Genomic DNA, 72,089 nt, shown 5'->3' on the forward strand with positions numbered 1-72,089 from the left:
AATGAAAAAAAGTTAAGAAACGTTAAGGGACTTATGGGAGACCATCACAACATCCAATATACACATTAAGGGAGTCCCAAAAGGAGAAGAGAGAGAGAAAGGACCAGAAAGGTTATTCAAAGAAATAGTGACTGAAAACTCCCCATATCTATAGAAGGAAACAGATATCCAGATGCAAAAGTCCCAAAATCATCAAATAAGATGAATCCCCCCCAAATCCACAATGAGACATTTTATAATCAAATTGTCAAAAGTCAAAACAAAGAGAGAAATTCGAAAGCATCAAGAGCAAAGTGACTGGCCACATACAACGGAATCTCCATAAGACTATCAGTGGATTTTTCAGCAGAAACCATGCAGACCAGAAGCGAGTAGGATGACTTATTCAAAGTGCTGAAAGACAAAAACTGCCAAGAATACTATATGTAGTAAAACTGTCCTTCAAAAATAAAGGAGAAAGAGCTGGTGCTTTAAAAAGATCAATAAACATGAAGAAAAAATTCACAAAGGACAAATAAATAGCCAATAAAAATACACCTGTTTGAAGTTCAGTGTTTATGAAATGCAAAAATAAAGCAAATGCTTTTCTTTGATATCAAAATCAAAAAAAAAAAAAAAAATAAAGGAGAGATAAACACTTTCCCAAACAAAAGCTGAGGAAGTTCATCCCCACTATACCTGCCTTATAAGAAATGCTATAGCCAAGATATAAAAGCAACCTAAGTGTCCATCAACAGATGAATGTAGCAATATAAAGATGTGGGGTATACACACACACACACACACACACACACACACACACACACACACACACTGGAATATTACTCAGCCATAAAAAAGAATGAAATTTTGCCATTTGCAACAACATGGATGGACCTGGAGGCTATTATGCTTAGTGAAATAAGTCAGGTAGAGAAAAACAAATACTGTATGTTTTCAAATTATATGTGGAAGATAAAAAATAAAACAGATGAATGAATATAACAAAACAGACTCACAGATACAGAGAACAAAGTAGTGCTTACCTGTGGGGACAGTAGTGGGGGTGGGGCAAGGTAGGTGAAGGGGATTAAGAGGTACAGACTACTAGTTATGAAATAAATAAGACACAAGGATGTAATGTACAGCACAAGGAAAATAGCCAATATTTTATAGTAACATTATATGGAGTATAACCTATAAAAATATCAAATCACTATACTGTACACCTGAAACTAATATAATATTATAAGTCAACTATACGTCAGGAAAAAAAGTGCTAAATGATGTCCTTCAAGTTGAAACAAAAGGGTGCTAGATAGTAACATGATAGCATAAGAAAATATTAAACTCATTGGTAAAGGTAAATATTCAGGCAAATAAAGAACACTATTACTGTAATGGTGTAGGTAAATCTATTTTAATTCAAATATAAAAGTTAAAAGAGAAAATTATTTTAAATAGCTATAACTAAAATATGTTTAAAGATACATATTAGGAACGAATGTAAATTGTGACAACAGTAACTTAAAGTGGGAGAGAAGTTAAAATGTAGAGTTTTTGTATGTGATTGAACTTAAGTTGTTAACAACCTAAGTTAGACTGTTATAAGATATCTTATGTAAGTCCCAAGGTAACCAGAAAACAAAAATACCTCTAGAATTTACACAAAAGAATAGAAAGGAATCAAAGCATGTCAATACAAAAAATCAACAAAACACAAAGGGAGACACCTCAGTTCTTAATATATCATTTTTACAGGTTCTCTTTTATACTTTTTATACAAGGTAAACTCTTTTATAGAAGATGGTATAATCTTTTATACAAAATCTGCCTGTCCTGCCCCACACATCTGCCAGGAATTGTTTAAGATCTACAGGAGAGGTTTTGTATTCACAAGTAAACTAACTTCATAAGGCTGTAAATATGTATTTGAAAAGTGATTCAAAAATTTTTGAATCTATGGGGAGTAAATGGTAAAGAAGAAATGATATATATATCTGAAAAGATATCCAAATAGACATTTTGAGGTCATTGGGAACCACAGAACAAAGGTAAGGTATACATCTGAAAGGTGATACAGCTATTCATTTTGAAAGCAAAGTGAATCACACTATTTTCTCAGAACATTGGCTATTCTTTTAATTAATAGATTTTTGTTCACAAGAAATTACAATGCAATGGTGTAAGCATCACCAAGTCAACTTCAGTTAGAGAACTGCTGGAGTTTATGGCACGAAGGGATTGTCAAGGAGTTCATCAGAGTGCTAAGCATTAATAGAAAACTATATCGGAATTCCCCAGCTCAGTCATAAAGTACAATTTTGGGTTCATAGGTTAAATCTGGTATTGTAGGTGAGATACTATATAGTACAAGCAAAAAGTATGGTGTACAGTAGAGGAATATAACCTGGGCTACTCTAAGGACCTGGGTTATAGAAACGAATTAACCTGATCACACTTAGGTTCAAATCCCTGCTCCTGCACTTATCACCTGTGTGACATTATCAAGATACCCAATCTCACTACATCTATTTTCCTATCTATAAAATGGGGATAACAAAATAGAGGCTACCTCCTAAGGTTGTTGAAAGGCTTAAATGAGATAACTAAAGCATACTGCATGGAAAATAGAGTTTAGTATTAATAATTTAATAATAAATTAACTCTTCTGCCTTCTCCTAACTCTACTACTTATGATGTGACTATAAATTCGGCTCCTAAGTTTCAATTTTCTCACCTGTAAAACAGGAATTGTAATACTGAGGCCAACTGCTCCACAGTGTCGAATGAGCTAACCTATATAAAAGTGTTTTGTAAAGGCACTGTGTAGACGCATGTGAAGGATATCTACTGATACATGCAATTGGTTTACTGCTTCCCATAATTTTTAGGGATCATCTCAAATTTATAACTCAAAACCTAAAATGAAGTTTATAGTCATCTCAATTATTACAGGAGAATTTTCCAGCTTTTTGCTTTATCTGGCTTTGTACCTCCCTCAAAAAGTGGGAAGCAAGAGAGCTATATTCACATTTGTCAGTTCTGCTGTTAGTTATCTTTAGCGTAGGCTTCCATGCTGCCTAACATTATCCTTTGGTTTTCAAAGATCCATATTATCCATGACCTCCATGCCCTCTACAACCATGGAGAATTCTAAGATCTTCATTCATTTTTCTTTGTATCTGTTCTAGCACCTAGAAACATGATTGGCAAATAGTAAGGACTCAACCAATATTTGTTAACTAAATGATTTCATGAATCTGTAGGTATGTGTAAAAAAGACTGGATTTAAAGTGAAAAGACTGGGGTTTCTGTCTCTGCTTTTCTCCATTTTGGATGTGTGACCTTGGAGAAGTCACTTTAGGAAAAAGAATTACATAGTTATCATCTATAAACAGGGCTTGGTAATCCTCAAACTTTTTTTTGAGAATGTATAGAAGGTCTTTGTAGGTTATAAACCACCAAATTTAAGGTGTTATCATTAATCATCAGTGACTTTTACTTCAATAGCATCTTAAATAATTAAATTGACTAGATAAATAGATTTGCTAATGATTATTGGTTAATATAGGTAAGTATATGCATGGGTGTTTCTTATAAGAGTGAAAACACAAGACACACTGGTGGTTGTACTGTTCTAATTCATATTCTGTGGCACTGAGAACAAGGTCATTTGCCTGATGAAACACTAGACAAAAATGACTTCAGTACAGTTTTGGTCCTGGGATGTCTCACAATACCATTTTAAATTCATTACTGCATTTAAAGTACTGATAATGAAAAATATTGTATTTCATTGTTTTCCTTAGAGTATTCATTGGCAAAGTAGCCATTTAACTGCTCCTGCCCACTTCATGTTATCAGATTCAGCTTTTAAACCCAGAGATCCTTTGAGTCACATTGTGTGCTAGGAGAAAAGATGCACAGGCTTTCAAAAATGAGTGGGATTACAGTTTAAGGCTGCAATTTTTATCATCCAATCAAATTTAAACTCTCTATAATTACAGCTAACAGTGTACTGACCTAGAGGGTAAGACACAAAGCAGAGAATATGGGAGAGAAAAAAGGGAGAAAAATACCATTAATACTGATACCAAAACAAAAACCAAACAAACAAAGAAAAAATGGAAAAGAGAGCCAGATCAAGGCTCAAGTCTCACCAAAGGCCTCGATATTCCTGTTATCCGTTACTCATATTTGTTTGAATCTCTGCATATGCTGGTTATGTTCCGGTGTGGAACAAGGAATTTTAAGAATTGGCTTTTGGAAGGCAAAATAGAATTACAGAATGTCAAAATTGGAAGAACATTTAGGGGTCAAATAGTTAATGCATCTCATTTATAGATGGACAAAGTCAAGTCCAGAGACGGGAGGGAAATTGTTAAATACTGCTCAATAATTTTTTAGTAGAATTAGCAGGTTTCTGACTTTGTAGCTCTTCAAAAAGGGAGCCTGTAAGCCACTGTTCTCAAAAAGTACCATTTAAAAAAAATCAGAATTGTTGGGTTACGTGTTAAAAATAAAGATTCTTGGGTCCCATCTCAGATCTACTGAATCAGAATCTCAAAGGTAGGCCACGACAACCTGCATTTTAACAAACTTTATAATTATTCTAACACACAAAGGTGTTGAAAAGCACTGCCCTAGACATTCTTAGCTCAAGCCTTTATACTATATCCTCACGTTAAAAACAAACAAACAAACAAAAAAAGTGTCTTTCCAAGTATTTAAAAGAAGCAAAGCGGTAGTGGATCTGAAATGCTGTCAGAATCCTCATGGTAACTGTACAGTGTAGGGTCCAACCAATAAAGATAAGGAAAGCTCTAGTAGTCAAGCACACTTGGGAAGCTGCAGCTGGTACAACAGTCTAGTAGAGGGCAGGCTCTTCAGCATGCTGCTAGGCATTTTTAAACTTCCTTTTTGGGCTACACAGACAAGCATACAGTAGATGCAGTTACCGAAGTTTAACTTTTCTGCCAAGACACAAAGTCTGAAAACATGGGTCTTTGTGTGTCATCATTTTAGCACTCTCCAGCCCTAGTTTTCTCCCGGCTCTCTCACTCACTCAAAGTTCTGCAGGCAGAATCCCTAGAGGCTCCCGGGAGACCCGGAAACCAAATATCCCTGGCCTCACCTTGTCTGCCAAGTTCGGTGTGAGATCCCCACGCAGCTGGGGCAACGCAAAGGGTTAACAAGCCGTTCGCTGCAGAGTGGCAGGGAGCAAAGCCAATCGAGTGTCTAGGCGGGCTGTAAGTCTGGTGTGGGCGGGGCCGGGACGTAATGTGCGAAAGGGAAGCGGTGGAGGCCAAAGGGGTGAGAGGGCAGCGGCGGTTAGAGGTTGCGAGGAGGCGGGGCGACCGGGAGAGCATAGGAGCTTTGGTCCGTTCTCCCTGCTCTCCTTTATCCTTAGGGGTCGGGGACGGCCTGGTGCCTGGTGTATGGCCACGGAGTTACGGTGTCTGGACTCCATGCCCTGTCACAACCAGCAAGTAAACTGTGCCTCGACCCAAAACCCCGAGCCGCAGCAAGCTGGCGAACTGATCCCGGACCATGCCGGGGGAAACAGCGACTTCGCGGGCAAGCTGACTCTCCTCAGGGGGAGAGTAAGCTCTTCTAGCGTACCGGCTGAGCGGGACTCACAGGCCTGCGGCGGCGCCACCCTCAACTCAGAGAGCAACGGTGGCACTGGCAACTCTGACGCGCCAGCCAGCGACTCCCTCCTAGGGGACTGCGAACTCTCCCGACAGATCGGGGCGCAGCTTAAGCTCCTGCCAATGAATGATCAGATCCGGGAGCTGCAGACCATCATCCGGGACAAGTGAGCCAGAGCGGAAGGGGAAGGGGAGGTGGAGGGTCTCTCAGGGGTTGGGCGGGGATTGGAAGTAAAAGGGCGAAGGTTCTTGGCCTAGGGAAGCTGGTCTGGAGATTTCGGCAGGGCATTTTCTTTGCGGGGCGGTGTCACTTGACTCAGGCCTCCTACCCTGTTTCCCAGTACCTGTGTTTAACATCGCTTTGTGTAGTTTGGAAGCATTTTAGGTAACCTCCTGTTTCCTCTTTGTCTCTTATGAGCGGAATACTCAGTCATTCCAGTCAGGTAAACGTGCTGATCAGCCCTGTGCCTGTTCTCGTGGGCAGTAACCATTTCTGGGTTGTAGGTTTACCACGTGAACAGACACAGGGCAGAGAGCGTAGCCCTTTCACTTCATACTGTTTAATAGACTCCCAGTTTGTTTCCTTGTCTCCATTTCTCTCTTCTACGTGTACCCACACATTACTGAACAATTAATCTTCTTAATATACTGCTTTGATTCGCTAACTACCGTACTCAGCAGCCTTCTTTGGCTTCTCTGAGCCTACCAAATAAAGTCAGGATCCTTAGCTTGACATTAAGGCCCATCTTCGTGGTCCCTAGGAACTATTCTGAAACATCCCCACTTCTCCTCGCATCTCAAATTCTCTTTACTCCTCTGCATGTTCAAATCCTACCTACTCTTCAACATTCAGCATTAAATGTCCACCTCTGCCAAGAAGCTTTCCTTCAATCATTCTTCCTCACTGATCTTCCCTGGCCTTTTTAGTGCAAGATTCACCTTCTGTTTTGTGTATTGTTGTTTGTTTCGCTCTTATCGCACTTGTTAGATTTTAAGCTCCTTGAGGGCAGAAGTATCTTTTACATTTTTGAATTCCAACTATGCCTTGCAAGCAGTAGTCATTCAATTACTAAAAGTTCTTTGTAGCTGTTAAAGTTATATTTATGAAAGTATTTAATGGTTTTTAATGAATTAATATTGAAAACTGTGGTCACATGAACCAATAAATGAAGTAGTGATCTTAAAAAGTAGGAGACAGGCTTGGTAGTTGTGGTGGGGGGAACTGAAATAAGACTTAATCTGTAAAACAAAGAAAATAGGATGATTCTTGTTTCTATAGAGCAAGAGTTACTGACTTTGTGTCTTGGACCTGTGCTGTCTTGGACCTTGTGCTGTACCTGTAGATGGGCTTCTGGGCTTTAGCAAACCCTCAGAAATTATCTGGGAAATGTTATTTGTATGTGCATTTAAAATGATTTTTTTAAATAGCATTATTTTTTAGTATTTTTAAAATAAATTTATTTATTTTTGTAAATAAATACAAAAATATTGCATTGGGTCTTGGTTGCTGCATGCAGGCTTTTTCTAGTTGCGGCGAGTTGAGGCTACTCTTCGTTGTGGTGCACGGGCTTCTCATTGCAGTGGCTGCTTCTGTTGTGGAGCATGGGCTCTAGGTGCACGGGCTTCAGTAGTTGTGGCACACGGGCTTAGTTGCTCCATGGGCATGTGGGATCTTCCCAGGCCAGGGCTCAAACCCATGTCCCCTGCATTGGCAGGCAGATTCTTAATCACTGCACCACAAGGGAAGTCCCATAACATCTTTATTGAGCTATAATTTACATACCATACAATACACCTTTTAAAGTGTACAATTCAGTGGTTTTCAAGTATGTTTATTGCTTTGCAGCCACCCACACAATTTTAGAACATTTTCATCAGCTCAACAAGAAAGCCCACACCCATGAGCAGTCACTCCCCACTTCCCTCCAACCCACCAAGAGCCCTAGACAACCACTAATCTACCTTCTGTGTCTATTGATGTGCCTATTCTGGTTGTTTCATGTAAATAGAATCATATGACATGTGGTCTTTTGTGGCTAGTTTCTTTTATTTAGCATAATGTTTTCAAGCTTTATCCATCTTGTATCAGTACACCATTTCTTTTTTGGCTGAATGATATTCCTCTGTATGGATATACCACATTTTGTTTATCCATTCATCAGGTGATGGACATTTGGGTGGTTTGGTTTCCATTTTTTGGCTATTATGAATAATGCTACTATGAACATTTGCATATGTGCTTTTTTATGGGGTGGGGATTCCTTCGCTTTCATTAGATTTCACAAAGGGGTCTTCCTGACCATGTAAAAGTGAACAGTTGCTATAGAACTTGGAGAGGGCATGACATTCAGCATTCATATATGACAGTATTAATACCTGATTTTACTGCATTACTCAGAAAAGCCTGGGTGGTGTAGTAAACCTGGGTGTAAGCAAAATATTTTTTTTCTTTTTTTTTCTCTGAGTTTGGGAGGAGACAGCAGGATCCAGAATCATCTTAGGCAAGATGTTTAGCATCTCTGTGCTTCAGCTTTATCATTTGTAAAATGAGGATGTTCCTAATATCTCATGAAGCTCCTGGGAGGCTAAAACAAGATACTGTCTATGAACATTTGTTGTAAACTGTGAACAGTATGCATATTTACGGCATTTCAAGCCTTTATGTTTAGATTTGTGCATGGTTCAGATTGTATCCGTAAGTGCTGGTTTCTTCAGCTTTTGGGAGACAGTAAAAGGAATTTAACTACATAGAATGCACATTCTTATTTTAAAAAACAACACTGAGAGATCCTAGATTATTTTTATCCTGCTATGATACAGAATAGAAAAACTCATTACAATTTTTAATAACTAATTGATGCTTATTTAGGGTGGAGACAGAGTTTTAGTTTTGTTTCTGTTAATCAAATCTGTTAATGGAGGCCTCTGTTCCTTTATCTTAAAAATTTGGCATCCCCTCACACAAACAGGACCTGTTTTATCCGGGGCTGGTGTGGAGTGCTCGTGGTTAGAGGAGCTATATTTACAGGGGTCTAGTTATGGAAGGTGCCATCAGTTATCAGTCTGTCTTCCTTGTACCCTTATGCTCTTCTCTATTTTGATGTGACATCATATATGTGCACTATGGAACTGTCTGATGATAGAGGCCATTGAAGTACTTGTTATTCCTTTTATTGTTCCTGGTCCTTAGTGTCTATCTAGTGAAGGGATTGCTTTCTGAATTGACTTGGCATGGGGAAATGGGGTTGAGCCAGAGAACTGCATGTTGTTGTAAATACATAAAGCAGGCAAGATTGAGAACATTGAACTTATTTAAAATATCTTTTTACTTATTTTTTTGAAATGTGCTGTATTTGCAGCATAAAATGTTGGTGGTATTATTGAATTTCAAGGAAATGTTTTTTTCTCTATTTGAGTATGCAGTAGTCTAAACATCAAATGATCAGATAATTTACTCTGTCACACAGGGGTCACTCATGAACTCAGGAAGAAATGACTGCTTCATTTGCAGTTTTTGTTGTTGCAGTGGATTTAAACCACACATCCTTCCCTTTCTGCCTCCTTTATATACTAAACCCAGCAAAATCTGAGTGTAATGCACTGTTCCCTTGAACACAGTTCATGACCTCATATATAAGGCAGTGCAGTGTATTTAAAAGATCATCTCCTAGCCCCAGTTTTTGTTTTCTTTCGTTTTCTGAAACATTAAAGTAAAGCTGTTTCATGAGCTATTGAATGTTTCCTGTATATTTGCCCTCAAAGGGGTTTCACCATGGCCTCAGCAGGCAGCTTGGATGAAAGTTGAGCCATCTTAGAGTATTTTAGTCCATGAAATAGCGCTAAAGAAAGAACACATTCATTCTTGTGACTTTTTTTTTTTAGTCACCTGGTGGGGAGACAATTAACCTCAGGATGGATGAACATCCTGTGCAGCCCTAATATGAGCACAGCCTGATGTGATTTGCGTCATTTGGCTAGGTAGTGTTCTTAACCAAAGCTGTACATTTGAATTGCTTGGGGAGTCTTTTTTTTTTTTTGGAACCCATCCTTAGAGTGGAGTAGTAGAGTAGTCTTGGGTGGAACCTGAGCACTTGTAGCTTTTCAAACACCACAGGTTATTGTGCTGTGCTCAGGCTGGGCCACTGCCTGCGGGAGAATGGCCATTCTCCCTTGCGTGGTGATTTGGCTAGTTTTGGATTTAGGGTGTAGGCTGAGCCAAGGATTCTAAACTAAACAGAACCAGCCTAGAGAACCTGGCCTGGTATCACCCTGAGACTGGAGGAATCTCAGAACTGTTCCCTTCAACTTATACAAAACCAAAATGTCCACCACAGAAAACACTATGACCTACAAGTTATTTATCAATAAATCACGGACATGGTTTTGGTTTTCCATGTGAATTTTCTAACTGGCTTTTAGGCCAGGAGTGAGGAAGTCGACTTTTTATACATACCTCTGTTATAATATTTATTGGGCATATCCTAGTAATCTCTTATCAGCTAGTCTGGACTCTGGGGAGGCAGAAAGAAAGTGTGGCCTGGCACAGTACCTGGCATATAGGGGAATTAATGTTCCAATCATTATAAAAATTAATAAATCAACTTGAATGACTGAGGCCTGGGTTCTAAAGGAAAATGATAGCTTCTCTTCTTTTTCTACCTGATCTCGAATGTTTACATTGAACTCTGCTTTGAGGTGCAAATAAATAATTAATGACACTATTTTATGAGATTCTTAAGAAGGTGCTGAAGATCTGTGGCCCTGATGACATGCACCTGGCAGGTAGTAAAAGCTATTTTCATTTTTTTTTGTTGTTTGTTTTGGTTTTCACATCAGATTAGGTTTGCTGCAAGTACTTCACTGCATTTTGTTTTTTTTGAGGGGGAAGGAAGGAGGAGGAAAATCATTTATAAATCATCTGCATACAATGACAGACTGAGCTTAGAGCTTCTTTATTTTAATGATCACATAACAAAGTAGCTATGGAAGTAGTGCTTGTGTTTTCAGAGCTTCCACTAAACATTAACTCTAAGTGAAACATTCCTTTGGTTTAAACCTGCCAGAAAAGCTTATATTTTTTACTTCCCTTTAAACTGTTGCTTAAAAAAACAAACAAAAAAAAAAACCAAGAACATATTAGAGCTAAAACTGAGTCCATTTAGTTCTTCCTCCTTAGCTTAGATTGCTAGATAAATACAGGACACCCAGTTAAAGTTGAGTTCAGATAAACAATGAATACTTTTCTTAGTATATCCTAAACATTGTATGGGATATACTTCTGAAATACAAATTTAACTGGGTGTCCTGTATTTTTATTTGCTAAATCTGGCAACTTTATGCCCAGACTTAACTTCTCCCACCCCCAATGCTAAAGACAATCTTTGTGTATAATCCTCATTTTCAAAAATGAGACCTAGGACAGCAGAAGCAAGAATAACTACAGTCCTGCAGCCTATGGAACAAAAACCACATTCACAGAAAGATAGACAAAATGAAAAGGCAGAGGACTATTTAGGAACAAGGAACGAGATAAAAAGAACAAGATAAAACCCCAGAAAGACAACTAGATGAAGTGGAGATAGGCAACCTTCCAGAAAAAGAATTCAGAATAATGATAGTGAAGATCATCCAGGACCTTGGAAAAAGAATGGAGGCAAAGATCAAGAAGATGCAAGAAATGTTTAACAAAGACCTAGAAGAATTCAAGAACAAACACCTAGAAGAATTCAAGAACAAACAGAGATGAACAATACAATAACTGAAATGAAAAATACACTAGAAGGAATCAATAGCAGAATAACTGAGGCAGAAGAATGGATAAGTGACCTGGAAGACAGAATGGTGAAATTCACTGCTATGGAACCAATAAATAAAAAAGAATGAAAAGAAATGAAGACAACCTAAGAGACCTCTGGGACAACATTAAATGCAACAACATTCACATTATTGGGGTCCCAGAAGGAGAAGAGACAGAGAAAGGATCCGAGAAAATATTTGAAGAGATTATAGTCAAAAACTTTCCTAACATGGGTCAGGAAATAGCCACCCAAGTACAGGAAGCACAGAGAGTCCCAGGCAGGATAAGGAGAAACACGCCAAGACACATAGTAATCAAATTGACAAAAATTAAAGACAAAGAAAAATTATTAAAAGCAACAAGGGAAAAATAACAAATAACACACAAGGGAACTCCCATAAGGTTAACAGCTGATTTCTCAGCAGAAACTCTACAGTCCAGAAGGGAGTGGCATGATATATTTGATGAAAGGGAGGAACCTACAACCAAGATTACTGTAGCTGGCAAGGATCTCCTGAAGATTCAACGGAGAAATCAAAAGCTTTACAGACAAACAAAAGCTAAGAGAATTCAGCACCACCAAATCAGCTCTACAACAAATGCTAAAGGAACATCTCTAAGTGGGAAACACAAGAGAAGGAAAGGACCTACAAAAACAAACCCAAAGCAATTAAGAAAATAGTTATAGGACCATACATAACAATAATTACCTTAAATGTGAATGGATTAAATGCTCCAACCAAAAGACACAGGCTCGCTGAATGGATACAAAAAGACCCATGTAGGGTTTCCCTGGTGGTGCAGTGGTTGAGAGTCCGCCTGCCGATGCAGGGGTCATGGGTTCGTGCCCCGGTCTGGGAAGATCCCATATGCTGCGAAGCAGCTAGGCCTGTGAGCCGTGGCTGCTGAGCCTGCGCGTCCGGAGCCTGTGCTCTGCAACGGGAGAGGCCACAACAGTGAGAGGCCCACATACAGCAAAAAAAAAAAAAAAACCATATATATGCTGTCTACAAGAGAATCACTTCAGACCTAGGGACACATACAGACTGAAAGTGAGGGGATGGAAAAAGATATTCCATGCAAATGGAAATCAAAAGAAAGCTGGAGTAGCAATACTTGTATCAGATAAAATAGACTTTAAAATAAAGAATGTTACAAGAGACAAGAAGGGACACTACATAATGATCAAGAGATCAATCCAAGAATATATAACAATTATAAATATATATGCACCCAACATAGGAGCACCTCAATACATAAGGCAAATGCTAACAGCTATAAAAGAGGAAATCGACAGTGACACAATAATAGTGGGGGACTTTTAACACTTCACTTACACTAATGGACAGATCATCCAGACAGAAAATTAATAAGGAAACAGAAGCTTTAAATGACACAATAGACCAGATGGATTTAACTGATATTTATAGGACATTCCATCCAAAAACAGCAGATTACACTTTCTTCTCAAGTGCACACGGAACATTCTCCAGGATAAGTCACATCTTGTGTCCCAAATCTAGCCTCGGTAAATTTAAGAAAATTAAAATCGTATCAAGCATCTTTTCTGACCACAGCACTATGAGATTAGAAATAAATTACAGGGAAAAAAATGTGAAGAATACAAACACATGGAGACTAAACAATACGTTACTAAATAACCAAGAGATCACTGAAGAAATCAAAGAGGAAATAAAAAAATATTTAGAGAAAAAAATGACACCTAATTCAGTACTACTTGGATTTAAATTAAATTGTTTTTTAAGTTATGAGTCAGAGGTTTTAATTTAATCATTTGAAAAGGGTGTATTCTTGTTTTAACCTTAATTACATACTCTTTACAAGCCACATTATAATAGCAGCTTCTCTATCTTGAGAAGGAAAATTTTAATGATGTTTTATGTGCCGGCCAGTCTCTTTATTTCATTATTTGCATTGTATGTACATGCCAGTCTGATTGACAGGGAGAGAAATCTCATTAAAATACACCTAAAAACTGGCTACCTTTTAGTAAACGTTCCCTTATTAGAGCAAAATATAGATAATGGCTTTACTCAGGGACTTAAGAGAGCTTCAGTCTGGGAAGAACCTTGGAATACTTCACCTCTATAAGCCTCACTACTTTCTTCACTAAAGAGGTGGTAAGAATAGAATCTACCTTTTAAGATTATGTGAGGATTAGACCAGGTAATGCACGAAAAGTGCTTAATACTTGGCACCAAAGAAGCTTTTAATAAATGATGACCTGTGGGAATGAAGGGAGTAATATATGTATAATATTACGTACCTGCTGTAACTTTTGGACCTTTTAAGAAAAGCCTTTTAAATAAATCTTGTACACTTGGGGGGGTGTGTGTGTGTGTACAGTTATTAAATGAATTTTCTTTAAAAAAGAAGAGGAGAGGTTGTCAAGTTTATTCTGAATAGAGAGAAGTAGCAGATAGTGATCAAATGGAAGTTTCTGCTGTAGAAATTGAAGTGTAATTGCCCCAGGAGAGGATGTCTTCCAACACACTAGAGAATCCCTCTAGTGGTGGTGATGATGGTGGTGGTGATGGTGGTGGTGGTAGTAGTAATAGCAGCAGCAGCAGTAGTAGTAGTGAGGTCTAGTAAGAAGAGGGGAGAGGATCTCTACTTGAAGTCTTAATTTTTTAATATTATAAAGACATTCCTCTCATAGTTCCATATGTTATGGATGATAAGTAAATACCTATTAGCCTTTTGGAAGAAAGGTCAGAGATTTCTCTTGATTTCATCTTCGTTGGGGTTTGCTATGAGATGTACGTGTCTTAAAATATATAAATATACAATTGCTATAGCCTCTCTGGAAATTTTAAAGTGCTTTATAGACGGTCTTAAGTAGGGAAGAGTCTGGTTTACCAAATCCACATTAAAATGAGGATTTGGCTTCTGGTATGATTCTCATTCTTTTGTTGTTTCTGTGTGAAGATCATTTTTTTAAAAAATGGCTACCTTTGGCTTTCATTTTGTTACTATAGATGTGTGACATATTTGTTGGGGGGAGTGTCAAGAAAAGTATATTCTCAGATATGGTTAGGTCTGCATTGTTAATCCTATATGGGGTTTGCACAATTTAAAAGATACTCTGCTTAACATTAGTTAGATTTCTATGCTCTGAATTATGAGCACCTGGATCTCACTGTTTAAATATTTGAATATATTTTAAAATATTCCAGGGATGTGTGTCAGTGTGTGTGTTGCTTTGTGATAATTTTGCATTAGATATTATTTGGGACAGTTATCAGATACAAGATGATTAAAATCTCTTTCAAAACTTTGTTTCCAGTATGATAGATTTTTTTGTCTCAAAAGTGGTTTTGAGACAAAAGTGTATAGAGTTATGATTTGAAACAAAGCATATGGAGTCAATAAGACCTGGGGTCTGGTTTACATTAAAACATCTTTATTAACACATACTTTAGTCCAGTGTTGGGCCTAAAGTAGGGGTCCAAAGATTATGTGCAACTCAATTGATCCAACAAGTAAATATCTGTTTTATGAAACTCTAGTGTTAACAGTGTAAGGGATATAGATGTGGATATTGCAGACCACTGTGGGTTTTTTGTTGTTGTTTGTTTGTTTGTTTGTTTTACATCTTTATTGGAGTATAATTGCCTTACAATGGTGTGTTAGTTTCTGCTTTATAACAAAGTGAATCAGTTATACATATACATATGTTCCCATATCTCTTGCCTCTTGCATCTCCCTCCCTCCCACTCTCACTATCCCACCCCTCTAGGTGGTCCCAGAACACCGAGCTGATCTCCCTGTGCTACGCGGCTGCTTCCCACTAGCTATCTATTTTACGTTTGGTAGTGTATATATGTCCATGCCACTCTCTCACTTTGTCACAGCTTACATTTCCTCCTCCCCATATCCTCAAGTCCATTCTCTAGTAGGTCTGTGTCTTTATTCCTGTCTTATCCTTAGGTTTTTCATGACATTTTTTCCCTTAAATTCCATATATATGTGTTAGCATATGGTATTTGTCTTTCTCTTTCTGACTTACTTCACTCTGTATGACAGACTCTAGGTCCATCCACCTTATTACAAATAGCTCAAATTCGTTTCTTTTTATGGCTGAGTAATATTCCATTGTATATATGTGCCACATCTTCTTTATCCATTCATCAGATGATGGACACGTAGGTTGTTTCCATCTCCGGGCTATTGTAAATAGAGCTGCAATGAACATTTTGGTACATGACTCTATTAGAATTATGGTTTTCTCAGGGTATATGCCCAGTAGTGGGATTGCTACCATTCATATGGTAGTTCTATTTGTAGTTTTTTAAGGAACCTCCATACTGTTTTCCATAGTGGCTGTACCAATTCACATTCCCACCAGCAATGCAAGAGTGTTCCCTTTTCTCCACACCCTCTCCAGCATTTATTGTTTCTAGATTCTTTGATGATGGCCATTCTAACTGGTGTTAGATGATATCTCATTGTACTTTTGCTTTGCATTTCTCTAATGATTAATGATGTTGAGCATTCTTTCATGTATTTTTTGGCAATCTGTATATCTTCTTTGGAGAAATCGCTATTTAGGTCTTCTGCCCATTTTTGGAATGGGTTGTTTGTTTTTCTGTTATTGAGCTACATGAGCTGTTTGTAAATTTTGGAGATTAATCCTTTGTCAGTTGCTTCATTTGCAAATATTTTCTCCCATTCAGAGGGTTGCCTTTTGGTCTTGCTTATGGTTCCCTTTCCTGTGCAAAAGCTTAGAAGTTTCATTAGGTCCAGTTTCTTTATTTATGTTTTTATTTCCATTTTCTAGGAGGTGGTTAAAAAAGGATCTTGCTGTGATTTATGTCATAGAGTGTTCTGCCTATGTTTTCCTCTCAGAGTTTGATAGTTTCTGTCCTTACATTTAGGTCTTTAATCCATTTTGAGCTTATTTTTGTGTATGCTGTTAGGGAGTGATCTAATCTCATACATTTACATGTACCTGTCCAGTTTTCCAAGCACCACTTATTGCAGAGGCTGTCCTTTCTCTACTGTACATTCCTGCCTCCTTTATCAAAGATAAGGTGACCATCTGTGCGAGGGTTTATCTCTGGGCTCTCTATCCTTTTCCATTGATCTATATTTCTGTTTTTGTGCCAGTACCATACTGTCTTGATTACTGTAGCTTTGTAGTAGTGTCTGAAGTCAGTGAGCCAGATTCCTCAAGCTCCGCTTTTCTTTCTCAAGATTGCTTTGGCTATTCAGGGTCTTTTTTGTTCCATACAAATTGTGAAATTTTTTGTTCTAGTTCTGTGAAAAATGCCAGTGGTAGTTTGATAGGGATTGCATTGCATATATAGATTGCTTTGGGTAGTAGAGTCATTTTCACAATGTTGATTCTTCCAATCCAAGAACATGGTATATCTCTCCATCTATTTGTATCATCTTTAATTTCTTTCACCAGTGTCTTATAATTTTCTGCATACAGGTCTTTTGTCTCCTTAGGTAGGTTTATTCCTAGATATTTTATTCTTTTTGTTGCAATGGTACATGGGAGTGTTTTCTTGATTTCACTTTCAGATTTTTCATCATTAGTGTATAGGAATGCCAGAGATTTCTGTGCATTAATTTTGTATCCTGCTACTTTACCAAAGTCATTGATTAGCTCTAGTAGTTTTGTGGTAGCATCTTTAGGATTCTCTATGCATAGTATCATGTCATCTGCAAACAGTGACAGCTTTACTTCTTTTCCGATTTGGATTCCTTTTATTTCCTTTTCTTCTCTGATTGCTGTGGCTGAAACTTCCAAAATTATGTTGAATAAGAGTGGTGAGAGTGGGCAACCTTGTCTTCTTCCTGATCTTAGTGAAAATGCTTTCAGTTTTTCACCATTGAGGACGATGTTGGCTGTGTGTTTGTTATATATGGCCTTTATTATGTTGAGGAAACTTCCCTCTATGCCTACTTTCTGGAGAGTTTTTATCATAAATGTGTGTTGAATTTTGTCAAAAGCTTTCTCTGCGTCTCTTGATATGACCATATGGTTTTTCTTCTTCAATTTGTTAATATGGTGTATCACATTGATTGATTTGTGTATATTGAAGAAACCTTGCATTCCTGGAAAAAACCCCACTCGATCATGGTGTATGATCCTTTTAATGTGCTGTTGGGTTCTGTTTGCCTGCATTTTGTTGAGGATTTTTGCATCTATGTTCATCAGTGATATTGGCCTGTAGTTTTCTTTCTTTGTGACATCCTTGTCTGGTTTTGATATCAGGCTATGGTGGCCTCGTAGAATGAGTTTGGGAGTGTTCCTCCCTCTGCTGTATTTTGGAAGAGTTTGAGAAGGATAGGTGTTTGCTCTTCCCTAAATTTTTGATAGAATTCACCTGTGAAGCCATTTGGTACTGGGCTGTTGTTTGTTGGAAGATTTTTAATCACAGTTTCAATTTCAGTGCTTGTGATGGTCTGTTCATATTTACTATTTCTTCCTGATACAGTTTTGGCAGGTTGTGCATTTCTAAGAATTTGTCCATTTCTTCCAGGTTGTCCATTTTATTGCCATAGAGTTGCCTGTAGTAATCTCTCATGATCTTTTGTATTTCTGCAGTGTCAGTTCTTACTTCTCCGTTTTCATTTCTAATTCTATGGATTTGAGTCTTCTCCCTTTTTTTCTTGTTGAGTCAGGCTAATGGTTTATCAATTTTGTTTATCTTCCCAAAGAACCAGGTTTTAGTTTTATTGATCTTTGCTGTCGTTTCCTTCATTTCTTTTTCATTTATTTCTGATCTGATCTTTATGATTTCTTTCCTTCTGCTAACTTTGGATTTTTTTTGTACTTTTTACTCTAATTGCTTTAGATGCAAGATTAGCTTGTTTATTCGAGATTTTTCCTGTTTCTTAAGGTAGGATGGTATTGGTATAAACTTCCCTCTTAGAACTGCTTTTGCTGCATCCCATAGGTTTTGGGTCATCGTGTCTCCATTGTCATTTGTTTCTAGGTATTTTTTGATTTCCTCTTTGATTTCTTCAGTGATAACTTCGTTATTATGTAGTGCATTATTTAGCCTCCATATGTTTGTAGTTTTTACAGGTCTTTTTCTGTAATTGATATCTAGTCTCATAGCGTTGTGGTCGGAAAAGATACTTGATACGATTTCAAGTTTCTTAAATTTACCAAGGCTGGATTTGTGACCCAAGATATGATCTATCCTGGAGAGTGTTCCATGAGCACTTGAGAAAAATGTGTATTCTGTTGTTTTTGGATGGAATGTCCTATAAATATCAATTAAGTGTTTCTTGTTTAGTGGATCATTTAAAGCTTGTGTTTCCTTACTTATTTTCATTTTGGATGATCTGTTCATTGGTGAAAGTGGGGTGTAAAAATCCCCTACTATGAATGTGTTACTGTCGATTTCCTCTTTTTTTTTACGTCTTTATTGGAGTATAATTACTTTACAATTGTGTGTTAGTTTCTGCTTTATAACAAAATGAATCAGTTGTACATATACATATGTTCCCATATCTCTTCCCTCTTGCATCTCCCTCCCTTAGACCCTCCCTATAGCACCCATCCAGGCGGTCACAAAGCCCTGAGCTGATATCCCTGTGCTATACGGCTGCTTCCCACTGGCTATCTACCTTACGTTTGGCAGTGTGTATATATATATATACACTATATATATAGTGAGAGAGCCTCTCTCTCGCTTTGTCACAGCTTACCCTTCCCCCTCCCTGTATCCTCAAGTCCATTCTCTAGTAGGTCTGTGTCTTTATTCCTGTCTTACCCCTAGGTTCTTCATGACATTTTTTTCCTTAAATTCCATATATATGTGTTAGCATACTGTAGTTGTCTTTCTCTTTCTGACTTACTTCACTCTGTATGACAGACTCTAGCTCTATCCACCTCATTACAAATAGCTCAATTTCGTTTCTTTTTATGGATGAGTAATATTCCATTGTATATATGTGCCACGTCTTCTTTATAAATTCATCCGATGATGGACACTTAGGTTGTTTCCATCGCCGGGCTATTGTAAATAGAGCTGCAATGAACATTTGGTACATGACTATTTTTGAATTATGGTTCTCTCAGGGTGTATGCCCAGTAGTGGGATTGCTGGGTTATATCATAGCTCTATTTGTAGTTTTTTAAGGAACCTCCATACTGTTCTCCATAGTGGCTGTACCAATTCACATTCCCACCAGCAGTGCAAGAGTGTTCCCTTTACTCCACACCCTCTCCAGCATTTATTGTTTCTAGATTCTTTGATGATGGCCATTCTGACTGGTGTGAGATGATATCTCCTTGTAGTTTTGATTTACATTTCTCTAATGAATAATGATGTTGAACATTCTTTCATGTGTTTGTTGGCAGTCTGTATATCTTCTATGGAGAAATGTCTATTTAGGTCTTCTGCCCATGTTTGGATTGAGTTTTTTGATTTTATGTTATTGAGCTGCAGGAGATGCTTATAAATTTTGGAGATTAATCCTTTGTCAGTTGCTTCATTTGCAAATATTTTCTCCCATTCTCAGGGTTGTCTTTTGGTCGTGTTTATGGTTTCCTTTGCTCTGCAAAAGCTTTGTAGTTTCATTAGGTCCCATTTGTTTATTTTTGATTTTATTTCCATTTCTCTAGGAGGAGGGTCCAATAGGATCTTGCTGCAATTTATGTCATAGAGTGTTCTGCCTATGTTTTCCTCTAAGAGCTTGAAAGTTTCTGGTGCTACATTTAGGTCTTTAATCCATTTTGAGCTTATTTTTGTGTATGGTGTTTGGGAGAGATCTAATCTCATACTTTCACATGTACTTGTCCACTTTTCCCAGCACCACTTATTGAAGAGGCTGTCCTTTCTCCACTGTACATTCTTGCCTCCTTTATCAAAGATAAGGTGACCATATGTGTGTGGGTTTATCTCTGGGCTTTCTGTCCTTTTCCTTTGATCTATGTTTCTGTTTTTGTGCCAGTACCATACTGTCTTGATTACTGTAGCTTTGTACTGTAGTCTGAAGTCAGGCAGCCTGATTCCTCCAGCTCCGTTTTTCGTTTTCAAGATTGCTGTGGCTATTTGGCGTCTTTTTGTTTCCATACAAATTGTGAAATTTTTTGTTCTAGTTCTATGAAAAATACCAGTGGTAGTTTGATAGGGATTGCATTTAATATATAGATTGCTTTGGGTAGTAGAGTCATTTTCACAATGTTGATTCGTCCAATCCAAGAACATGGTATATCTCTCCATCTATTTGTATCATCTTTAATTTCTTTCATCAGTATCTTATAATTTTTGGCATACAGGTCTTTTGTCTCCGTAGGTAGGTTTATTCCTAGATATTTTATTATTTTTGTTGCAATGGTACATGGGAGTGTTTTCTTGATTTCACTTTCAGATTTTTCATCATTAGTGTATAGGAATGCCAGAGATTTCTGTGCATTAATTTTGTATCCTGCTACTTTACCAGAGTCATTGATTACCTCTAGTAGTTTTGTGGTAGCATCTTTAGGATTCTCTATGTATAGTATCATGTCATCTGCAAACAGTGATAGCTTTACTTTTTCTTTTCCAATTTGGATTCCTTTTATTTGCTTTTCTTCTCTGATTGCTGTGTCTGAAACTTCCAAAACTATGTTGAATAAGAGTGGTGAGAGTGGGCAACCTTGTCTTCTTCCTGATCTTAGTGGAAATGCTTTCAGTTTTTCACCATTGAGGACGATGTTGACTGTCGGTTTGTCATACATGGCCTTTATTATGTTGAGGAACGTTCCCTCTCTGCCTACTTTCTCCAGGACTTTTTATCATAAATTGTTGTTGAATTTTGTCGAAAGCTTTCTCTGCATCTATTGAGATGATCGTGCGGTTTTTCTCCTTCAATTTGTTAATATGGTGGATCACATTGATTGGTTTGCGTATATTGAACAATCCTTGCATTCCTGGAATGAACCCCACTTGATCATGGTGTATGATTCTTTTAATGTGTTGTTGGATTCTGTTTGCTAGTATTTTGTTGAGGATATTTGCATCTATGTTCATCAGTGATATTGGCCTGTAGTTTTCTTTCTTTGTGACATCCTTGTCTAGTTTTGGTATCAAGGTGATGGTGGCCTCGTAGAATGAGTTTGGGAATGTTCCTCCCTCTGCTATATTTTGGAAGAGTTTGAGAAGGATAGGTGTTAGCTCTTCTCTAAATGTTTGATAGAATTCACCTGTGAAGCTATCTGGTCCTGGGCTTTTGTTTGTTGGAAGATTTTTAATCACAGTTTCAATTTCAGTGCTTGTGATTTTTCTGTTCATATATTCTATATTTTCCTGGTTCAGTCTCAGAAGTTTATGCATTTCTAAGAATTTGTCCTTTTCTTCCAGGTTGTCCATTTTATTGGCATAGAGTTGCCTGTAGTAATCTCTCATGATCTTTTGTATTTGTGCAGTGTCAGTTGTTACTTCTCCTTTTTCATTTCCAATTCTATTGATTTGAGTCTTCTTCCTTTTATTCTTGATCAGTCTGGCTAATTTGTTATCAATTTTGTTTACCTTCTCAAAGAACCAGCTTTTAGTTTTATTGATCTTTGCTATCATTTCCTTCATTTATTTTTCATTTATTTCTGATCTGATTTTTATAATTTCATTCCTTCTGCTAACTTTGGGGTTTTTTTGTTCTTCTTTGTCTTATTGCTTTAGGTGCAAGGTTACTTTGTTTATTTGAGTTGTTTCCTGTATCTTAAGGTAGGATTGTATTGCTATAAACTTTCCTCTTAGAACTCCTTTTGCTGCATCCCATAGATTTTTGTTCGTCGTGTCTTCATTGTCATTTGTTTCAAGGTATTTTTTGATTTCCTCTTTTATTTTTTCAGTGATCACTTCGTTATTAAGTACTGTATTGTTAACCCTCCATGTGTTTGTATTTTTTACAGATCTTTTTCTGTAATTGATATCTAGTCTCCTAGCATTGTGGTCAGAAAAGATACTTGATACAATTTTAATTTTCTTAAATTTACCAGGCTTGATTTGTGACCCAAGATATGATCTATCCTGCAGAATGTTTCATGAGCACTTGAGAAAATGTGTATTCTGTTGTTTTTGGATGGAATGTTCTATAAATCTCAATTAAGTCCATCTTTTTTAGTGTATCATTTATAGCTTCTGTTTCCTTATTTATCTTCATTTTGGATGATCTGTTCATTGGTGAAAGTGAGGTTTTAAAGTCCTCTACTATGATTGTGTTACTGTCGATTTCCCCTTTTATGGCTGTTAGTATTTGCCTTATGTATTGAGGTGCTCCTATGTTGGGTGCATAAATATTTACAATTGTTATATCTTCTTCTTGGATCAATACCTTGATCATTATGTAGTGTCTTTCTTTGTCTCTTCTAATAGTCTTTATTTTAAAGTCTATTTTTCCTGATATGAGAATTGATACTACAGCTTTCTTTTGTTTTCCATTTGCATGGAATATATTTTTCCATCCCCTCGCTTTCAGTCTGTATGTGTCTCTAGGTCTGAAGTGGGTCTCTTGTAGACAGCATATATATGGGTCTTGTCTTTGTATCCATTCAGCCAGTCTGTGTCTTTTGGTGGGAGCATTTAGTCCATTTACATTTAAGGTAATTATTGATATGTATGTTCCTATTCCCATTTTCTTAAGTGTTTTGGTTTGTTATTGTAAGGCTTTTCCTTCTCTTGTGTTTCTTGCCTAGAGAAGGTCCTTTAACCTTTGCTATAAAGCTGGTTTGGTGGTGCTGAACTCTCTCAGCTTTTGCTTGTCTGTAAAGGTTTTAATTTCTCCATCAAATCTGAATGAGATCCTTTCTGGGTAGAGTAATCTTGGTTGCAGGTTTTTCTCTTTCATCACTTTAAATATGTCCTGCCAGTCCCTTCTGGCTTGCATAGTTTCTGCTGAAAGATCAGCTGTTAACCTTATGGGGATTCCCTTGTGTGTTATTTGTTGTTTTTCCCTTGCTGCTTTTAATTTGTTTTCTTTTTATTTATTTTTTGACAGTTTGATTAATGTGTGTCTTGGTGTGTTTCTTCTTGTATTTATCCTGTATGGGACTCTCTGTGCTTCCTGGAGTTGATTAACTATTTCCTTTCCCATATTAGGGAAGTTTTCAACTATAATCTCTTCAAGTATTTTCTCAGTCCCTTTCTTTATCTCTTCTTCTTCTGGAACCCCTATAATTCGAATGTTGGTGCGTTTGATGTTGTCCCAGAGGTCTCTGAGACTGTCATCAGTTCTTTTCATTCTTTTTTCTTTATTCTGCTCTGCAGTAGTTACTTCCACTATTTTATCTTCCAGGTCACTTATCCGTTCTTCTGCCTCAGTTATTCTGCTATTGATCCCTTCTAGAGTATTTTTAATTTCATTTATTGTGTTGTTCTTCGTTGCTTGTTTCATCTTTAATTCTTCTAGGTGCTTGTTAAATGTTTCTTGTATTTTCTGTATTCTATTTCTAAGATTTTGGATCATCTTTACTATCATTATTCTGAATTCTTTTTCAGGTGGCTTGCCCATTTCCTCTTCATTTGTTAGGTCTGGTGGGTTTTTATCTTGCTCCTTCATCTGCTGTGTGTTTTTCTGCCTTTTCATTTTGCTTATCTTACTGTTTTGGGGGTCTCCTTTTTGCAGGCTGCGGGTTCGTAATTCCCGTTGTTTTTGGTGTCTTTCCCCAGTGGGTTAGGTTGGTTCAGTGGGTTGTGTAGGCTTCCTGGTAGAGGGTAGTAGTGCCTGTGTTTTGGTGGATGAGGCTGGTTCTTGTCTTTCTGATGGGCAGGTTCACGTCTGGTGGTGTGTTTTGGGGTGTCTGTGGACTTATTATGATTTTTGGCAGCCTCTCTGCTAATGGGTGGGGTTGTGTTCCTCTCTTGCTAGTTGTTTGGCATAGGGTGTCCAGCACTGTAGCTTGCTGGTCGTTGAGTGAAGCTGGGTGTTGGTGTTGAGATGGACATCTCTGGGAGATTTTCGCCATTTGATATTATGTGGAGCTGGGAGGTCTCTTGTGGACCAGTGTCCTGAGGTTGGGTCTTCCACCTCAGAGGCACAGCACTGACTCCTGGCTGCAGCACCAAGAGCCTTTCATCCACGCGGCTGGTTGCAGGTATTGATGTATATGCCCACCTTGAGATATTCCACTACTTTGTTTAAGTTGCCTGCTCTGGCAGCACGGAGTAAGCTTGCATTGCTGTCAGACATTTTTCGCCCCTTCAGTCCAGAAATTGTGCTTGAAATGTCTGCTCAGAAATCCCAAATGATGCTGCTGATTGATGTGGATAATTTAAACATAAAACCATAACCCAGAATGAGGACTGCGACAGCCCCTGGTCACAAACCCGTGCGGTGTGACTGTGGGTTTTTAAGGAATGCAACCCACTTACTGTATTCTAACTGTACTTTAATTTCTAAATTGATTTAAGTAAACAGTGTCCATCTGAAGCCTGTCAAAAACATCAGGGGATAAGTTAGTAATTACTATTTGTAGTGGGATGACCTGGAGCAGTGACTACTTTAACTGGAAGTCAAATAGCTATGAAGAGATAACAGTTCACATTAGGTTCTCATAGTGTGTACCTTTTTTGGAATGTAGAGAAGTGCTTATCATCCAGAAGTTATCAGATGATGCTGATACTTTTGAGGAGAGTGTGAAGATGTTACAATGTCTGTTTCTAAAGTAAAATAATGAATTTGGGCAACTCTGATCAATTAACCTAACTTTTTTATGTAATATATTTGTGTAACTGTTTAAAAATTAAAGACAAACATTTCAGATGTGTTCTCAAGATATACTATTGAATATTTCTTTAAGACAAATCCAGACTTATCTTCCCTATTGAAAAACTGTGTTCTGGCTACTTAGACAAGTTTATGTAGGTCTAGCAAATGGGGAAGTAGGCGTCAGTCTTTTTTTCTTTTTTCTTGGTAGTTCGCTGACTTTTACTTCTTTGACAAGCATGTTGTGAAGGTTAATTATAGAAATGAAAGGTGAAAGTGTAATATTATTAGTATAGTTTCATTTGAAAACCACAGTACATAAAGCCTGTTTTAAATGGGCTGTCTATGTGTAGGTGTGTGGATAGAGTTTTCTGAGTTTAGGGAGTATTTATATATAAAGAATACAGACTTAGGGATTTTGGAAGATGGCAGAAGAGTAAGATGCGAGATCACCTTCCTCCCCACAGATACACCAGAAATACATCTACACGTGGAAGAACTCATACAGAACACCTCCTGAATGCTGGCAGAAGACCTCAGACCTCCCAAAAGGCAAGAAACTCCCCACATACCTGGGTAGGGCAAAAGAAAAAAGAATAAACAGAGACAAAAGGATAGGGACAGGACCTGCACCATTGGGAGGGAGATGTGAAGGAGGAAAGGTTTCCACACACAAGGAAGCCCCTTCGTGGGCAGAGACTGCGGGTGGCGGAGGGGGAAAAGCTTCGGAGCCACGGAGGAGAGAACAGCAACAGGGGTGCAGAGGGCAAAGTGGAGAGATTCCCGCACAGAGGATCAGTGGACCAGCACACACCAGCTCAAGAGGCTTGTCTGCTCACCCGCCGGAGTGGGCAGGGCTGGGAGCTGAGGCTCGGGCTTCGGTCAGAGTGCAGGGAGAGGACTGGGGTTGGCGGCATGAGCACAGCCTGCAGGGCATTAGTACACCACGGCTAGGCGGGAGGGAGTCCGGGGAAAAGTCTGGACCTGCCGAAGAGGCAAGAGACTTTTTCTTCCCTCTTTGTTTCCTGGTGTGGGAGGAGAGGGGATTAAGAGCGCTGCTTAAAGGAGCTCCAGAGACGGGCGTGAGCCGCGGCTAAAAGCACGGACCACAGAGACGGGCATAAGATGCTAAGGCTGTTGCTGCCGCCACTAAGAAGCCTGTGTGTGAACACAGGTCACTATCCACATGCCCCTTCCGGGGAGCCTGTGCAGCCCGCCACTGCCAGGGTCCTGGGATCCAGGTACAACTTCCCCGGGAGAATGCATGGCGCGCCTCAGGCCTCTGCCACCGCAGGTTCACCCCACACACCGTACCCCTCCCTCCCGCGGCCTGAGTGAGCCAGAGTCCCTGAAGCAGCTGCTCCTTTAACCCCGTCCTGTCTGAGCGAAGAACAGACGCCCTCCGTCGACCTACATTCAGAGGCGGGGCCAAATCCAAAGCTGAGCCCCGGGAGCTGAGAGAACAAAGAAGAGAAAGGGAAGGCTCTCCCAGCATCCTCGGAAGCAGCGGATTAAAGCTCCACAATCAACTTGATGTACCCTGCATCTGTGGAATACCTGAATAGACAACAAATCATCCAAAATTGAGGAGGTGGACTTTGAGAGCAAGATTAATGATTTTTTCCCCTTTTCCTCTTTTTGTGAGTGTGTATGTGTATCCTTCTGTATGAGATTTTGTCTGCATAGCTTTGCTTCCACCATTTGTCGTAGGGTTCTATCCATCCTTCTTTAAAAATTTTTTTCTTAATATTTTTTATTTTAGTAACTTTATTTTATTTTTATTTTATTTTACTTTATCTTCTTTCTTTCCTTCCTTCCCTCCTTTAGACAACAAATCACCCCAAATTGAGTAGGTGGACTTTGAGAGCAAGATTTATGATTTTTTCCCCTTTTCCTCTTTTTGTGAGTGTGTATGTGTATGCTTCTGTGTGAGATTTTGTCTGTATAGCTTTGCTTCCACCATTTGTTGTAGGGTACTATCTGTCCATTTTTTTTAAATGTTTTCTTCTTAATAGTTATTTTTTACTTTAATAACTTTCTTTTATTTTATCTTACTTTATTTTATTTTACTTTATCTTCTTTCTTTCTTTTTTCCTTCCTTCCCTCCTTCCTTCTTCCCTCTCTCCCTCCCTCCCTCCCTCCTTTCTTCCTTTCTTTCTTTCTTTCTTTCTTTCTTTCTACTTCTACTAATTCTTTCTTTCTACTTTTTCTCCCTTTTATTCTGAGCCGTGTGGATGAAGGGCTGTAGGTGCTGCAGCCAGGAGTCAGTGCTGTGCCTCTGAGGTGGGAGAGCCAACTTCAGGACACTGGTCCACAAGAGACCTCCCAGCTCCACGTAATATCAAATGGTGAAAATGTCCCAGAAATCTCCATCTCAACACTAGCAGCCAGCTTCACCCAACGACCAACAAGCTACAGTGCTGCACACCCTATACCAAACAACTAGCAAGACAGGAACACAACCCCACCCATTAGCAGAGAGGCTGCCTAAAATCATAATAAGTCGACAGACACCCAGAAACACACCAACAGACGTGGACTTGCCCACCAGAAAGACAAGATCCAGCCTCATCCACCAGAACACAGACACTAGTTCCCTCCACCAGGAAGCCTACACAGCCCACTGAACCAACCTTAGCCACTGGGGACAGACACCAAAAACAACGGGAACTATGAACCTGCAGCCTGCAAAAAGGAGATCCCAAACACAGTAAGATAAACAAAATGAGAGGACAGAAGAACACACATCAGTTGAAGGAGCAAGATAAAAACGCACCAGACCTAACAAATGAAGAGGAAATATGCAGTCTACCTGAAAAAGAATTCAGAATAATGATAGTAAAGATGATCCAAAATCTTAGAAATAGAATACAGAAAATACAAGAAACATTTAACAAGGACCTAGAAGAACTAAAGATGAAACAAACAATGATGAACAACACAATAAATGAAATTAAAAATACTCTAGATGGGATCAATAGCAGAATAACTGAGGCAGAAGATGGGTAAGTGGCCTGGAAGATAAAATAGTGGAAATAACTACTGTAGAGCAGAATATAGAGAAAAGAATGAAAAGAACTGAGGACAGTCTCAGCGACCTCTGGGACAACATCAAACGCAACAACATTCGAATTATAAGGGTTCCAGAAGAAGAAGAGAAAAAGAAAGGGACTGAGAAAATATTTGAAAAGATTATAGTTGAAAACTTCCCTAATATGGGAAAGGAAATAGTTAATCAAGTCCAGGAAGCACAGAGAGTCCCATACAGGATAAATCCAAGGAGAAACATGCCAAGACACATATTAATCAAGCTGTCAAAAAATAAATAAAAAGAAAACAAATTAAAAGCAGCAAGGGAAAAACAACAAATAACACACAAGGGAATCCCCATAAGGTTAACAGCTGATCTCTCAGCAGAAACTCTGTAAGCCAGAAGGGACTGGCAGGACATATTTAAAGTGATGAAGTAGTAAAAACCTTCAACCAAGATTACTCTACCCAGAAAGGATCTCATTCAGATTTGATGGAGAAATTAAAACCTTTACAGACAAGCAAAAGCTGAGAGTGTTCAGCACCACCAAACCAGGTTTACAAGTGCTAAATGAACTTCTCTAGGCAAGAAACACAAGAGAAGGAAAAGACCTACAACAACGAACCCAAAACAATTAAGAAAATGGGAATAGGAACGTACATATCGATAATTACCTTAAATGTAAATGGACTAAATGCTCCCACCAAAAGACACAGATTGGCTGAATGGATACGAAAACGAGACCCATATATACGCTGTCTGCAAGAGACCCACTTCAGACTTAGAGACACATACAGACTGATAGTAAGTGGATGGTAAAAGATATTCCATGCAAATGGAAAGCAAAAGAAAGCTGGAGTAGCAATTCTCATATCAGAGAAAATAGACTTTAAAATAAAGACTATTAGAAGAGACAAAGAAGGACACTACATAATGATCAAGGGATTGCTCCAAGAAGCAAGTATAGCAATTGTAAATATTTATGCAGCCAACACAGGAGCACCTCAATACATAAGGCAAATACTAACAGCCATAAAAGGGGAAATCGACAGTAACACATTCATAGCAGGGGACTTTAACACCCCACTTTCACCAATGGACACATCATCCAAAATGAAAACAAATAAGGAAACACAAGCTTTAAATGATACATTAAACAGGATGGACTTAATTGATATTTATAGGACATTCCATCCAAAAACAACAGAATACACATTTTTCTCAAGTGCTCATGAAACATTCTCCTGGATAGATCATATCTTGTGTCACAAATCAAGCCTTGGTAAATTTAAGAAAATTGAAATTGTATCAAGTATCTTATCTGACCACAGCGCTATGAGACTAGATATCAATTACAGGAAAATATCTGTAAAAATACAAACACACGGAGGCTAAACAATACATGACTTACTAATGAAGTGATAACTGAAGAAATCAAACAGGAAATCAAAAAATACGTAGAAACAAATGACAATGGAGACACGATGACCCAAAACCTATGGGATGCAGCAAAAGCAGTTCTAAGACGGAAGTTTATAGCAATACAGTCCTACCTTAAGAAACAGGAAACATCTCAAATAAACAACCTAACCTTGCAACTAAAGCAATTAGAGAAAGAAAAACAAAAAAACCCCAAAGTTAGCAGAAGGAAAGTAATCATAAAGATCAGATCAGAAATAAATGAAAAAGAAATGAAGGAAACGATAGCAAAGATCAATAAAACTAAAAGCTGGTTCTTTGAGAAGATAAACAAAATTGATAAACCATTAGCCAGACTCATCAAGCAAAAAAGGGAGAAGACTCAAATCAATAGAATTAGAAATGAAAAAAGAGAAGTAACAAGTGACACTGCAGAATTACAAAAGATCAGGAGAGATTACTACAAGCAGCCCTCTGCCAAAAAAATGGACAAACTGGAAGAATAGGTCAAATTCTTAGAAATGCACAACCTGCCAAGACTGAATCAGGAAGAAATAGAAAACATGAACAGACAAATCACAAGCACTGAAATTGAAACTGTGATTAAAAATCTTCCAGTAAACAAAAGCCCAGGGCCAGTGGGCTTCACGGGTGAATTCTATTAAACATTTAGAGAAGAGCTAACACCTGTCCTTCTCAAACTCTTCCAAAATATAGCAGAGGGAGGAACACTCCCAAACTCATTCTACGAGGCCACCATCAGCCTGATACCAAAACCAGAGAAGGATGTCACAAAGAAAGAAAACTACAGGCCAATATCACTGATGAACATAGATGCAAAAATCCTCAACAAAATACTAGCAAACAGAATCCAACACATTAAACGTATCATACACCATGATCAAGTGGGGTTTATTCCAGGAATGCAAGGATTGTTCATTATACGCAAATCAATCAACGTGATATACCATATTAACATATTGAAGGAGAAACACCATATGATCATCTCAATAGATGCAGAGAAAGCTTTCGACAGAATTCAACACCCATTTATGATAAAAACCCTGCAGGAAGTAGACATAGAGTGAACTTTCCTCAACATAATAAAGGCCATATATGACAAGCCCACATCCAACATCATCCTCAATGGTGAAAAACTGAAAGCATTTCCACTAAGATCAGGAAGAAGACAAGGTTGCCCACTCTCACCACTCTTATTCAACATAGTTTTGGAAGTTTTAGCCACAGCAATCAGAGAAGAAAAGGAAATAAAGGAATCCAAATGGGAAAAGAAGAAGTAAAGCTGTCACTGTTTGCAGACGACATGATACTATATATAGAGGATCCTAAAGATGCTACCAGAAAACTACTAGAGCTAATCAATGAATTTGGTAAAGTAGCAGGATACAAAATTAATGCACAGAAATCTCTGGCATTCCTATACACTAATGATGAAAAATCTGAAAGTGAAATCAAGAAAACACTCCCATTTACCACTGCAACAAAAAGATTAAAATATCTAGGAATAAACCTACCTAAGGAGACAAAAGACCTGTTTGCAGAAAATTATAAGACACTCATGAAAGAAATTAAAGATGATACAAATAGATGGAGAGGTATACCATGTTCTTGGATTGGAAGAATCAACATTGTGAAAATGACTCTACTACCCAAAGCAATCTACAGATTCAATGCAATCCCTATCAAACTACCAGTGGCATTTTTCACAGAACCAGAACAAAAAATTTCACAATTTGTATGGAGACAGAAAAGATCCTGAAGAGCCAAAGCAATCTTGAGAACAAAAAACGGAGCTGGAGTAATCAGGCTTCGTGATTTCAGACTATAGTACAAAGCTACAGTAATCAAGACAGTATGGTACTGGCACAAAATGAAAAAGATAGATCAATGGAACAGGATAGAAAGCTCAGAGATAAACCCAGGCACATATGGTCACCTTATCTTTGATAAAGGAGGCAGGAATATACAGTGGAGAAAGGACAGCCTCTTCAATAAGTGGTGCTGGGAAAACTTGACAGGTACTTGTAAAAGTATGAGATTAGATCACTCCCTAACACCATACACAAAAATAAGCTCAAAATGGATTAAAGACCTAAATATAAGGCCAGAAACTATCAAACTCTTAGAGGAAAGCATAGGCAGAACACTCTATGACATAAATCACAGCAAGATCCTTTTTGACTCACTTCCTAGAGAAACAGAAATAAAAACAAAAATAAACAAATGGGACCTAATGAAACTACACAGCATTTGCACAGCAAAGGAAACCATAAACAAGACCAAAAGACAAGCCTCAGAATGGGAGAAAATATTTGCAAATGAAGCAACTGACAAAGGATTAATCTCCATAATTTATAAGCAGCTCATGCAGCTCAATAACAAAAAAAACAAACAACCCAATCCAAAAATGGGCAGAAGATCTAAATAGACATTTCTCCAAAAAAGATATACAGACTGCCAGCAAACACATGAAAGAATGCTCAACATCATTAATCATTAAAGAAATGCAAATCAAAACTTCAATGAGATATCATCTCACACCAGTCAGAATGGCCATCATCAAAAAATCTAGAAACAATAAATGCTGGAGAGGGTGTGGACACGCTTGTGCTGCTGGTGCGAACGTGAATTGGTACAGCCACTATGAAGAACAGTATGGAGGTTCCTTGAAAAACTACAAATAGAGCTACCATATGACCCAGCAATCCCACTACTGGGCATATACCCTGAGAGAACCATAATTCAAAAAGAGTCATGTACCAAAATGTTCATTGCAGCTCTATTTACAGTAGCCCGGAGATGGAAACAACCTAAGTGCCCATCATCAGATGAATGGATAAAGAAGATGTGGCACATATATACAATGGAATATTACTCAGCCATAAAAAGAAACAAAATTGAGCTATTTGTAATGAGGTGGATAGACCTAGAGTCTGTCATACAGAGTGAAGTAAGTCAGAAAGAGAAAGACAAATACCATATGCTAACACATATATATGGAATTTAAGAAAAAAAATGTCATGCAGAACCTAGGGGTAAGACAGGAATAAAGACACAGACCTACTAGAGAATGGACTTGAGGATATGGGGAGGGGGAAGGCTAAGCTTTGACAAACGAGAGAGAGGCATGGGCATATATACACTACCCAATGTAAGGTAGATAGCTAGTGGGAAGCAGCCGCATAGCTCAGGGAGATCATCTCAGTGCTTTGTGACCACCTGGAGGGGTGGGATAGGGAGGGTGGGAGGGAGGGAGACGCAAGAGGGAAGAGATATGGGAACATATGTATATGTATAACTGATTCACTTTGTTATAAAGCAGAAACTAACACACCATTGTAAAGCAATTATACTCCAATAAAGATGTAAAAAATTAAAATTAAAAAAAGAATACAGGCCTATATTCTTCCTATTGCTCAATTATAGTCCATATTTTAGAGAGTTAGTATCTGTAATAATGATAGAACTGTGGTTACTCTAAGAAACCTAATGCCATTTGTGTCAGGGGTATTTCATTGCTTTTCCCTGTCAGAGAAAGTAAATGAAGCTTGAAAAAGAGTCATGATTAATCGTATAGTGAGATAATATATGCTTGCATATGCCATTTCGATGCTGTGTTGGGGAATATTTTAGGTATGCTATGGATAGGCAGATGGGGATTTTTAAGTACATAAACTGTAAGTCTGTCAGATCGTTTAACTTACATGAGAGAAAGAGGAGGAACAATGCTAGGTTTTTACATACAGAAAAAATGTCAGCCTTATAAACATTCTTCTTTTGGCTGGGTAACAGTTTGTGGGTAGGTGCAACCCTCGATTATTATTACTTGGGTACCTCAGGATCTGAAAGTACTGGCCAGAAGGAAGTGTACAGGAAGTAGGTAGAAAGATGTACGGAATAAACTATTTGGTTGAAAAACAGGCAAAGGGAAAAAGTTATCAATAGTTTGAGAAAGGTCTTGGAAATTAGGTTATGTCTTCTTGAAAGCAATGGCAGAAACAGAGGATTTACTTGTTTGTGCCATTCTCATTCCAAAAAGGATTAGAGACAGAGTATCAATAGATGGGTTACTTATGTTGGTAATAGGGTTTTAGATCAAGGTGAATGGTGCGTGAGAATGGGGAGAACCTGGTTTTCTAACTGCAAAGTTTTTTTCTTAACTTGAGCTCTGGACTTGCTGCCATCTTCCAGGGGGAACTTGTTCATCTCCTGATTGAAGAGTATATACTTGGGCAGTTCCGTGGGACACTGCATGATCTTTTCAATTCCTCTCTCTAGTGTTAATATCAAATGAGCATTTTCAATAATATTTACCAAGTCATTCCATTTAGGTTCCTGTATCCTAGTGAAAAATGTCATGTCTCAATAATAGTCTGTTACAGGTAAGCCTTTAAGCTTTTAGCATGTAATACGTTTTAATATCAGAGTTACTATATATATTAAGTAATATTTCACTTTAAAGCTCTAATCTAGACTAAAACTTGTACTTTTTTTTTAGGACAGCCAGTAGAGGGGACTTCATGTTTTCTGCGGATCGTTTGGTAGGTGGATGGAGGCTTTCCATTTTCATTTCACTGTTGTTCCTAGTGATACAATCGTAGTAGGCCAAGGGGCTTTTTTGTTCTAGAGCATTCTGGGGTCAAAAGAGATTGTACCAAGTAACCCACATCTTGCTAGACTTTGCAAGTGTTGTTTCTACTGTTGCATTAAAGCTCTGCCTCAGTCCCATTCACCTCAAAGCATTGTCCATGAACTAATTCTCTGTAGTTCTGAGGTACCACTTACTACCTTTCAAGTGGATCTTGGTAACCTGATCCTGAGGCTTAAATGCCTCCTCTTAGGGCAGTGAAGTGAAGTAAATTAAAAGGAAATCAAAGATGTAAAAGACCTAGTAGTTACCCTTGTGGGATCCATCGAATGCACAAAAACTAATACCTAGCTTGTAGTTTACATGGGGTTGGATATCTATTTTGCCTCTTCTTTTCTGTAGTATCCTCACACGTGAAATACTAAGTTGTACTGTCTATGCTCAGGGACTTGCTGTTAAGAATTGACCAAGCCCAATTCTGTTTAGTTAGTGTCATCTGAGAGGTTCTCAGGACAAATTGGGCTGTCTTGGGTAAGCCCTGTTTACTTCTTGTGTTTATATCTAAATTTTTTCAGTGCTTAGAATGAAGTTGACACATATTCTGCTGTGGTTATTAGTATTCATCTGTTCATGAAATATACATTGAACTCATGTGAGTCAGACACTGTGCTAGACTGTGTTGTGGGGGGAGGAGATACAGTGGTAAAGCATATAGCATGGTGTCTGATATTGTGAGGTTTACAATCTAAATATTGTTCTCAGTATTTAGTTTGGGAAAGAAAGAAGAGTGACTTATTAAGCTTATAGTTATAATCAGATAGTAGAAGATATATTATTAAAGGGAATGTGATGGTGTTGGTGGGGGGAGGCGTGAAACTCTTTATTTACCTTTTCCCTAGGGAAATCTTTATTCCAAAAGAGTGTAGACAACTCCTGTTCCATTTTTGACTTTAAGTATTCTTGGTTCAAAGGCCACTTCTATTTGAGCTTCCAGGGCCAGTAATAATCCTTGGACTGCATCAAGATAAATGTAGTTGACATTCTTGGAGTGATAGGTTATTCTGTCTTTATGCTTTTATCAAACCAAAGGGACAGGGTCAAGGCAATTGTGTCAGTCGCTGCTGTGGGGAAAACAGAGGTCTTGGTGTTCACTGGTAGAAAATGATTGCTCTTTCTTTTGCTCTCCTTGTTCCATTTTTCTGGAGAACATAGGAAGTAAGTTCATGGTTATTGTAAAATGCTTGCCTGGAAGGGCAAGTATTATATCTTAGTCAAGTGAGATAATAAGGATCCAGGGCATAATTCACCTCAGGGGATGGTAATTAGGACCTGTTTGTTCTCTGCAGTTGGATTTGAAGGTCCTGATATTGGGGGTGGGGGGTGTGGAGGGTCAGTTGTGATTGTGGTAGGGACAGGAGCTGTTGAGGTTTCTAGTGTTGAGGATTTCTAGTACACTGTCTCTTCTAGCACAAGGGTCCTGTTATAGTGGACATTAATTCTATCCTGAATTTGTCAGGATTGGCTCTCCTGGCGCTCAGATCTTGAGTTCTTTATATTTTAGTCACCCTTCTTCTGGTTTTATGTTCTCCTGTAAGGCTTGGACACACTAGTTTCTGTCCCAGAGTTGCAGGAGATGGGCAGGAGGTAAGACTCTTTAGAGGAGTGTTACTAGGAGAACTAGGCTCTTCAAAGAAAATGATCCTCTTCTTCCCTTGTACTTTTTGCTGGTAAGAAACATTAACCTCCACAGAAGGTGGTGGCTAGAGGTGAGTATGCACACACACATGGTATTCATGAGCTTCCTTGACCCTCTGGTGCTGCAGGTTGACAAAGTGCTGGCCCATTTAGCATTGATCATTTTAATGGCAGCAGGATGTTTTGTTGTGATAACAGCATGGGGCCTGACATTTCTCTCTGATGTTCCTGAGTCTCAATCAGTAATGTAATATTGATTGGAGAAAATGTGCTTTGCAGACTCAGCACTGCCTTTTTGTAATGGGCTCTGGGTAGTCATAGAAATACCATAACCGGTGGTTTTTGGAGGCTATTCCTAGTAGTTCTGATGGATTCTTTCCTCTGTACCACATATTAAGATCATTAGGAGCCTTTTTTTTTTTTTTAAGCTGGGAAGTCCCAATGCATTCGACTGGATCCTTCTTCAAGTTCAGTAAATTGGTTCAGCCCCATCCACTCATTTATTTCCTCCTAAGAAATTCAGGCTTTATTTTGCATTATGGTGGGCCTTTGTTAAAAAGTATCTGACTTGACAGTTTCAGAGTACTAAACAAGGCAAAGAAGTTTCCAGTGAGCACTATTTCTAGAGTAGCCAGAAGTATATTACTTCCAAGTGTTCCTGCCATGACTCTTGACACTTGCTGTAGTATTGCATTTCTCATAATATAGCCTGGACTGACTGAATGAGAATCAGAAAGCATACTTGAGCCTTTTAGTGGCAATCATGTGCCTAACCGAGGTTGGATACCTAGCAGCAAGCAGCCTGGCATTTGTTTCTATCTCTGAATCTAACACATGATAGGGGCCCCCTTCCTACTTCCATAAGCTAAATCCTTGCCTAGTATGTTACTGACTTTTTGCCTAGTTTTCAGCTCCTGAGGCTTACAGCTAACAGGAGATTCTTAGCAAGTTCTCAACTTATTCTTCCTTTGACTCTCTAGATCAGACTTGTTGTGGAAGAGGGATTGAATCAGCTACCATATAAAGAATGCATGGTGACCACTCCAACAGGTAACCAGGGCTGTTACTCTCATATTCGCCTCATAAAAATTCTGAGATAGAATTGGGGGAAAATGGAAAAAAAGCAGTCTGAGTAAATCAGTATACAAAATGAGGAGTCTATGTGGAGCTGTTCTTTTAAACAACTTAATAAACTTGGAGACATTTAGCAAAGAAATTTATGTGGATGACCTTTTGTTAATGGCTTGCTGGTCAGTTCAAGTTAAAGGTTAATAAATATTCTTCAGCATGCAGGTGTTGCCTTTGATGATGGCACATTGGGACCAGAGCTAAGAATTGCTGGCAGCTTATCTTCACCTCTGTAGGGAAGCTTCTGGTGTTAACAAACGGGTGGGCTGGTTTGGCATTGAAACTCCAGGTAAAAGGATGAAAAGTAAAAAAAAAAAAAAAACTAAAAATGATGAGGATTAGAGAAGGGGCTTTGTTCTGCTCTAATAGAAAGAAACCAAGGATCCCTATTTTAGGGATTTGAAATTCTGATTTGGTTCTTTAGTAAATAATGGAAGCTGTTATATCCAAAGGTTGATTTTATGAAAATTGGGGGCTGAATTTGCTGCATCATAATTGATACAAATTCAGGATGAGACCAAGGCATGAACATGTCTTGATAATTACTTCAACCTTTCTCTTCTGCTTTTTAATGCAGAATGGAGGCTCATAAAAAGGGACCGGAATGAGGAGCTCTCTGCTGTGGCTCACAGTGGGGTCCCAGTTTGAATTGATGGGCTTTCTAGCATTCTTGGAGTACAATTCTTGTCTGAATTCAGTTTGAGGAACATGTATGTGAATATCATTCTATCATAAGGCCTGTTCCCAGTCGATGAAGTCTACCTCTCTCCCAATTATTCCCACAGGTTTTTTATGAAGAATTAAAAAGTAAATATGAAAAATCATGGCTCTTCTTATTACTTTCACAGGGAACCTATGATGTTATACAGTATGTCTGGATAAGAGTTGCTCTGTACCCATCTGCTTTAAAGCTTAGATACTTTATTAAATAAGTAGGTCTCTCCAATGATGAAAGATAAATTCTTCGGTTTTATTCCCCAACAGGGTACAAGTATGAAGGAGTGAAATTTGAGAAGGGAAACTGTGGGGTCAGCATAATGAGAAGCGGTAGGTTTGCATATGTGTGACTTTGTCTCTTTGCGTGCATAGATGCAGTTGCTATTTTCCAGGAGAGAGGCGGTCTTGTCTGTCACAATTGCAGCCTTCCTTAGCTTAAATCTCACCACCTGTGTTGTCTATCCTCATGGTGCCTTGGAATCATAGCCTATGTGTCGCCGAGTTTGGCTAATTTTAACTGCAGAGCATCTTCCCTAGTGGCCTATCCCCATGGGCAAGCCAGCTTTGAAAGATTCAGAGGAGGGTGGGAGAACAAGAGGATGCAATGATGCTATCTTGGAGAGAACAGGGCAGCTTGAATTTTGAGGGAATACAGCACAAATTCAGGCCTGCAGAACTCTGAGCACCCAACTAGAGAAAATCTTTGTTCTGTTTTTTTTAATTTCTTTTGTGAGGAACAGTCCTACCCTGTCAGGAACTGGACTGAATGGCTTGTTTAATATTTTTAGTTTTATATTTGATGAGTATGTGACTATGTAGGCAAAAGAACTTAACTGTGATTAACTCTAGGTATTTCCAATTGCTAGTCTTATAAATATTTGTGTTTGAGTCCAACCGATTATCCTTCTAAACCAACCTTTGTGCAGCAAAATCACATGCCTGTAATTAGGACCTATACCTGTTACATGGGGATGATTATTTCCGTTCAGCAACTTAATTCCTTAATTATTCTTTGTACAGGATCCAAGGTATGGTAGAAGCCCCACTTGCTTGCATTGGAAACAGATTTTTTTTTTTTTGCCACACCATGCAGCATGTGGGATCTTAGTTCCCCTAAGGATCCAACCTGTGTCCCCTGCAGTGGCAGCATGGAGTCTTAACCACTGGACCACCAGGGAAGTCCCCGGATTTTTATTTCACATATAAACATTCCCTTTTCTTCTCTGGCTATGAAGTTCTGTTTGTGAACAATTGAATATCTCCAATAAAATAGGAGCTTTAAGCTCCCTTTTTTATAGAAGGTAGCTCTTAAGCAACGATAGGATTTTCAGGACAATGGTGTTCAACCTTTTAAAACTGGTGAAGACAATGGAGATGGGCTTTTAAGGCACAATTTCTTCTGTTTTAGTCCAGCTTCTGCCCTAAAGGCAGCAGCATGGTCCTCGCACCCCTAGTGTATACAGGATGACCTTGGGGGTGATGCATAGACAGGGTGTTTTTAACCTTAATAGCTATTGGTTGATTTTCATACCTAATAGAAAGAAACTGTTTTTATATTTTCACTAGTGATATAAAGTTTCCTTTTAAAATAAATGTAAAAAAACCAGTTAATTTAAAGAAAAATATTAAGTAAATAACCATACAAGTAGAATTTTGATGTGGCCTAAAATCTTGACGATGGTATGAAAATGGTTGACCTTTGGCAAACACTTCCTTAAAGGAATTCAGACTCAAAAATAGCTCTGTGTTCAGAAACCAAGGGTGTGGTGGTGGTGTTGGTTGTGGTTCTCTAGCGGGGAGAGGGAACATATATTACTTTTTCACTGTTTGCCAATGAAGCCTCTGCCATTGAAGTCATTGCTGGGTCTAAGTGATATCTCTTGACGCCAGCTTAATCTAAATGGAGAGCCTTTGGTCTGTAGCCCCCATTCTTCCATAAATATTTTATATTTTTGCCAGATGAAAGTAACACAGATTCTTTAAAATAATAGGAGTAAAATGTTCCTGATATTAGAAAAGTTCAAGGAGCAGCTTAATAAAACACTTTATTTACTGTAATCATGGAAGCATGACAGCTCTAAAACTTGCAAGCCAGCAATAAAACTAGCGTATCCTAGTTTCATTGACCTGAACTAAGTATAAAATATGAGCATATCCGAAGTAAAAGCTGTTAGCTTAAGAAGAATTGCTTCCATTTTGACAATGTCTTTATTTATTGTATTAATAACAGTCAAAAACTCTGCTTTGGCCTATTCTTGGACTTTCACTGTATCTCCTCCTAATCCCTCTTTCCTTCTTTTTTATTTCCTTCTTCAAGGTGAGGCAATGGAACAAGGTTTACGAGACTGCTGTCGATCCATACGAATTGGAAAGATCCTGATTCAGAGTGATGAGGAGACACAAAGAGCCAAAGTATATTATGCCAAGTTCCCCCCAGACATTTACAGGAGAAAAGTCCTTCTGATGTATCCGATTCTCAGTGAGTGGCTTGTGTTTAATTTGTAACCTTTGGTTAGGGTTTAAATTCAACTTAGTGCCTGCCTTCTAGGTACCCTTATATAAAGGCGAAAACCATTTCTAAATGTGTTTTTTGTTTTTCTCAAAAACCATTCTTTAGAAAGCCATTTCTAAATGTTTTGTTTCGTTCTAAATGTTTTGTTTTGATTTGGAGTTGCCCTGGGCAGTTCTCTGGGGAATTCTTATTGTGTAATAAGAGAATACACATTAGTCAAACTTTATTAGCTCCAAAAACTTCTATCTTAAAATTAACACATTGAAGCAAAGGATTTAATGAGGCAAAATATATAGAACACAGAAAATACATTGAAATATGTCCCTTCTCTAGCCCAATGAGTATAGCAATGATTTTCTCAAGGATTTATCCTCTTTGGAGGTAATTTTTTTTTCCTATTCTAGTCTGTTTCCTAAGCTTACTCATATCCTGGGGTTAGGGGTGGTGGGTGGGTGTTATATTTGATATCTCAAATACTGAACGAATTTAGGGCTTGTTGTGCATTTGAAAACTGAAAAGTATATGGGTTATGTCTGTTATTGAAAATAACATCATTGATAAAAAACAGGCACCTTCAAATGAAGCTTTGTCTTGTAGTATCTTTTTTTTTTAACAGCTTTATTGGAGTATAATTCCTTTACAATGGTGTGTTAGTTTCTGCTTTATAACAGAGTGAATCAGCTATACATATACATATACCCCATATCCCCTTCCTCTTGCATCTCCCTCCCACCCTCCCTATCCCACCCGTTTAGGTGGTCACAAAGCACCGAGCTGATCTCTCTGTGCTATGCAGCTGCTTCTCACTGGCTATCTGTTTTACAATTGGTAGTGTATATATGTCCATGCCACTCTCTCACTTCGTCCCAGCTTACTCTTCCCCCTCCCTGTGTCCTTAAGTCCATTCCCTACATCTGCATCTTTATTCCTGTCCTGCCCCTAGGTTCTTCAGAACCCTTTTTTTTTTTTTTAGATTCCATATATATGTGTTAGCATATGGTATTTGTTTTTCTCTTTCTGACTTACTGCATTGTATGACAGACTCTAGGTCCATCCACCTCACTACATATAACTCAATTTTGCTTCTTTTTATGGCTGAGTAATATTCCATTGTATATATGTGCCACATCATTTTATTTTTATTTTATTTTTTATTTATTTATCTATTTTTTACATCTTTATTGGAGTATAATTGCTTTACAATGGTGTGTTAGTTTCTGCTTTATAACAAAGTGAATCAGTTATACATATACATGTTTCCATATCTCTTCCCTCTTGCGTCTCCCTCCCTCCCACCCTCCCTATCCCACCCCTCTAGGTTGTGCCACATCTTCTTTATCCATTCATCTGTTGATGGACACTTAGGTTGCTTCCATGTCCTGGCTGTTGTAAATACAGCTTCAATGAACATTGTGGTCCATGACTCTTTTTGAACTATGGTTTTCTCAAGGTGTCTAGTAGTATCTTTTTTTTAAATTAATTAATTTATTTATGGCTGTGTTGGGTCTTCATTTTTGTGCGAGGGCTTTCTCTAGTTGTGGTAAGTGGGGGCCACTCTTCATTGCGGTGCGCGGGCCTCTCACTATCGCTGCCTCTCTTGTTCTCTGCGGAGCACAGGCTCCAGACGCGCAGGCTCAGTAATTGTGGCTCATGGGCCCAGTTGCTCCGCGGCATGTGGGATCTTCCCAGACCAGGGCTTGAACCCGTGTCCCCTGCATTGGCAGGCAGATTCTCAACCACTGCGCCACCAGGGAAGCCCTCTAGTAGTATCTTGTATTACATTACTAAACTGCCTTTACTTCAAAGAAACTCAAAGACATTTTGAGATGAATGTTAAAGTTGCCAATGCATTTGGTTGTCATTTTATTTCAGGCACTGGAAACACTGTAATTGAAGCTGTAAAGGTTCTCATAGAACATGGAGTTCAACCTAGTGTTATTATCCTACTCAGTCTGTTCTCCACTCCTCATGGTGAGTTCATGCTCTTGATGGTCATGGGGTGGTTAAGTGTACATCTGCCCAGCCTCTTATCCTGAGGAAAAGTTCATTTGCTTCCACATTAAATTCAAATTGAATTTTGGTAGTTATAACTTGTGTTTGTCATCTCTAAGCTTAGTGGTAATACTTTACACCATTCTACTGTTGTTCAAATTCAAATGAAGAAGTACGAACTAATTCCATTGAAGGGGATTGCAGTTGTTTTCATGGTGGCCCTGTTTGAGTAGAGCTTGCAAATGGCTGAAAGGTCACTATTTCTCCTGCCTCCCGACCTGAGCCTGAAAACTGCTCTCAAACAGCAAGAAACTCGAGGTTCTAGCTAGCCCTGTGGTCTTACTGAAGTAAGCTTTGCAGTGTGAAGCAAAGATCAAAAGTTTGTAAAGTTAGACTTCTGCTCAAAGGGCACAGTGAAAGAACTTGTGTCCTCTATTTCCTGAGAGAGGTAAGCCTAATTTATGACCCTAGTTTTTTTTGCCATGTAATCTAAGACGATTGTGAAAGTATCCTAAGAAAATAATCATAAAGGCATGTAGAAACTCAGCATTTAGGATAGTCACTGTAAAGCTGTATTTCATGTAAGAGAAAATTTGAAAGTATATAAATGACTTACTTGGAAATGGTTAAATAAATATACAGTTGACCCTTGAACAACGTGGGTTTGAACTGCGTTGGTCCACTTATACGTGGATATTTTTCAATACTGAAAACTACAGTACTACACAGTCCATGGTTGGTTGAATTCATGTAGGCAGAGGAACTGCAGATACAGAGGGTCAACTATAAGTTATATATATGGATTAACCCCCATGTTGTTCAAGGGTCAACTGTATATTCAAAGAGTATAATATTATATAACTGTTAGATCATGTTTTTGAAAAAACATTTAATGACATCAAAGAATCTGGTAAATGTAAGAGCAGAATAAACAACAGCATTAGAATAGTATAAAATGTCATCACCAAGTTTAGAGATGACTAATACAAATTATGACTATTATGACTACCAAAATCAGACTTGGATTAAGATGGGACCTAATAAATCTTTCCTCAGCATGAAAGGCTAGACAGATGCACAATACTATTTCAATTTTCATTTTAAATCACATAATATTAATAGTGGTTGTCTTAGGGTGGTGGGATTCTAAGTGATTCATTTTCTTTTTTAAGCTTTTTTTTTTGTATTTTCCAAATGTTCTACAATGAATTTGTATTTGTTTCATAATCGAAAAGAAAGAAATATGTGGCTTCTAGTTAGGGCGTTTCCTCATTTCCAAAGGTTCCAAGTCTCAGCCAACCCTGAAGAGGCTACAGAGAAACCAGTTGGGATGGCTGCATTTAGTATGCCATTGATTATCTTGCTGTTTCATAATAAAAAATTACCTGTAGTTCAAATGTTGATGGTGACAAAGGGTAATTTGCTTGGTTATCCATCCATATAACAGAGGTGGCATTGTAAACACTGAGATAACCAAATAATTATTGGGTTTTCTGTCTTTGGGAGTAGAAAAGTAACCATGTTAGTTGTAATAGTATACATTAGAATAGTATACTAATTCTTTGACATTATAGATGAAAAAATCTTATTCCGTGGCAGCCTTGCTATGGCTTTTTAGTTTGACTGGCATCCTAGCTAGTCCCTTTCCTTTCTTCCTCCATCTCCTCCCCACCCAAGCTAGAGTCATAACTTCTCAAAAGCTAGCTTTCTCTAACATAACAAAGAAGTCTTTGCACTTGTTTCAACAGTGTTCCAGTTGAGAAACCAGCATCTTATGTATGATCCTGTTTCCAGAAAGGACTGTATTCTCTGTATTCCAGCTGCCTTTAAAATAAAACAAAAAAAGACCCTTCAGGGGAAAACTTGCTATAACTGAATATATTTTTCAAATCTTGGATAGAAAACAATTTGATTCTAAGAATTTATTAGTGAGTGGGTGGAAACATAGTCTGACTACTATCAACATTTTTCAGATACAGACATTATATAAACTAAGAGATTAACCAAGTCTGACTATGTGTCCAAAGGTCATTGCTCTTGGTCTGTCAATATTAGACCTAGTGACTGATTATAAAATTACTGAATTCCAAGTAATGTTATCAAAAAATTCTGCCATAATGACAATTCTCTTTTATTTTTTGAAGGTGCCAAATCAATCATTCAAGAGTTTCCAGAGATCACAATTTTAACTACTGAAGTTCATCCTGTTGCACCTACACATTTTGGACAGAAATACTTTGGAACAGACTAAGTTATTGAAGGAAAATTATCCTATTGTGTAATATTACAGTTATGAGTTTCTACCTGTTTGACTAATTCACTTGAGGAATGACATAGAAAATCATTTTAAAGATACTTTGTAAGTTTTGGAAATAGGTATATTAAAAGGAAATACTTGAGGTTTGTTTTTTTATTTAGCTATTTCTTGACCGTTGGCACCAAATTCAGCAATGAAGCACACGCAGCTCTTCAAAAATATTTTAATAATGTTCTTATGCAAATTGCTGATCCATCAGTGCATTAAACTGTTCCCTAATTTATGAACCTCAGTTTAGAGGTTGCTTGCAGCCACAAGTAAAACCCAAATGGGAGTCAGTTCATTGGCCCACTCTAGTTTGCATTTTGTTTAGTTTGCTTTTAGTTCTAGGGAGATTTCATATATGTGGCTGTTGTCACCTTCCTCTACTCTTTACTTCCTAGTACAATACACACTGGTAACTTGGAGAGGATGAATAAAGAATGCCTCATATAATTTTACGTTTCCATTAGTGTCCTTACTCAGTTGGCAGATCCAGGGTATACAGTTAGCTCTTCGTTCAAGCCATTATGTTCTTCATGGCTCACTTCCTACCATGTGCATTGTTGCTAGGTGCCTTGTCAAGTGTAATGCAGTGAAGACGATGGTGGGGCATTCCAGCAACTGGAAATGTAACACTACTTGCTCAGATTGAACCAGGGATGTCTGGATGTTGACAAGGGAGGGCTAAATACTGTTAATGCCATCAATGACCTAGAAATGAATTGGTGGTGATTTTTCTGAGGTGTGGGGGAATGGATGGTTTTTTGCTGGGCGTATGGCCAATAAGTAAATTAAAATGCTTCATTTTTGTGTTTTCATATAAATTGTGAAATTTTTTGTTCTAGTTCTGTGAAAAATGCCAGTGGTAGTTTGACAGGGATTGCATTGAATCTGTAGATTGCTTTGTGTAGTAGAGTCATTTTCACAATGTTGATTCGTCCAATCCAAGAACATGGTATATCTCTCCATCTGTTTGTATCATCTTTAATTTCTTTCACCAGTGTCTTATAATTTTCTGCATACAGGTCTTTTGTCTCCTTAGGTAGGTTTATTCCTAGATATTTTATTATTTTTGTTGCAATGGTAAATAGGAGTGTTTTCTTGATTTCACTTTCAGATTTTTCATCATTAATGTATAGGAATGCCAGAGATTTCTGTGCATTAATTTTGTATCCTGCTACTTTACCAGATTCATTGATTAGCTCTAGTAGTTTTCTGGTAGCATATATAGGATCCTCTATGTGTAGTATCATGTCATCTGCAAACAGTGACAGCTTTACTTCTTTTCCGATTTGGATTCCTTTTATTTGCTTTTCTTCTCTGATTGCTGTGTCTGAAACTTCCAAAACTATGTTGAATAAGAGTGGTGAGAGTGGGCAACCTTGTCTTGTTCCTGATCTTACTTGAAATGCTTTCAGTTTTTCACCATTGAGGATGATGTTTGCTGTGGGCTTGTCATATATGGCCTGTATTATGTTGAGGAAAGTTCCCTCTATGCCTACTTTCTGCAGGGTTTTTATCATAAATGGGTGTTGAATTTTGTCAAAAGCTTTCTCTGCATCTATTGAGATGATCATATGGTTTTTCTCCTTCAATTTGTTAATATGGTTTATCACATTGATTGATTTGTGTATATTGAAGAATCCTTGCATTCCTGGAATAAACCCCACTTGATCATGGTGTATGATCCTTTTAATGTGCTGATGCATTCTATTTGCTAGTATTTTGTTGAGGATTTTTGCATCTATGTTCATCAGTGATATTGGCCTGTAGTTTTCTTTCTTTGTGACATCCTTGACTGGTTTTGGTATCAGGCTGATGGTGGCCTCGTAGAATGAGTTTGGGGGTGTTCCTCCCTCTGCTATATTTTGGAAGAGTTTGAGAAGGATAGGTGTTAGCTTTTCTCTAAATGTTTGATAGAATTCGCCTGTGAAGCCATCTGGTCCTGGGCTTTTGTTTGTTGGAAGATTTTTAATCACAGTTTCAATTTCAGTGCTTGTGATTGGTCTGTTCATATTTTCTATTTCTTCCTGATTCAGTCTTGGCAGGTTGTGAATTCCTAAGACTTTATTCATTTCTTCCAGATTGTACATTTTATTGGCAGAACTATCAAACTCTTAGAGGAAAACATAGGCAGAACACTCTATGACATAAATCACAGCAAGATCCTTTTTGACCCACCTCCTAGAGAAATGGAAATAAAACCAAAAATAAACACATGGGACGTAATGAAACTTCAAAGCTTTTGCACAGCAAAGGAAACTAAACAAGACCAAAAGACAACCCTCAGAATGGGAGAAAATATTTGCAAATGAAGCAACTGCCAAAGGATTAATCTTCAAAATTTATAAGCAGCTCATGCAGCTCAATAACAAAAAAACAAACAACCCAATCCAAAAATGGGCAGAAGAACTAAATAGACATTTCTCCAAAGAAGATATACAGACTGCCAACAAACACATGAAAGAATGCTCAACATCATTAATCATTAGAGAAATGCAAATCAAAACTACAATGAAATATCATCTCACACCAGTCAGAATGGCCATCATCAAAAAATCTAGAAACAATAAATGCTGGAGAGGGTGTGGAGAAAAGGGAACACTCTTGCACTGCTCGTGGGAATGTGAATTGGTACAGCCACTGTGGAGAACAGTATGGAGGTTCCTTAAAAACCTACAAATAGAACTACCATATGACCCAGCAATCCCACTACTGGGCACATACCCTGAGAAAACCATAATTCAGAAAGAGTCATGTACCAAAATGTTCATTGCAGCTCTATTTACAATAGCCCGGAGATGGAAACAACCTAAGTGTCCATCATCGGATGAATGGATAAAGAAGATGTGGCACGTATATACAATGGAATATTACTCAGCCATAAAAAGAAACGAAATTGAGCTATTTGTAATGAGGTGGTTGGACCTAGAGTCTGTCATACGGAGTGAAGTAAGTCATAAAGCGAAAGACAAATACCATATGCTAACACATATATATGGAATTTAAGAAAAAAAAATCATGAAGAACCTAGGGGTAAGACAGGAATAAAGACACAGACCTACTAGAGAATGGACTTGAGGATATGGGGAGGGGGAAGGGTGAGCTGTGACAAAGCGAGAGAGAGGCATGGACATATATATACACTACCAAATGTAAGGTAGATAGCTAGTGGGAAGCAGCAGCATAGCACAGGGAGATCAGTTTGGTGCTTTGTGGCCGCCTGGAGGGGTGGGATAGGGGGAGTGGGAGGGAGGGAGATGCAAGAGGGAAGAGATATGGGAACATATGTATATGTATAACTGATTCACTTTGTTATAAAGCAGAAACTAACACACCATTGTAAAGCAATTATACTCTAATAAAGATGTAAAAAAAATCTCCCACGTGAAAAAAATAAAAAAATAAAATGCTTCATTTTTAATTTGGATGTTTCTACTAGAGGCTTTTAATTTGGGACTTAGTTCTTTTGCATGTTTGTCAATTCTAGATGTATTAAAATGGGAAAAAATACCATGATATTAAAAAAAAATCCCTAAGATTTATATGTGTTCATATATAGGCTTCTGAAAGGAAGATAAATCATTTTAGGAAAGGATGTTCATGTTCTGAAACTTGCTTGTAAAACCCTGATCTCATTTTACATTGATATTAAAACATTTTAACAATGGTGGCTGGCTGATTACTTGATTAATTATACTCCTATAGCCCCACAGGCAGCTCTTGTGGCCTTCTGTTTTTTTAAAAAAAAAAAGCAGAAAAGAACAGAAGCCCATTTCTTAGAATCAAAGCTGACAGAAGTCAGCAAAAATTCCGGGAAAGGAAGGAAAGCTGGTGTAGAATGGACTGCATTTTCCCTTTGGAGCCTAGAAGGACTTCACTATATTTTTCCCTTTATTTTTGAAGACTGTCATAATAAACTGAGATTAATTGATAGATTACCCATATTACAATTCTTCCAAGGCAAATGTTGCTCTCATGTTCTTGTTGAAATTATCATCTGTATTTGTCAGTTAAGTATGTTGATACAGTGTCGATTTTGTTTACTACTGATTAGCAGAAGCTCTAACTGAAGCCCATTAAAACCAAGATCTTTATCTCCTTGTCCCAGGAAAGATGTGAGCCAGCAAATTTAGATAGAGACCAGGTTGATGCACTGAATTAGTTTGGAAAGGTGATGTCTACCACTGTAGGAATCAGTGCTTCTGAGTTAGTGCTTATATTAGGGTTTCAGTATTTTGTTTGAAGTGACTTTCCAGAACATTAGACAAATTCATATTCGAGTATAGGTATAAAATATTTCAAGCAAATTAATTTTATATTATCAGCCATTTAAATTTAATGTGTCTCTGTTCCTTTTCATCACTGAACATGATTGGGAATTGACTACATTTGGTTCCCACATAAACGGAATTCCTACTATAAGCAGTAGGAATTATTCAGTGGGGTCACATTTCCCACTGGTGATTGTCCTCTACCCCTCTGCAGATTTCAAGAGCAGTTGTAACTATGTCTTTTGAAGTTTGAATCTTTTTAGCAAATGAGGCATTATTTGTAGGGTTAACCAATTGCAGGACTCTTTTGAACCCATGAAATTTTCTAAATGACACAAAATCAACAGTCTATTCAAAACTAGATTGTTTTTTTTTTAAAACTAGATTGTTTTTAAGGACGTGAACTTCACAACAGTATAAACTGTGTAGATTCCTTATTGAAGAAAGAAACCCTAACACAATAAAAACAAGAAGCAGTATACATGAGTGTCTATCAAAAGTTGAATGTGCATCAGAATCACCTGGAGGGCCACAGATGGCTGGGCCTCACACCTAGAGTTTCTGATTCAGTAGGTCTGGAGTAGGTCCCAAGGACTTGCATATCTAAGTTCCTAGGTGATACTGATGTTGCTGGTTGGGTGGCCACAACTTGATTTGAGACATTTCTTATATAAGCATTTAATTATACAAATTTCCCTATAAATACTGGTTTGGTTATACCCCACAAATTTTGATATGTTGTGTTTTCATTTTCATTTGGGTCAAAATACTTTTTTCATTTCCCTTTTGATTCCTTCTTTGATCTAGGGCTATTTAGAAGTGTGCTATTTAATCTCCAAATATTTATTGGATTTTCTAGATTTCTTTTTGGTATTGATTCCTAATTTAATTCAGAGAATATACATCATATAATTTGAATCCTTTTCAATTTTAAATTTATTTGTCTTATGGCCCATAATATAGTCTCTCTTGGTAAATCTTCCCTGTGTGCTTTAAAAGTATGTGTATACTACTGTTGTTGGGTGGAATGTTCTATAAATGTCAGTTAGCTCATGTTGATTGATGGTGTTGTTCAGGTCTTTGATTTATTTACAAATTTTCTGTTTATTCTATCAATTATTGAGAGGGGTGTTGAAATCGCTGACTTAAATTCTGGATTTGTCTGTTTCTCCTTTCAGTTCTATCAGTTTTTCCTTCATGTATTTTGAAGCTCTGTTGTTAGGTGCATAAACTTTTAGGATTGCTATGTCCTCTTGATGGATTGATACTTTGTCATTATGAAATGTCTCCTTTTATCCCTAGTAATATTCTTTGTTCTGAAATCTACTTTGGCTGCTGTAAATATAAACATTCCAGCTTTCTTTTGATAGTGTTAGTATGGTATTTGTTTTTTTCATCCTTTTACTTTTAACCTATTGTGTTTTATGTTTATTCTGGATTTCCTGCAGGCAGCCTAGAGTTGGATCTTGCTTTTTCATCCAAGTCTCTTTTTTAATTGGGATGTTTAGATCATTTTAATTTAATGTGATTATTGATATGCTTGGTTTTTAAATCTACCATTTTGCTATTTGTCTTCTATTAGTCCCATTTGCTTTTTCCTCTTTTTTGACCTTCTTTGGATTAATTGAATATTTATGATTCCATTTTGTCTCTTTTAATGGCTTATTAGATATAATGCTTTGTTTTTTAGTGGTTCCTTTAGGGCTTATAGTATACATCTTTAACTTATCACAATCTATTTCACATTTCAGAACTTAAACAATATATTGTACTTCCATTCCCCCCTCCCCAGCCTTTGTGCTATTATTGTCATACATTTTACTTCTACATGTGTTACACTCCACAATTCATTGCTATTATATTTTGCTTTCAACAGTTATCTTTTAAAGAGATGTAAAAAGAAATAAGAAAAAAAAAGAAGTCATTTTAATTAATTTATCTATTTTGGGTGCTTTCTATTTCTTTGTGTAGATCCAGGTTTCCATCACATATTATTTTCCTTCTACCCAAAGGACTTCCTTTAACATTTCTTATAGTGCAGGTCTCCTAGTAAGAGATTCTTTCAGCTTTTGTGTGTATGAAAAAGTTTATTTCACCTCTGCTTTTGAAAGATATTTCTCCAGTGTGGAATTTTAGCTTGGCAGTTTTTTCTCTTTCAGTACCATAAAGATATTGCTTCACTCTCCTTCTTGTCATGTTATTGATAGGTCTGCTGTTATTCTTCCATTTATGTTTAATGCAATTACTGATAAAGTAGGATTTACATCTGCCATTTTGCTATTTGCTTTCTATATGTCTTATATATCTATTTTGTTCCTCTGTTCCTCCATTACTGCTTTCTTTTATGTTAATTGGATATTTTCTAGTGTGCCTGTGTCAGATATCTTCAAGACCACTCTCAGGGCTCATTAGGTCTCAGAATTCATTATAATTATGGTTATGATTTATTACAGCAAAAGAATATGAAGCACAATCAGCAAAGGGAAAGGCACATGGGGCAAAGTCTGGAGGAAATCAGGTACAAGCTTCCAAGAGTCCTCTTCCAGTAGAACTGCACAGGATGCACTTAATTCCTCTATCTATAGATTGTAACATGTGTGAAGTGTAGTCTACCAGAGAAGTTCACTTGCTTAAGATTCCAGAGTTTTTATTGAGGTTTGGTCACATAGGTACCCAATGCCTGCATGATTGATCACAGTTATCAAAACAGACCACCTTAAGGAAAGCAAGTGTTCACCATAAATTACATTATTTACAGACTATCTAAACATATTGATAGACTGTGTTTCAAACCTCCAAGTGTGCAAAAACACTTTTATGAGTTAAAATATTCTAAGAGCTCAATTCCTGGTAGTTGGACAAGGGCCATTTATGAAAACAGACTCTTAATGGGAATGTGCAGATTTTGAGCAACTTAGACCTGCTAAGTCAACTCTTTCTGCAAAATTCACCCTCTTGGCCTTTGGCTCTCTTACAGGAAAATGATTGTATTTTTCTGAGTACCTACATTTAGTTTAGCATTTATATTGATATAAAAGATGTAGTAATATATTAACATGAGTATGCCCAGCATGGAGGAGCCAGTGCAGGATAGGGATAGACATGAAGAAGCAACTAGTCCATCCTATAAAGCCATTATATAAATCTCCATATTTTTTTATTAATTTGTCTTTAGCCTATAGTTATTTGTACCTTATGATAAACTTGTGTAGAACTATTTAGCACATTAATTAACTGATGTTAACTACATCAGATTCCTCTTAACATCAACCATTTCCCATTGATTTCACATCCTGGCGAGGCTTTAATTCAGTTTCCCAATACATACACTTATCAATATATATATGAGATAATTGAATCTTAGGAGCAATGCCAATATTAAACTGTATCACACTATGGTTATAGTCCAGTTTTGTTTCATTCCACAGGCCAGTAAGAATCAAGAGAGGTACTTATTATACCTTCCCAGCATAACTGACCTTTGCTCGTTTACAAGGTGTTATTATGGATGGGTATTGTCGCAACTGGCCAGGATTGGGTTATTTCCAGGTTCTATCTCACATGTATTAATTTGCTAGTGTTGTCATAACAAAATATCATAGACTGAGTAGCTTAAACAACAGAATTTTATTTTCTCAGTTTTGGAGTCTAGAAGTCTAAGATGAAGGTGTTGGCAGGTTTAGTGTCTTCTGAGGACTCTCTTCTTAGCTTGCAGATGGCTGTCTTCTCTGTCCTCACATGGTCTTTCCTCTGTGTGTACATATCCCTGGTCTCCCCTTGTGTGTCCTAATTTCCTCTTCTTATAAGGATACCAGTCATATTAGATAAGGGCCCACCCTAATGGCCCCACTTTAACTTAATCACCCCCTTAAAGGCCTTGTCTCCTGTACAGTCACACTCAGAGTTACTGGGGGTTAAGGCTTCAACATATGATTTTGTCCCTAATAGGGAGACAAAGCTAGTCATCTTTTTGGCGTTTACATGATTTTACTGAGACTGTTTCCATTATGTGCTGTTGTGTAGCAGGGCCCATCTCTTTCCTATGGCAAGGACAAGAGTGTAATTCAGTATGGTTCTTACTCCTGCTGACTGCATTACAGGGTATATCTGATTTTGATCCATTCTTGGGATGAGGGCTAGCAGAGTTGCATCAATGGAAATTACTCTTTGCCCCTAGAGAACTTCCATACGTCTGAAGGTCCAAAAGTTTTCATAAATGTGCCCTAGGTGAAGAGTCATTGCTCCATTGCTACTTAAGGCTGAATCTGTTTTAAAATAATCAAGAGACCCTGTTGGGGATTAGGGTACAAGCCCTTTCCCAACATCAAGGCCTAGCATTGTCCAGCATTATTCATTGAATCTGCCTGGTTTAGTTCACTAAAGCCTCATCATCTTCCCAGGCTGATTCCCATTCTTTTCCTTTCTTCTGAAAGAGAATCCCTTCTAATTGGTCTGTCCTCACTAACACAACTTTTTCTTCTGATTGCCACTCATTAAAAGTGAATTGAGTTTGCCCTTTGATGCTTAAACTGGCACCTATCTCTCCTACAGCTCTCTTCTATATCATGACCAATGTCTCCTATCTCATGGACCAATCTACCAGGCATGTTGTTGCCATTGCACACTAATTGCCTGAGTTTGATTAGGATACATGTTTTGTACCCAAAAATGTTGGCTCCCCCATACTAAGGTTATATGTGTAGTAGTCACACCTAGATGCAATTTACTCTGAGTATGCCATAAAGGCCTCCCCGGGCCCTCCTTGTCTCAAGGTAGGGTCATTTCCTGTGGGGATACAAGCCTACCAGAACATTTTCATCAACTCAGTAAGAAACCCTGTATTCATTACAGAAAGTCCCCTACATACGAACAATTTCCGTTCCAAGAGCATTTTTCATAAGTCCAATTTGTTTGTAAGTCCAACAAAGTTAGCTTAGGTACCCAACTAACACAATAGGCTGTATAGTACTGTACTGTAATAGGTTTATAATACTTTTTACACAAATAATACATAAACACAAAAAAATAAAACATTTTTAATCTTACAGTACAGTACCTTGAAAAGTACAGTAGTCCAGTACAACAGCTGGCATACAGGGGCAGGCATCGAGTGAACAGGCAAGAAGAGTTACTGGAGGAGGGAGAGGAGGTGGGAGATGGTAGAGCTGAAGGATCCTCAGCAATAGGAGACGAAGGGCAAGCTGCAGTTTCACTCACACCTGATGTTGATGGCACAGGTTCTGGTTCCTTGCTGGATTCAATTCTATCTACCCTCTTGAAAAAACGATCCAGTGATGTCTGGGTAGTAGCTCTTTTTTTCTCGTCATCCTGGGCTTGAAATAAAGATGCTGTACTGCTGTCCTCTATACAGTACTGTACAATAAAGTACACAAAAGCACAACCACTTGTAGAAGATACACACATGTGACAACATATGCCAGACATGTGAATTACGTGATTCGACATGCAAACATACGTTCACATCTTTGAAAGTTCGCAACTTGAAGGTTCGTATGTAGGGGACTTACTGTAGTAGTCACTCTCCATTTTCCCTCCATCAGTCCCTGGAAACCACTAATCTACTTCCTGTCTTTTTGGATTTGCCTATTCTGAACTTTGATATAAATGTAATCGTATAATATGTGATCTGTTTTCAGTTGATTTTCATGTATATTGTAAGGAAAGAGTTCGACTTTATTCTTTTTTTTTCTTTTTGGCTGAGCTGTGTGTGGCATGCAGGATCTTAGTTCCCCAACCAGGGATCAAACCTGCAGCCCCTGCAGTGGAAGCACAGAGTCTTAACCACTGGACTGCCAGGGAAGTTCCTGACTTTATTCTTTTGCATTTTGTAGTTATCCAGTTATCTCAGCACCATTTGTTAAAAAGTATTTATTCCTCACTGAATTGTCTTGGTACCCTGTCAAAAATTAATTGACCATAAATGTAAGAGTATACTTTTGGACTCTCAATTCTGTTTCATTGTTGTATATGTCTACCCTTATGTCAGTTTTGATTACTGTAGTTTTTTAGTAAGTTTTGATATCAGGAAGTTTGAGTTCTTCTACTTTTTTCTTCTTTAGGATTATTTTGGCTACTTGGAATCCCTTGCAATTCCTTATGAATTTTAAGATAAGCTTTTCCATTTCTGCAAAATGGGCCACTGGGATTTTGATATGGATTACATTGAATCTGCAAGTCACTTTGAGTAATGTTGACATCTTAACAATATTGTTTTCCAATTCATGAACATGAGATCTTTCCATTTATTTGTGTCTTTAATTTCTTTCAACAATATTTTGTAGTTTTCATTGTACAAGTCTTGTACCTCCTTGGTTAAATTTATCCCTAAGTATTTTATTCATTTTGATGCCATTGTAAATGGAATTGTTTTCTTAATTTCCTTTCAGAATGTTCATTGCTACTGTATAGGTATAGTAGTGATTTTCTGTGTTGATCTTTATTTTTTTCTTTAAAGTTTTTTGATGTGGACCATTTTTAAAGTCTTTATTGAATTTGTTACAATATTGCTTCTGTTTTTATGTCTTGGTGTTTTGGCCATGAGGCATGTGGGATCTTAGCTCCCTGACCAGGGATTAAACCCACACCCCCTGCATTGGAAGGCGAAGTCTTAACCACTGGACCACCGGGGAAGTCCCTGAGTTGATCTTATATCCTGCAACTTTGCTGAATTTGTTTATTAGCACTAAAAGGTTTTTGTGTGTGTGTAATCTTTAGGATTTTCTATATATAAGATTATGTTATATGCATATAGAAATAATTTTACTTCTTCCTTTTCAATTTGAATGCCTTTTATTTCTTTTTTGCCAAATTCTTGTGGCTAGAATTTCCATTATAATGTTGAATAAAAGTGGTGAAAGCAGACATCTTTGTCTTGTTCCTGATCTTAGGGGGGGATAATTTCAGAATTTCATCATTGAGTATCATTATAAAATGTATACCTCTTCATCTCTCTTAACATGTTTTGTTTGAAGTCTATTTTGGCTGATAATAGTATACTCACTTCAGTTTTCTTAAGGTTGCTCTTTGCATGATATGTCTTTACTTTCAGCCTATTTTTATTTTTGAATCTAAACTGTCTCTCCTGTTTACAGCATGTAGTTGGATATTATTTTATCCATTCTGACAATCTCTGCCTTTTAATTGTATTGATTAATTCATTCACATTTAATATTATTATCGATGTATCAATACTTGGGTTTATGTCTGCCATTTTACTTTTTCTTTTCTGTATGTCTTATCTTTCTTGTTCCTCCATTCTCCCTTCCCTACTTTCTTTTGCATTAAGTTTTATAATATTATACTTTAATTATTGTTCACTATATTTTTGTGTTATTTTCTTATTGGTTACTTTAGACTCCAGGGCCTACCATATACATCTCAACTTAACCAGAATCTACTTTAGATTCATACTGAATTCCAATGACATATAGAAATGTTACTCCTGTATAGCTCTATTCCCTCTTCCCCCTCTTTGTGCTATTATTGTTATATATATTACATCTAAATGTTACAAACCCAACAGTTCATTGTTACAATTGTTACTTTGTATAATTTGATGTCTTTTAAAGAACCTAAGAAAGAATAAATATATAGTCACAGAGTTTGTTATATTAACCTTCCTATTTATCATTTCTTCTTTTCTCATTGTTTTGTATAGATTCAACTTACTATCTTGTATCATCTCCTTACTCTGATATGGCTTTGCTCCCCCCTACCTCCCTTGTGCTTCAATTGCCAAATATATAATATTATTATATGTTATAGGTCCAACAGTACATTGTATACAAATTGTTTTGTACAATTGCTTTTATCAGTTAAGAAAGGAAAAAATATGCATTTATACATTTATAATTATATTATGAATTTTAATTGTGTATATTTATATTACATATAATTATAATTACCTTTACTGGTACTCTGTGTGTGTGGGGATTTGAATTACTGTCTGAGGTCACTTGTTTTCATACCAAAGAACTTTCTTTCACATTTCTTACTAAGCAGGGCTGCTAGCAACATATTCTCTTTCTTGTTTGTCTAGGAATGTATTTATTTCTCTGTTTTTTATCATGGTAAAATATATATAACATAAAACCTGCCATTTTAATCATTTTAAGTGCACATTTCACTGGCATTAATTATATTTACAGTGTTGTACAACCAAGCCACTATTTCATTTTTTGTTATCCAAACAGAAACTCTAACCATTAAGCAATAATTCCCCATTCTCTCCCTCCAGACCCTGGTAACCTTATATCTTCTTTCTCTCTCTATGAATTTGCCTAATCTAGATATTTCATGTAAGTGAAATCATACAATATGTATCCTTTTGTGTCTGGCATAATTTTTCAAAGTTCATCCACATTTTAGCATGTGTCAGAACTTCATTCCTCTAAGGCTGAATGATATTCCACTGTATGTAAATAACAGTATCTGTTTATTCATTTATCTGATGATGGACACTTGGCTTGCTTCTACCTTTTGGCTATTGTGATACGGCTGCAGTGGGCATTAACATACAAGTATCTGTTTGAGTCCCTGTTTTCAATTTTTTGGACATACATGTAGGAGTGGAATTGCCGGATCATATGGTAATTCTATGTTTAGTTTTTTGTGGAGTTGGTAAACTTTTCACAGCAGCTGTACTATTTTACATTTTCAACAGCAATGTACAAGGGTTCCAATTTATCTACATCCTCGCTAACACTTGTAATTATATATATAATAGCCATCCTAATGGGTGTGAAGTGATATCTCATTGTAGTTTTGATTTGAATTTTCCTGATGACTGGATTTTGATCATCTTCTCTTGTGCTTATTGCCCATTTGTATATCTTCTTTGCAGAAATGTCTATTCTAGTTCTTTGCCCATTTTTAAATTGGGTTGTTTGTTTGCTATTCAGTTGTGGGAGTACTTATATAAACAATATTAAGCCCTTACCAGTTATATGATTTGCAAATATTTTCTCCTATTCTGTAGATAATATTTTTGCTTTTATTGTTAATATCTGTTGATGCACAAAAGCTTTTCAATTTGATGACATGCAACTTATGTAGTTTTGGTTATTGTTGCTTGTACTTTGGGTGTCATATCTAAGAATCCATTGCCAAATCCAAGGTCATGAATATTTCCCTCTATGTTTTCTTTTAAGAATTTTGTGGTTGTAGCTTTATGTTTAGGTCTTTGATCCATTTTGAGTTAACTTTTTTATATGGTTTGAGGTAAGTGTCCAACTTCATTCTTTTGCATGTGGATATCCAGTCATCCCAGTACCATCTGTTGAGAGGCTATTCTTTCCTCACTGAATGGACTTAGCACACTTATGAAAAATCAACCAGCCATAGACATATGAGCTTATTTCTGGCCTCTCATTTCTATTGCACTGTCTATATGTCAGTCCTTATCCTAGCAGCACACTGTCACTGTTTTCATTACTATAACTTAGTAGTAAGGTTTGATATCAAGAAGTGTGAGTCTTCTTAATTTGTTCTTCTTTTTCAAGATTGTTTGGTTGTTTGGAGCCCTTTGCAATTCCATATGAATTTAAGGATCAACTTTTCCATATCCGCTAAATAGGCTGTTGGAATATTGATAGAAATTATATTAAATCTGTAGATTGTTTTGAGTAGTATGAAGGTCTTGACAATGTTAAGTATTCCTGTCAATAAACGCTTGATGTCTCTTCATTTATTTAGGTTTTCTTTAATTTCTATCAGCACTGTTTTGTAGTTTTTCAGTGTACAGGACTTTCATCTCCTTGGTTAAATTTAGTCCTAGTTATTTTATTCTTTCAGATGTTATTATAAATGGAATTGCTTTATTTCTTTTCTCAGATTGTTAATTGCTGATTTATAGAAACAAAACTGATTTGTGTGTATTGTTCTTGTACCCTACAACTTTGTTAAAATCATTTATTAGCTCTAGTAGCTTTCTTGCGGATTCCTTGTTGTTTTCCCTATATAGGATCATATCATCTGTAAATAGGGTAGTTTTACATTTTACTTTCCAATTTGGGTGCCTTTTATTTCTTTCTTTTGTCTAATTGCTCTGGCTAGAATTTACAATACAGTGTTGAATAACAGTGGCAAAAGTGGGAATACTTATCCCTGATCTTAGGGAGAAGGCTTTCAGTCTTTTCCCATTGAATATGAGGTTACTTTTGGGGTTTTCATTAGTGCCCTTTATAATATTGAGGAATTTCCTTTCTGTTCTAATGTTCTGAGTGTTCTTTCATGAAAGTGTTAGATCTTGTCAAATGCCTTTCTGCATTAATTGAGATAATCATGTGTTTTTTTTCCTTCGTTCTATCAATATAAGGTATTGATTGATTTTCTCATGTTAAACCACCCTTGCATTTCTGGAATAAATCCCACTTGGTCAGAGTGTATAATCCTTTTAATATGCTATTTGATTCAGTTTACCAGTATTTTGTCAAGGATGTTTCCATCTATAACCATAATGGATAATGGTATGTAATTTTCTTTCCTTATGATATTTTTATTTGGCTTTGGTATCAGAATAATACTGGCCTCATAGAATGAGATAGGAATTGTCCCTTCCTTTTCAATTATTGGGAAGGGTTTGAGAAGGATTGGTGTTAATTCTTCTTTCAATGCTTGGTAGAATTCACCAATGAAACCACCTGTTCTAGGGCTTTTCTTTGTTAGAAGGTTTTGATTCAGTCTCCTTACTTGTCATAGGTGCTCAGGTTTTCTGTTTCTTTCTGAGTCAGTGTAAATAATTTGTGTGTTTCTAGGAATATGTCCATTTCATCTAGGTTATCTAATTAGTCGGTGTACAGTTCTTCATAGTAGTCTCTTATAATCCTTTTAATTTCTGTAAGGTTGATGGTAATGGCTCCCTTTCATTTCTTATTTTATTTTATTCCAATTCTATTGATAAATAATTGACATACATCACTCTATAAGTTTAAGGTGTACAGCATGATGGTTTGATTTACATATATTGTGAAATGATCATCACAATTGGTTTAGTGAACATATGTCATCTCATACAGATACAACAAAAGAAAAGAAAAAAATTCTCCTTGTGATGAAACTCTTAGAATCTATTCTCTTAACTTTCCTATATATCATACAGCAGTGTTAACTAGAGTCATCATGCTGTACATTACATCTCTAGTACTTATTTGTCTTAAACAGGAAGTTTGTACATTTTGACTGTTTTCTTCCAGTTCCCTATCCCTCACCCCAACCCCGCCTCTGGTGACTACAAATCTGATCTCATTTTCTATGAGTTGGGTGGGGTTTTGGGGAGTTTTGTTTTTTTAGATTCCACCTATAAGTGAAATCATACAGTATTTGTCTTTCTTGGCCTGACTTATTTCACACAGCATAATGTGTTCAAGGTCCATTCATGTTGTTGCAAATGGTAGGATTTCCTCATTTTTATGGCTGAATAATATAAATATAAGCATATACATATGTATATATATATACATATATATATATATATCTCTCACAACATTTTTATGCATTCATCCCTCGATGGACACTTAGGTTGTTTCCATATATTGACTACTGTAAATAATGCTGTAATGAACATCTGTGCATATATCTTTTCAAGGTAGTGTTTTCGTTTTCTTTGCATATGAAACAAAATGAAATCGCTAGATCATATGGTAGTTCTATTTTTAATTTTTCGAGGAAAATCCATACAGTTTTCCATAGTAACTGCACAAATTTACATTCCCTTCAATGAGCAGAATTCCCTTTTCTCCACATCATTTTCAACACTTGTTATTTTTAGTTAATATTTTTGATATAGCCATTCTAATAGAATGAGGTGATATTGCATTGTGGTTTTGATTTGTGTTTCAGTGATGAATAATAATGTAGAGCATATTTTCCTGTACCTATTGCCAATTTGCATGTCTTCTTGGGGAAAATGCCTATGCAGACCTTCTGCCCATTTTTTTTTAAACTTCAAAACTCTCTTATAACCAAACTCATGCAGGGTTAGCCCTTTAACCCAGCTGACAGCAAAACAATGTCTCTAACAGGATCTAGGATGGAGGTGCACACCTAATGAAGAGAGTCTCTTATAAAAAGGATTAAAAAATATATATATACATATCTCCATAAGTGTTTTTTTGGGTTTTTTTGTTTTTTTTTTTTTGCGGTATGCGGGCCTCTCACTGTTGTGGCCTCACCCATTGCAGAACACAGGCTCCGGACGTGCAGGCTCAGTGGCCATGGCTCACGGGCCTAGCTGCTCCGTGGCATGTGGGATCTTCCCGTACCAGGGCACGAACCCACGTCCCCTGCATTGGCAGGCAGACTCTCAACCACTGCGCCACCAGGGAAGCCCGCATAAGTGTATTTTGTAAAAGGCAAAATTCACCAGTGTTGCAGAAAAAAAAATCCCAAAGTGATTTCAGTCCAACCCCTGCTCCCCAAATGAAAAAAACAGCATTGGCAGTCTGTGTTGGCTCAAAAACCCCAACTCGAGATGCATCTAAGAGAAAATCATTTCTTTTCTCTTAAAAACAAAACAACCTCTCTCCTCCTTCCTTTTCAACCTCCACAGCTTATTCCTACAAACACTCAAAGAATAACAGTATACATAAGCCCCAGCTCATTTTCCCCAGTCTCTGCCTATCGGTGAGGGTTCACACCAAGGATGGTTCCTTAGCAATTTTTGCCTCTACTACAGTCAGGAAATCAATCCCTAAATTCTGGGAACTTGCAAAACGTCCTCGGGCTTCCTGAGGGCACCGTGAAAGATCACGGGGACAGTGTACCTGACCAAGACTAGAATGCCAGGCTGCGCAAAGGGGGCCTTTCCAAATAAAAACACCCAACACTGTAAAACCTAAAGTCTAACCTACCATGTAAAAACAAGTAGCAGCTGGCTGTACCAAAAAGGTGCTTATCTCCCCACTTTGACCATAAAAGTAATAACAAAGGGAAGGAAAGTGCAGAGTATTTGACCTCATCTCCTTTCCAAGAACCTTGACTCATGGACATGCATATTCCAGGCCAGAGGTTCCAGGGCGATCTTTCTGTTTCTGGCTGGATAAAGCAAATCAAAAAGACAACCTACTAAATGGGAGAAAATATTTGCAAGTGATATGTCAGATAAGAGGTTAATATCCAAAATAAATAAACAGCTCATACAACTCAATATCAAAAAAAGAAATAACCCTAGCAAAAATGGACAGAAGACCCGAATAGACATTTTTCCAAAGAAGACATACAGATGTTCAACAGGCACATGAAAAGATGTTCAACATGGCAAATCATCAGGGAAATACTAATCAAAACTACAATGAGGGCTTCCCTGGTGGCGCAGTGGTTGAGAGTCCGCCTGCCGATGCAGGGGACACGGGTTCGTGCCCCGGTCCAGGAAGATCCCACATGCCGCGGAGCGGCTGGGCCCATGAGGGATGGCCACTGAGCCTGCGCATCCGGAGCCTGTGCTCCACAACGGGAGAGGCCACAACAGTGAGAGGCCTGCATACCGCAAAAAAAAAAAAAAAAAAAAAAAAAAATACAATGAGATATCACTTCACACCTGTCAGAATGGCTATCATCAAAAACAACACAAATAAGAAATGTTGGCAAGGGTGTGGAGAAAAGGGAACCCTTGTACATTGTTGGTGGGAATGTAAATTGGTGCATCCACTGTGGAAAAGAGTATGGAAGTTTCTCATAAATCTAAAAATAGAACTACCCTATATCTTTCAAATGGAGAATTTACTCCATTGATATTCAAATTGATTGTTGATAGGTATGTACTTACTGCCATTTTGTTACCTGTGTTTGTGTGTGTGTACTTTGTTCTTTTCTGTTTTTTTAAGTTTCTTCCCTTGTGTTTTTTTTTTAATTTAACTTTTATTTTATATTGGAGTATGGTTGATTTACAATATTGTGTTAGTTTCAGGTGTACAGCAAAGTAAATCAGTTATAAATATACATATATCCATTCTTTTTCAGGTTCTTTTCCCATATAGGTTATTATAGAATATTGAGTAGAGTTCTCTGTGCTATACAGTAGGTCCTTGTTGAGTATTTTATGGAGAGTAGTGTGTATATGTTAATCCCAAACTCCTAATTTACATTCACCCCCCACCTTTCCCCTTTGATAACCATAAATTTTTTTCAAAGTCTGTGAGTCTGTTTCTGTTTTGTAAATAAGTTAATTTGTATAATTTTTTAAGATTCCACATATAAGTAATATCATATGATATTTGTCTTTCTATATCTGACTTACTTCACTGAGTACAATTGTCTCTAGGTCCATTCATGTTGCTGCAAATGGCATTATTTCATTCTTTTTTATGGCTGAGTAATATTCCATTGTATATATGTGCCACATCTTCTTTATCCATTCATCTGTCGATGGACATTTAGGTTGCTTCCATGTCTTGGCTATTGTAAATGGTGCTGCAATGAACATTGGGGTGCATGTATCCTTTCTAATTATGATTTTCTCCAGATACATGCCCAGAAGTAGGCTTGCTGGATCATATGGTAGTTCTATTTTAGTTTTTTAAGGAACTTCCATACTGTTCTTCATAGTGGTTGTACCAATTTACATTCCCAACAACAGTGTAGGAGGGTTCCCTCTCCAGCATTCATTGTTTGTAGACATTTTTTTGGGGGGGGGGCCAAGCGGCACAGCTTGTGGAATCTTAGTTCCTTCACCAGGGATTGAACCCCTGCCCCATGCAGTGGAAGTGCAGCATCCTAACCACTGGACCACCAGGGAATTCCCTGCTTGTAGACTTTTTGATGATGTCCATTCTGACCAGTGTGAGGTGATACCTCATTGTAGTTTTGATTAGCATTTCTTTAATAATTTGTGATGTTGAGCATCCTTTCCTGTGCTTTTTGGCCATCTGTATGTCTTCTTTGGAGAAATGTCTATTTAGATCTTCTGCCCATTTTATGATTTGGTTGTTTGTGGTTTTTTTGACCATAAAAGTAATATGTTTGTTTGGGTTTTTTTTTATATTGAGCTCCATAAGCTGTTTTTATATTTTGTAGATTAATCCCTTGTCAGTCACTTCATTCACAAATATTTTCTCCCATTCTATGGGTTGTCTTTTCATTTTGTTTATGATTTCTTCTGCTGTGCAAAAGCTTTTAAGTTTAACTAGCTCCCATTTGTTTATTTTTTTTTAATTTTAATACTCTAGGAGATGGATCCAAAAAAATTATTGCTGTCATTTTATGTCAAAGAGTATTCTGCTTTTGTTTTCCTCTAGGAGTTTTATAGTATCTGATCTTACATTTAGGTCTTTAATCCATTTTGAGTTTATTTTTGTGTATGATATTAGAGAATGTTCTAACTTCATTCTTTTACATGTAATTGTCCAGTTTTCTTAGCACCACATATTGAAGAGAATGTCTTTTCTCCATTGTATATTCTTGCCCCCTTTGTTATAGATTAATTGTTCATAAGTGCATGGGTTCATTTCTGGGCCTTCTATCCTATTCCATTGATCAATGTGTCTGTTTTTGTGCCAGTACCATACTGTTTTGATTACTGTAGCTTTGTAGTATAGTCTGAGGTCAGACAGCATGATTCCTCCAGCTCTGTTTTTCTTTCTCAAGATTCGTTCTGCTATTCAGGGTCTTTCATGTTTCCATACAAATTTTAAAATTATTTGTTCTAGTTCTGTGAAAAATGCCATTGGTAATTTGATAGGAATTGCACTGAATCTGTAGATTGCCTTAGGTATTATGGTCATTTTAACAACATTGAGTCTACCAATCCAAGAACATGGTAGATCTTTTCATCTGTTTGTGCCATGTTCAATTTCTTTCATCAGCATCTTATAGTTTTTGGAGTACAGGTCGTTTGCTTCCTTAGGTAAGTTTATTCCTAGGTGTTTTATTCTTTTTGATGCAACAGTAAATGGGATTTTTCCCCTTAATTTCTCTTATATTGTATTGCTAGTGTGTAGAAATGAGGCAGATTTATTTATATTAATTTTGTATCCTGCAACGTTACCAAATTCATTGATGAGCTCTAGTTTTCTTGTGGAATCTTTAGGATTTTCTATGTATGGTAGTATCATGTTATCTTTACTTCTTCTTTTCCATTTTGGATTCCTTTTATTTCTTTCTCTTCTCTGATTGCTGGCACTAGGACTTCCAAAATTATGTTGAATAAAAGTGGTGAGAGTGGGCATCCTTGTCTTGTTCCTGATCTTAGAGGGAATGTTTTCAGCTTTTCAGTGTTGATGATGTTAGCTGTGGGTTTGTAATAGATGTTGATAACCTGCAACAAAATACTAGCAAACCAAATCAATAATACATTAAAAGAATCATACACCATGATCAAGTGCGATTTATGCCAGCAATGCAAGTATTTTTCAATATATGCCAATCAATCAAAGTGATATACTACATTAACAAATTGAAGAATAAAAACCAGATGATCCTATCAATAGACGCAGAAAAAGATTTTGGTAAAATTCAAAATCCACTTATGATGAAAACTCTCCAGAAAGTGGGTGTAGAGGGAACATACCTCAACATATTGCAATTTGATTATTTTTTTCCAGTTGTTTTTGTAGTTCTCTGTTCATTTCTTCTTCTTTTTGTTTCTCCTATTGTAGTTTGATGACTTTTTTAATAGTGTGTGTGCATTCATTTCTTTTTGATTTCTGTGTCTCTGTTGTAGGTTTTTGACTTGTGGTTACCATGGGGTTCATCTATGTTGACCCATAATTATATCTAATTAGCTTAAACTGATAGTCATTTAAGTTCAAACACATACTAAAATATCTACATTTTTTACTCTCCTCCCCCACTTTTTGTATTTTTGGTATCATATTTTATATCTTCATGCTTATCCCTTTATAGTTTATTGTAGTTATAGTTGCTTTTACAATTTTTTTGTCTTTTAGTCTATGTGCTGGCTTATTTAAGTCATCTTTAATCTTTAATATACATTTGCCTTTCCTATTGGGATTTTCCATTTTCTATAGATTCTTCTTTTCCATTTGGAGAAGACCCTTCCACATTTATTTTAGGGTAGGTTTATTATTGATGAATTCTTTTAGTTTTTGCTTCTCTGAGAAGTTCTTTATCTTTCCTTCTATTCTAAATGGTAATCTTGTTAGCTAGTATCCTAGGTTGCAAGTTTTTGCTTTCAGCACTTTGAATATATCATGCCACTCCCTTTTGGTCTGCAAAGTTTTTGCAGAAAAATCAGCAGATAGCCTTAAGAGGATTCCCTTGTATATGTTTTTTACTAGGAGTTTTATGGTTTCCAGCCTTACATTTAGGTCTTTATCCCATTTTGAGTTTATTTTTGTATATGTTGTGATGGAGTATTCTAATTCATTTTTTTTTTACAGGTAAGGTTTCCAGTTTTTCTAGCACCACTTATTGAAGAGACTATCTTTTCTCTATTACATATTCTTGCCTCTTTTGTTAGATTAATTGACCATAAAAGTTTGCATTTATTTTTGGTCTGTCTATTGTGTTTCATTGACATATATGTCTCTTTTCATGTAGGTACCATATGGTTGTGATTACTGTAGCTTTGTAGTATAGTCTCAAGTCTGAGAGGGTTATATCTCCAGCAATGTTATTCCTTCTCAAGATTGTTTTGACTATTCAGGGTCTTTTGTGTTTCTATACAAATTTTAAAACTATTTGTTCTAGTTCTGGGGAAAATGCCATTTGTGTTTTGATAGGGATTACATTGAATCTGTAGGTTGCCTTGGGTATTATGGTCATTTTAACAATATTAATACTTCCAATCCATGAACACAGTATACCTTTCCATCTGTTCATTTCATCTTCAGTTACTATCATCTGTGTCTTATAGCTTTCTGAGTACAGCCCTTTTACTTCCTTAGTTAGATTTATTCCTAGGTGTTTTATTCTTTTTGATGCAATGGTAAATCGGATTGTTTCTTTAATTTCTTTTTCTGATAGTTTGTTGTTAATTTATAGAAATTCAACAGATTTCTATATACTAAGTATCTTGAAACTGTACCAAATTCATTGATGAGTTCTAGTAGTTTTTGGTGGTTTCTTTAAGATTTTCTATGTATAGTATCATGTCATCTGCAAACAGTGACAGTTTTACTTCTTTCTTTACGATTTGGATTCATTTTATTTCTTTTTCTTGTCTGATTGCTGTGGCTAGGACTTCCAATACTGTATTGAATAAAAATGGTGAGAGTGGGCATCATTGTCTTGTTCCTCATCTTCGAGGAAATGCCATCACCTGTTCATCATTGAGTATGATTTTAGCTGTGGGTTTATCATATATGACGTGTATTAATTTGAGATATGTTCCCTCTATACCTACTTTGTGGAGAGTTTTTTTTTTATCATAAATGGAATTTGAAAATTGTCAAAAGCTTTTTCTGCACCTATTGAGATGATCACGTGATTTTTTTGTTTTTCGTACGTGGGCCTCTCACTGTTGTGGCCTCTCCCATTGCGGAGCACAGGCTCCAGATGCACAGGCTCAGCAGCCATGGTTCACGGGCCTAGCTGCTCTGCAGCATGTGGGATCTTCCTGGACAGGAGCACGAACCCATGTCCCCTGCATCAGCAGGTGGACTCTCAACCACTGCACCACCAGGGAAGCCCAATCACATGATTTTTTTCTTCAAGTTTTTAATGCGTTGTATAACATTGATTGATTTGTGGATATTGATCCATCCTTGCATCTGTGCAATAAATCCCACTTGATCATGGTATATGATCCTTTTGTTTTATTTTTGGGTTCAGTTTCCTAATATTTTGTTGAGGATTTTTGCATGTATGTTCATCAATGATATTGGCCTGTACTTTTCTTTTTTTGTGGTATCTTTGTCTGGTTTTGGTATAAGAGTGATGCTAGCCTCACACAATGAGTTCAGAATGGTTAATTCCTCTGAAATTTTTTGGAATAGTTTGAAAAAGATAAGTGTTAAGTCTTCTCTAAATGTTCAGTAGAATTCACCTGTTAACCCATTAAGTCCTGGACATTTGTTTGTTGGGAGATTTTTTAAATTATTATTATTGATTCTATTTTATTTCTGGTGATCAATCTTATCATATTTTCAATTTCTTCCTGGTTCAGTCTTGGGAGATTGTATATTTCTAGTAATTTGTCCATTTCTTCTAGGTTGTCCATTTTAGTTGTGTGATTTACTGCCTTATTACATATGTGCCTTTACTAATATGCTTTTTCTCTCATAATCTTCATGTTTGTTGTTGTGCCTTTTCTTTTTCACTTAGAGAAGTCCCATTAACATTTTTTGTAAAGCTGGTTTTGTGGTGCTAAACTCTTTTAGCTTTTGCTTGTCTGTAAAACTTTTGATCTCTTTATTAAATCTGAATGGAAGCCTTGCCAGGTAAAGTATTCTTGGTTGTAGGTTTTCCTCTTTCATCACTTTAAATATATCATGCCATTCCTTTCCGGCCTGCAGAGTTTCTGCTGAAAAGTCAACTGATAGCTTTATGGGAATTCCCTTGTATGCAGCTTGTTGATTTTCCTTTGCTGCTTTTAATATTTTCTCTTTATTTTTAATTTTTGCCATTTTAATTACAGTGGGTCTTGGTGTGGTCGTCATTGGACTGATCCTATTTGGAACTTTCTGTGTTTTTGGGGCCTTGATATCTGTTTCCATTTTCAGCCTAGGGAAATTTTCACTATTATGTTTTAAATTGTGTTCTCTGCCTCTTCCTCTCTGTCTTCTTCTGGGACACCAGAATGCTAAAATTAGTAGGTTTGATGTTGTATCTGAGGTCTCAAACTCTCCTAATTTCCTTTTACTCTTTTTTCTTTTTTTGTTCAGCTTCAGTGATTTCCACTACTCTGTCTTCTGGCTTGCTGATCTGTTCTTCTGTATCACTGAATCTACTGTTCATTCCTTCTATTGTATTTTTCATTTCAGTTATTGTGTTCTTCACATCTTTTTGGATCTTCTTTATATTTTCTAGCTCTTTGTTATACTTCTCCTCTGTTCTCCACAGTTCTTTGATCATCTTTACAGTTATTACCTTGAATTCTTTATCTTGTTGATTGCCTAGCTCCATTTCACTTAGTTCTTCTAGAGTTTTATTTTGTTTCTTCAATTGGAACATGTTTCTCTGTCGTCTCCTTTTTCTTAATTTGCTGTTTTTATTTCTATGTATATGATAGGTTGGTTACATTTCTTGACCTTGAGAAGTTACCTTTTGTAGGAGACATTCTATGTGTTCCAGTAGTTCATTCCCCTCTTGTCACGAAAGCTATAAGCTCTAGTGTACCCCCTCATTGGGCTGTGTGGGTCTTTCTGTTTTGGCTGGCTGACTACTGTGCATGGTCTGGTAGTGTGGTTGGCCCCTAGTCTGGTTGTTTGCCAGACCCTGATCTGTGCAGAGGCTGTTGGTTGCTGGTTGGTGAGGCTGAGTCACGAGGCAGCTGACGGCAGAATCCCAGTGAGTCCTGGGTCTAGTGCTGGCTCACTGGTGGGCAGAGCTGGGTTCTAGGATGTGTGGTTATGGGGCCAGTGTTCCTGGACCTATTGTTGGCCCACTGGTGTATGGAACTATTTCTTGACATGGCTGGCTGCATGTTCTTTGATGTCCCATAGGTGGTGCTGGCCTGCTGCTGAGTGGGGCCAGGGTCTGGAGGTTCCCAGGGCTGGTTCCAGCCTGGTTATGTGCTAGTTGTGTTCTGACAAGGCAGGCTGCAGGGCTGCAGTTGTCCTGGGGCCTATGTCCAGGCTGGTGTGCATGGCCAGTGTCTAAGAGATCATTGTGGGTGAAGCTGGTTTTTAGGTTGGTGGGATCTGGTAGTTGGGCAGGGTCCTGCCATGGCAGGCTGTGGTGCTGCAGTTGTCATGGGGCTTTTGTCCACCTGCTGCTGGGCTGGTGCCTGCCCACTGGTGGGTGAGGCTGGTCCTGAGGTTACAGCTGGCTCACCAGTGGGTGGGGTCAAGTTCTAGGAGATCCTGTGGCTGGTGTCTGCCCACTGGTCAGTAGAGCTTGTCCTGTGGTCTCTGGCTGCTGGTCTCTAGGGGTCCTGGTTCTAGTATCTGTGCACTGGTGTATGGTGCTATGTCCTGGGTCCTCTGGTAGATAGGACTGTATCCAGGGCGTCTGTATCCTCAGGGGTTATTAAGGCACCCTGCTTGCTGGTAGGTGGAGCTGTGTCCCTGCACAGCTATTTGCTTGACCTGAGGCATCCCAGTACTGGTGCCAACAAGCTGGAAGGTGGGGTTGGGTCCCTGTACACATAACTGGAGGGAGGTTTTCAAAATGGCACTTGCCAGCACCTGTGTCCATGTGGTAGGATGAGCTCTGCAAAATGGCTGCCATCAGTGTCTGTGTCCCCAGGGTGAGCTGCAGTTGCTTCTTGCCTCTCTGGGAGTCTCTCCAAGATAAGCAGGTGGGTCTGACATAGATTACTTTCAAATTACTTGCTTCTGCCCTGGGTCCAAGTGTGTGAGATTTTTGTGTGCCCTTTAAGAGTGGAGTCTATTTCCCACAGCCCTCTTAGTCTCCCAGAAGAAAGCTGTGCTGGCCTTCAAATCCAAATGTTCTGGGGGCTCATCTTCCCAGCACAGGACCCCTGAGCTGGGAAGCCTAATGTGGAGCTTTTTTCCCCTCACTTAGTGGGGAGAACCTCTGCAATTATAATTATCCTCCCATTTGTGGTTTGCCCACCCAGAGGTGTGGGTCTTGACTATACTGCATCTTTGTCCCTCCTACCTGTCTTGTGGTTCTTTTTTATATTTTTAATTGTAGAAGATCTTTTCTGGTAGATTCTTGTTTTTCTGTTCAATAGTTGCTCTATAAGCAGTTGTAATTTTGGTGTGCCCATGAGAGGAGGTGAGCTCAGAGTCTTCCTATTCTGACATCTTTCAACAATCTTGATGATCATATGATTTTATCTTTGATTTTGTTAATGTAGTGTATCACATTGACTGATTTGTGAATGCTGAACCATTCTTGCATCCTTGGAATAAATCTCACTTCATCATGGTGTATGATCCTTTTAATGTATTGTTGGATTCAATTTGCTACTATTTTATTGAGGATTTTTGCATCTAAGTTCATCAGGGATATTGGCTTGTAATTTTCTTTTCTTGTGGTATCTTTGTCACTTGGTTTTATTATGGTAGTCTTGGACTTATAAAATGAATTTGGAAGAGGTCCCTTGTCTTCAGTTTTTCCAAGTGTTTGAGAAGGATTGGTAGTAATTCTACTCTTAATGTTTGGTAGAATTTAGCAGTGAAGCTGTCTGGTCCTGGACTTTTGTTTCTTGCAATTTTTTTTAATTTATTTGCTTTATTTATTTATTTTTGGCTGCATTGGATCTTCTTTTCAGTGCACAGGCTTCTCACTGCAGTGGCTTCTATTGTTGCAGAGCACAGGCTATAGGCACGTGGACTTCAGTATTTGTGGCTCACAGGCTCTGGAGTGCAGGCTCCGTAGTTGTGGTGTGTGGGCTTTGTTGCTCCACGGCATGTGAGATCTTCCCAGAGCAAGGATCGAACCTGTGTCCCCTGCATTGGCAGGTGGATTCTCAACCATTGTGCCACCAGGGAAGCCCCTTGTGGAATGTTTTAGATTACTGATTCAATCTCCTTAGTAGTAATCAATCTGTTCAGATTTTCTGCTCCTGTTTTTAAAAAATAAATTTATTTATTTATTTATTTATGGCTGCATTTTGTCTTCGTTGCTGCACATGGACTTTCTCTAGCTGTGGAGAGCAGGGGCTACTCTTTGTTGTGGTTCACAGGCTTCTCATTGTGGTGGCTTCTCTTGTTGTGGAGCATGGGCTCTAGGCACGTGGGCTTTAGTAGTTGTGGCACGCAGGTTCAGTAGTTGTGGCTTGCAGGCTCTAGAGCACAGGCTCAGTAGTTGTGGTGCATGGGCTTAGTTGCTCCATGGCATGTGGGATCGTCCCAGACCAGGGATTTAACCCATGTCCCCTGCATTGGCAGACAGATTCTTAACCATTGCGCCACCAGGGAAGTCCAGATTTTCTGTTTCTTTATGATTCAATCTTGGTAGGTTGTATGTTTCTAGGAATCTATTCATTTCCTCTGTATTGTATAATTTGTTGACATGTAATTGTTCATAGTAATGATTCTTTGATTTCTCTGATATCAGTTGTAACATTCTCTTTCATTTTTTATTTTATTTATTTGAGTCCTCTGATTTTTTTCTTGGTGAGCCTCACTGAAGTTTTGCCAATTTTCTTTATCTTTTCAAATAATGAACTCTTAGTTTTACTGATATTTTCTATTGTCTTTTTAGTCTCTATTTTATTATTTATGCTCTAATCTTTGTTATTTCCTTCCTTCTACTAACTTTGA

General features: G+C 37.5%; 1 protein-coding gene across 2 annotated transcripts; it reads left to right on the top strand.

Moving 5' to 3' along the window:
- Positions 1 to 5,322: 5,322 nt before the first annotated feature.
- On the top strand, positions 5,323 to 46,029 carry UPRT (uracil phosphoribosyltransferase homolog). Of its 2 annotated transcripts, none has more exons than XM_079910548.1 (7): positions 5,323 to 5,800; positions 34,071 to 34,113; positions 36,836 to 36,905; positions 37,968 to 38,030; positions 40,018 to 40,179; positions 42,085 to 42,183; positions 44,349 to 46,029. In XM_079910548.1, the coding sequence occupies exons 1-7, from the start codon at positions 5,421 to 5,423 to the stop codon at positions 44,453 to 44,455; spliced, it is 924 nt and encodes a 307-aa protein (XP_079766674.1). In that variant the 5' UTR covers positions 5,323 to 5,420; the 3' UTR covers positions 44,456 to 46,029. The 2 variants fall into 2 exon arrangements, with proteins under 2 accessions (XP_079766674.1, XP_079766675.1); XM_079910549.1 differs by lacking the exon at positions 5,323 to 5,800 and adding an exon at positions 5,922 to 6,018 and having other exon boundaries at positions 34,076 to 34,113.
- The last annotated feature ends 26,060 nt before the right edge of the window (positions 46,030 to 72,089 follow it).

This window comes from Stenella coeruleoalba, assembly GCF_951394435.1.
Source record: "Stenella coeruleoalba genome assembly, chromosome: X".
Lineage (NCBI taxonomy): Eukaryota > Metazoa > Chordata > Mammalia > Artiodactyla > Delphinidae > Stenella > Stenella coeruleoalba.

What these genes read in the sequence shown, in the direction of transcription:
- UPRT (XM_079910548.1), top strand. Translation starts at nt 5,421, where the DNA reads ATGGCCACGGAGTTACGGTGTCTGGACTCCATGCCCTGTCACAACCAG. An exon ending in CATGGTGACCACTCCAACAG is followed by an intron (nt 36,906 to 37,967) that starts GTAACCAGGGCT and finishes ATTCCCCAACAG; the next exon opens with GGTACAAGTATGAAGGAGTG. An exon ending in GGTCAGCATAATGAGAAGCG is followed by an intron (nt 38,031 to 40,017) that starts GTAGGTTTGCAT and finishes TCCTTCTTCAAG; the next exon opens with GTGAGGCAATGGAACAAGGT.